This window comes from Prionailurus bengalensis, chromosome B2, assembly GCF_016509475.1.
Source record: "Prionailurus bengalensis isolate Pbe53 chromosome B2, Fcat_Pben_1.1_paternal_pri, whole genome shotgun sequence".
Lineage (NCBI taxonomy): Eukaryota > Metazoa > Chordata > Mammalia > Carnivora > Felidae > Prionailurus > Prionailurus bengalensis.
Genome location: NC_057349.1, coordinates 124,052,125 through 124,124,213, shown reverse-complemented (window position 1 = coordinate 124,124,213; position 72,089 = coordinate 124,052,125). Strand labels below are relative to the sequence as shown.

Here is a 72,089-nt window from a genome sequence, read left to right as displayed (position 1 = left end):
TGAACCCATAATCAAGGAATAATATAAATGAACTAATGTGTCCATCTGATTCTACAGTAGAGCTTAAGGATTACCCATACTCTCATTTCTATACCTGGATGGAGACTATGCACTTGGGTGCCATTTGATATGCCAAAGCCTGAGAAGCTTGCAGAAATCCCTGTTCAAAGAGGCAGCTGGGAATCCCTTCAGTCCTACCATACTTTCTTGAACTGTCTCAAGTGGCTTTATCCCACCAGCAAATGCCTCCACTTAAGACTGCAATCTAATGAAAATCAGCAACCTCTCTATAATGATAACTAAATATGGTGGTGATATTGTCTGTCTTCTCTATCAGCTGTGAAAACTTCAGCGAACAACTTTCTCTCAATCTCGGCTGTTGACCTGTGAAGGGAGATTAATTTTACTCATAAAGGATTGAGGGAGTGTTATACATACACAAAATATTGTTGTGTCTTTCCTTAAGTAAAGAAAAGCTTTGAAGAATACTTTAGAAAAATGGAGTGATGTTTGCTATTTGCTCAGAATATTTTTTAACACTAGAGGGTTCAGCAGGGGTTTATAAGGGCTAGGATTTAAGGGTTGGTTCTCTACTTGACTCTACTAAACTAGATTTAGTTTAGACTAAATTTCATTGGTAAGTGCTTTTTATACTCTGCACCAAGCACTCTGCCTTAATTTTGCAGGCTACAGTTTCCTCATCTGAAACAGAGTTGATAAAAAGCTGTTGACATCCCTTACAATAGATTCACTGGGTTTTAACAGTAGGGTCAAATTACTACAATGGCACATGAAGACATTAAAATCTAAATAAATTTACACTACAGTTTGAACAATATTAATATCTTCTCTTTTTTTAATTTTTATTTATTTGAGACAGAGAGAGAGAGACAGAGTGTGAGCTGAGGAGGAGCAGAGAGGAGACACAGAATCCAAAGCAGGTTCCAGGCTCTGAGCTATCAGCACAGAGCCTGACGTGGGGCTCGAACTCACGAACCCCGAGATCATGACCTGAGCCGAAGTCGGAGGCCTAACTGGCTGAGCCACCCCTGCGCCCAACAATATTAATATCTTCTAATTTTTTATTTTTATTATTTTTTTATTTTTTTAGTGTTTATTTCTTTTTGAGAGAGAGAGTGTGAGTGGGGGAGGGGCAGAGAGAGAGGAAAACACAGAATCCGAAGCAGGCTCCAGGCTCTGAGCCATCAGCACAGAGCCCGATGCGGGGCTCGAACCCACGAACCGCGAGATCATGACCTGAGCCAAAGTCGGACGCTCAACCGACGGAGCCACCCAGGCGCACCATATCTTCTAATTTTATATGTATATTTCACATACCCAGTGCCACAAAAATTGCTGTCAACAGCCTGTTTATAGCTTGCAAACTATAAATGAATTGCTACAGAGTTTACATTCCACAAATGCCTGAACAATGTAAATTGTACTACTATAGTAAAAAGCAAATGGCTTTAGAGACAAAGCACCTTTCTTTTTCATTTAAAAGCATTGCGACCAAGTTTTAGGAAAGGAGTAGCTAGAGGAATTTACTGGGTCTCCTTTGGAATAATTGACGATAGTCGTTCCCACTAGTAATGAGATTTACTAAACTCGAAATGCTGTGAGGGTTTCACTCCATCGTTCCAACCAAAGCACTATCTGTGATAAAATAAAAAAGCATTCAACAATTTAATATGCTAATACACTTGATTGGGAGATACTATGTCTACAAGTTATCTATCAGACTATTATTTATTTATTTACTATGTTAACTAACATAACTTAATATTATTTAGGCCAGATATCTGTCTTATTTAAACCAAAGTCTTTAAAAGAGAGAGAGAACAGGGGCACCTGAGTGGCTCAGTCCGTTGAGCATCCAACTTCAGCTCAGGTCATGATCTCACAGCTCGTTGAGTTCCAGCCCCTCCCGTCACGCTCTGTGCTGACAGCTCAGAGACTGGAGCCTGCTTCAGATTCTGTGTCTCCCTCTCTTCTGCCCCTACCCCACTCGGGTTCTGTCTCTGTCTCTCTCAAAAATAAGTAAACATTATTATTATTATTTTTTTTTTAAAGAGAGAGAGAAGGGAAAGCTTATGCAACCCCGGACTTCAGGCTCTTGTAAACTTCTGTCTTTAGGCGATTGATTCGTGTTGAAAGTGTTTCTCTATCTGCTGAGCCCTACAACAAGCATGAACACAATATATTTGCTTTTTATCACTAATATGTTTATCTCCACTGCCCCAATCCTTTTTGGTTATAAAACCTCAGAAGGTCGGGGCGCCTGGGTGGCGCAGTCGGTTAAGTGTCCGACTTCAGCCAGGTCACGATCTCGCGGTCCGTGAGTTCGAGCCCCGCGTCGGGCTCTGGGCTGATGGCTCGGAGTCTGGAGCCTGCTTCCGATTCTGTGTCTCCCTCTCTCTCTGCCCCTCCCCCGTTCATGCTCTGTCTCTCTCTGTCCCAAAAATAAATAAAAAAACGTTGGAAAAAAAAAATTAAAAAAAAAAAAACCTCAGAAGGTCAAGGACTATGTCTGTTTACCTTGCCTGGCAATGTATTTAACACAGTGATCCGTACAAAGAGTGTCTGGTAAATACTTGCACACCATCACAAGGGTGGCCCCAATGAACATGGCCAGACTTTATTTTGTTCCATTTAGTCTTGTGCTAAGTAGTGCCTAAGCAGCCACCAGTTTAAACCCAAGCTTACATGTTTTACCTTATGATGAGCTAGTTACTTGCTTTTCAGCCCCACCCCTGACAGCATGGTGGGTTGGACTCCAGAACATAAAAGCCAGAGTGAGTCAATCATTAGCAAGTGTACATAACAGCCAGATAACTCTACCAGATTGTGTTTGTCTAAAGTGTCAAGCATGAATTGTTCATTAGCATTCTGAGAAATACCCAAATAATACCAACAAGGGGTGTTAAACCATTTCAGATTGTTGGTGAGTTTTGCTTCAGGGATAAAAAACAACAGAGCTTCTTGGATGAGAGTCAGTGCTTTCCCATTCTTACATGGGCAACTAAAAGAAAATTCAAGAAAAAAAGCAAGGGGGTGAACTTCCCCGTGAGCTATTTTCCTGTCTACATGTAAGGAACATGAATAAGGGAAAACAAATGCCCACTGGCTTTTAATTCCATTTCCTTCATTAAATATCATCTGTTTCTTCCCTTAAGTCCATTTTTCTACCACCTTATATAGGTATTGACAAGCTGAGTTTCCTGCCTTAGGTAATTTGTAATGTTAAAGAACAATCTGAGGGGCACCTGGATGGCTCAGTTGGTTAAGCCTCTGACTTCAGCTCAGGTCATGATCTTGTGGTTCATGGGTTCGAGCCCCACATGATAGCTCAGAGCCTGGAGCCTGTTTCAGATTCTGTGACTCCCTCGCTCTCTGCCTCTCCCCACTCACGTTCTGTCTCTCTCTGTCTCTCAAAAATGAATTAACGTTAAAAAAAATTTTTTTTAATTCAAATGAGTAAATGCTAAAGATCTTATTGGCTTTATTCAGTGATACATGAATTGGGCAGCATTCCACATAGCAGATAAAAAAGGGTTCAGAAAAGCTGTACAAAATAAAAGGCTTATAGACCCGAAGAGAGTAAGAGGGACAAGGGAGTTATACTAACAAAAAGTGGATGGATTGTGGCAAGATCACTTTTCTTTAGGGGATAGCAAGAGTCTGTCAAGTTGGTTACCTCATTAGTATTGACCAGGTGATTTCTTATTGACTGGTTTAAGATTCATTTCTGGGAGAGGACAAAACTGGAATTAAGTTAAGTCTAGGTTTGGTGATGTGGGGGTTGGCATAAGTGACTCTATTTGGGACCTTTTGTCTTGTTTTTAAAATTCTCTCCGTTTGATCACATTTTCAGTCTGAGAGATGTGATCAAAATTTGAGGCATTAATGCTACTCTCAGCTACCTCTCTGAAGTTCTCACAATTTCTGCTCATCAGGTATGAAATCTTTTTGCGGAATCTCACTGTGGTAGTCACAGGTCACAACTTGAAGCTCACATTCTTCATTGTCTTCATTCTAAGTCCTTCATTCTCTTCATTCTCTTTCTGATGTTCTAGTCTTAGGGTGATCATCTGCTTGATGGTTATGAGATATGAACATAATGTTAACGGTTCTGAGAGAACTCAACCCACCCAAAAGTTTACTATGATTAGTATAAGCAGAATAATTCCCAATGTCTGGATTGTACTTCGGAGCCATGACTTCCAAGACCCAAACCAATCAGAATCAAATAAGTCAAAGAAAGACCCCACTGGAGGAGTCACTTTCTTAAGACAACTGATTTGTTCGGGGATCTTTTGAGTCTCAACTTCCCCAGAAATGTCAATGCAGGTGCAGCAAATGGTATTGGCCATACCACAAACACACCCTTGCTGTCCAAAAAAGATAATAAGACCTACTTACTGCCAAGATAATAAGTGTCTAGGAATTTCTGTTGGGCAGCTATTGCTTAGCAACAGATTCTGCAATATCTTCAAGAGTTAAGGAGAGGCTCCTGATCATAGCCTCATTTGCGCGTACTCCTAACCAGGGGAGCAGTGATCTACCAGAGGAAGCTAACTTTGAATCAAGCATGCCTCCCAGTAATTCCTGTTTGAATGTGTGGCTCAGGACCGGAAAGGTGACAGCCACAGAAGCCAGTGAAATTTCAGGGTTTGTACACCGCGTAACAGCAGTTGTATTCTCATTACTCTTCTCCTGTGTCTCTATCTTTGTGCAGAGCTCCCATGCAAGGTTCCCCAGGTTAGGAGCTGTTAGAGATAGGTAAATGGTCCCCCAGGGTTAGGGAGTCTAACACAATAAAGTCAGGGGTTGTGTTCCAAAGGAACTGAAGCATTGGAAATCAGAGCAATGTTTCTGACGGGCACACATACAGTATCGCCAGCATCCTGGCAAACCCAACGGTCATTTGGAGGTTGGATTACCCCGCCTTGCAGTGGTTTGAGATGTGTGGACAATATCATTATCTTCCCAGGCCATCGCAAGGTAAAAGGTGGACAAAGAATCAGAAAGACTTTTATGGCGTCAGAATCGGAAAAGGATGGCCAGAGAGGGACGGAGAATGAAAACAACCTTCTTGATCTTCTTGATCTAATGTCTTGGGAGGAAGCAGCCTGCCTTGATGTTGGCTTTTTCTCTTCCTAGTCAATTTGATTTTGAAGTCTCCAGTATTTGCACAGGACCATATGTGAGACGGAGCTTTCTTCAGTTGTACAAGGTTCAATACCTTGTAACTTGACCGAAGTGTCAGTGATCAAGAGTTCTCGGTAAGATCCTTTCCATGAGTCTCACTTTTGCAAAATCATCAGGGGAGATCAATAACTGTCTATAAATTACAAAAAAAAAACATTAAATACCCATTGTTAAAGATCTGATGAGGGTTCAGTATAATGAGATTGACAAGGAAATTTAATTATTTCAGTAACAGAATTATTAACTAGAATTAATAACTTGAATTCTTATAATAGGGAAAGATAGGATAAAATAGGCAGAGAGGGAAAGGTTAAAACCTGAAGTCCCTGGGTGGGGAAAAACACATATTTTGGAAGAAAGCTAGGAGCATCTGCCCGTGGCAGATCCTCTCAGGCATAAGAATGTAACAGACACCATCTACTCTCCCTCAGGTTCCCCTCAGGAATTTGACAATCAAAATACCTAACTTAAAAAGGCAAACCATAAAACTCATGTTATACGTGGCACAGTATGACCAGTCTGACTGTTCACACAATGGAGTCGAGCCAATCAGGAGTGGACAACCCAGCACATGGAGTTGTCTAGCCAGTAAGGGTAGAACCTGAGAAGGAATGAGGGGGAATGGATGGGGGGTGCTAACCAGAACCTTATAAAACAAGGGTCCTTGCCTAAAGTTGTGGGTATTCACCTTCCAATGCCCTCTCTCTGTAAAGAGAGCTTTTCTACTATTCTTACTTTCTAATCTCATATTCTAATAAACTTTTGCCTGTTGCTCATTTTTTTTTTGTTCACCTCTTCATTCTTCAAAGTGGCAAGACAATGAACCCCGGGTATTGAGGTAAAAAAATCCCATGACATTATGACTGATACCATTATGCCAGTACATATCAGACTTTAGGAATTTCATACAATTTCTGGAACACTTATAACATATACCTACAAAAATACAACATAAAGAAGGCTTAGTATTACTTCTGATTTGACAATATTTTCCTATGTAATTAATATCAAATATGCCTATTTCGTTTAATATCTCCCTTTCTATGAGGAGAAAGAACAAATCTTGAGAGTTTTCAAGAACCCTCGGGAAAATTCCAAAGTTAACCTGAGGTCAAAAAGATTTTATTTAGAATTTGACTTGGAGGAAGTTTGTCAAAAATATCCACTTAACCAAAATGGCAATAGAAGATGTTAAAGGCAAATATAGAAGTTTCTGTAGTTGTGAGAAAAAGCTCCCTTAATGTTGAGAAGATTTTCTTTGCTTGTTTTGTTTGTTTGTTTTTAAGTAATCAAAGACCTGATAAAAATAACATAAAGCACAGTGAATTATTTTGGTAAGACACAAGATCTTTGCTATCGAGGCAGATTACTTAAAAGGTAAAGAAACTTTTCACAATGTGTTACCCAAACCATGTGGAAAGTCCAGGAAAAACTGTCCTTTTAACAAAAAGAAAACGAAGTTCTAATTTCGTGCTAGTATAGTTTGATATGAAACTTATTTTTTTAATCTTGAATAAATTAATTTCAATATCTGTCAGCTTCATCATGTACAAAATCCCGTCCCCAAGATTTCTTTTTTATAAAATATCTACAATTTTGTCTTATGTTGTTTTCTTTTTTCTTTTTCTCTATTTGGAACAATTGACCATTCTACTTTCCTTATCTACCTTTCGTATACAGTTGTTTCCTTTCACCCTTATTATTTCTAAGTAGTTTTGTAATCCTTAGCCTAGAAACTTAACTTCTAGTGAAAACTAAGACTAAGCGATTATGGACCATCTCTTACACTGCCATTCTGTGAAAAGGCAGATTTATAAATAAGTTTTCTCATTTCTAGAAGTATATTCTTCCTCATAGTAAATATTTCAATGTGGCACAAAATGTTTACCAACAGACCCACATATCTTAAGTTTATTGGTAATAAGAAGCCAAACATAGATAAACCTTTGTTCAATAACTAATGTTTTAGTATTTTATCTTATTTGGAAATGAACTAGATATTCAATGACTGTCCATCGTTTAACTTAGCAAAACTCTTAAAGTTTCAAGGAAACAGAAAGATTTTTGAAAACTCTTTTTTAAGCAGACAAACCATGAAACACAATTGTTGCTGAAAAATTCACCTAGAAACTCTTATCCTACTTGTATCTATTTAGGTGACTTGTTCTTTTTTTTTTTTTTTTTTTAATTTTTTTTTTTCAACGTTTATTTATTTTTGGGACAGAGAATGAACAGGGGAGGGGCAGAGAGAGAGGGAGACACAGAATCGGAAACAGGCTCCAGGCTCTGAGCCATCAGCCCAGAGCCCGACGCGGGGCTCGAACCCACGGACCGCGAGATCGTGACCTGGCTGAAGTCGGAAGCTTAACCGACTGCGCCACCCAGGCGCCCCAGGTGACTTGTTCTTAACAACTATGTTTAGACTATCTTTGAAAGCTTCGTGAGACATTAGACAAAATAAGCCATCATCCAAAGCTATTTTTCTTGCTGACAAATTTTATAAGAAAAATAAAAAACTTATTTGACCTTTAATAAGCCTACATAGAATAAAAGTATTATATTTAATGTTGATAGCTCTAAAGACATGCTTGTTTTAATTAAACCGACAAATTTAAACTAGCTTTTATTTACTCAAGTTTAATTCTATATCACATGAACTTGAAAAATATTTGGGTTAATTTCTATATTTTTGAGAGTGTTGGAATATCCAATCCATATAAGCACTTGTCTTCAAACCAACCAAATAGAGCTCTTACAAATTAATTTTGGCAACACGATCCAGAGGTAGAAAAATATCACATATCTACAACATACATTTATAGACACATATAAAAATACAGACAAAGGGGCGCCTGGGTGGCGCAGTCCGTTAAGCGTCCGACTTCAGCCAGGTCACGATCTCGCGGTCCGCGAGTTCGAGCCCCTCGTCAGGCTCTGGGCTGATGGCTCAGAGCCTGGAACCTGTTTCTGATTCTGTGTCTCCCTCTCTCTCTGCCCCTCCCCCGTTCATGCTCTGTCTCTCTCTGTCCCAAAAATAAATAAACATTGAAAAAAAAAATTTTTTTTAATAAAAAAAAAAATACAGACAAACACAAAAAAAGAACCTATGATTTCTGTTCTAAAATGTTGCCAAAGAATTAGTTACAATACCAAACTCTTTATTTATATAAGTTAGATTTAAATTGTGTTTCTGGCAGTTGAAATAAGTTAAGGTTACCTGCTCAGATGGCTAAATGTTTTTACTAATGTTTGTGGAGAAGACGCGAAATGTTTTCTTCACCTACTTGCCAAAATAGCCTTTCCTTGTATTTTTTCTTTTGACGAGAATTACTTCCCTGAAGTCTTCATTTCGAGAAGATGGCCTCAATAAGAGTTCCCAAAAAGACAGTGTAGAATATTGACATCTCAAAGACAAAGAATGCAAGTTTCTCCAAAAAGGACTCTTGTTTCCTAAGGCCAGAATTTTTACCATATCTACAAGCCTTTTGAGATGAATAGGTGAGGTTTGGGGAATGATAAAAATGATAGACTTTGAATTGTTTCTAGAGCTGTATTTCTGGGTTTGTAAAGATTTATAAGACAGAGACACTTGCTTTTAATTCTTCAAAGGATTTGGTTGCAACCTAAATAATATGCAGGGGCTGAACCACCCATCCAACCTCAATTTGCTTCTTTATATCCTCAATTTGCTTATCCTCAATTTGCTTACTTATGTCAGGGAGAAGATCATCAATTAAGATGGAAATAAAAAGGATTCCTATGCTTTAGATTTAGAGGTTTGTCTTTGAAGTACCAGTAAAACCTTGAATTGTGAGGAACTTGTTCTGCAAGTGTTCCACAAAACAAGCAAACATGTCTCACAAATTTTAACTTGATAAACGAGCAACGTCTTGCAATATGAGTAGTATGTAACACTGAACGTCACATGATCACAACTGAGCCAATGGTTCTTCCCTCTCTCTCTCTCTCTCTCTCTCTCTCTCTGTGGGGTTGTGGGTGATCCTCTCCCATGCTCTGATGCTCTGTCTTAGGCCACGGTGTTTGGCAGAAATCAGTGATTTTTCAGGACATTGGAAGGTGCCCACAGCTGGCACCGGAGTATGTTTTTGTCTTTCCATACAACAGTAAGCTTAGGAATGCTTTGCTTCATTCTAAGTCAGGCTGCCTGCAGATAGAGACCCTTTCTCTGTTGCCTTATTGCCAGTTACATTAAATACAGACTATGACAAGAGTTTATTAATACTGTACTGTAGTCGACATCCATGCAAGTGCATGTAATGGCTCCCATGCAGAAAAAGATTCCACTGAGCCAATAGATAGCAGTGATTTTCATCCGTAATAGTGAAAGTCATCCTGCACAATAACCCTCCTCTCTCGTCTCCCTCACACCAGCCACAAAGGTTTTCAAAGGTACGTGCAGGTTAATTTGCTTATTTTTCTTTATGTTTTGTATTTTCTTTATTATTTTGCATTACATTACAGTATCATAATCATTTTTATATGAATATTTTTGGATTGTGGAACAAATCACCTGAGTTTCCATTATTTCTTACAGAGAAATTTGCTTTTGATATACAAGTGCTTTGGATTACAAACATATTTCCGGAATGAATTATGCTCATAAACCAAGGTTTTACTCTATTTTCTTTCCTTCTGGGCACATTTAACTTGGAGAAAGCCTTTTTAAAAAAAGTTTCTATCAACCTCTGAATATCAATTTCTGGTTTGGCCAACCTTTGACCACAGAACTACTTAAAAAATTCTTTTAAATATCTTGTTAAGTTTCAGCTAGGACAAACAGTCAATATTCCTGGAAATATTGAACAGCCCCTCTTGGATGCAAGAGGAATCCCTAAGAGTGCAAAATAAACTACCCTCCCAAGATCCAGAGCCACTCCTAAAAATAGTTAAAAGAAAGAAAATATTGGACAATTTCTCTGAGAGCTAGCAAACCATAGGACCCCAGACACAAATGGAGTACAACCCACATTTCTTTCTAGCCATAGTTTTGTACCTTCAACTTGATGCTTGAGCTGCCTGAATACACAAGAACAAACAACCTGCATGCCCCAGGCAGGCAGAAAGCCAGGCCACATTCTCAGGACATAAAATGGTTCAAGGGAAAGGGCAATAAATAGCCGTCCCCGGGGAAAGAAAGAATCTATAACCAATGGGCATGAATTCGGAAAACAAAGTACAACGTGAAATTTTTATCTTTCTCTCTCTTCTAGGTACTACAGATAGATATCCAGGCAAGAATGACTCTGGTGAGAATTCTCATCCTTAGCTGGCTTCTGCCATTTTTCCCAGAATCTCATCTGTAGACTCCTAGTGGGATCGAAAGTAGAGTATAACTCTAGTACCTACCAGAATTTGACAAGTATTTTTATTAAATTTCATTTTAGTTTTCCCTTGGCTGTTTAAAGGAATGATTGGTAGTAGTTTAACAGAAAATCCCTCAGAGTCCCATGGACTCTAGAAGGGGCCCATGTGGGGGCCTTCCTTCAAAGGAAGATACGGGAGCATTTGAGTTGATATAGAAGGATTCACACAAAACCTTTGAGGACAATCTTTTTCCCAGTGTCCTAGTTGATTACAAATAAGACACTTATCTCTGGCCAGCATTTTGATGATGGACCTCTTAGAGGGTGCAGTGGGGAAGGCCCAGCTGTTGCTTTGGTTCCTGACCATGGAGCTGTTGCAGCTATAAGGCTAAGACCTTGGAAGGCTTTCATTTACTGTCTTGTTCCAAAGTCCTTTCAAAGTGCTCAGTGATGGTCATCACTTGGATTACACCCATGCTTGTGCATACTATTTTCTGCCTTTTGATGAGTCCACTGATCTTAGGAGATAATTTATTTGCAGGCAGGTAGAGTGGGTTGGGTAGATTTATTTATTGTATGAAACCCAGAATACCAAAGGAAGAAAGCTTCCAGACAAGCTTTAAAGTCTGCCCCAGATTCACCTTTTTGTTGTTTGAACAAAAAAGATGTCTGTTTGCTTGTTGGAAACACAGACCAATCATGTGTGTCAGGGAAGGCTCTAGAAATAAGTTTGTAAAGATGAGTCCCCATTTGGCAATTTTCTCTGGTTCATAAGGGGACCACATCAGGAATCTTGATTTTTTTTTTTTTTTTTTTTAACATTTGCTTATTTTTGAGAGAGAGAGAAAGACAGAGTGTGAGCCGGGGAGGGGCGGAGAGAGAGGGAGACAGAATCTGAAGCAGGCTCCAGGCTTTGAGTGTCAGCACAGAGCCCGACGCGGGGCTCGAACCCACGGACTGTGAGATCATGACCTGAGCCGAAGTCGGACGCTCAACCGACTGAGCCAGCCAGGCTCCCCGAGGTCCTTGATTATTATCCTTTGAGTTATGCCATCCTGCTTCCTGCATGCATTTTGGGGCTTTACCACATCCTGCCACCATGCAGGCAAGCTGATAAAGGTCTGCAAGCCCAGGATCATAGGCCCTAAGAAGGGTTCTAAATTCTTCTCAAAACTTTGAAGATCCCCCCTTGGGTTTAGGAATTTCTTTTGTTACGGGACCAGGCTGGATCGCTGGTGGAAAAACCAAGCAGCACTCGGAGATCTTGGTGGATTGGAGATGTATTTAATACCAGCGGGCTCAGAGGAGACCGATTCTACAAAGATCTGAGCCCCAAATGCAGGTGGGAAGGGTCATTTATAGTGTCATCTTTTGCATTCCTGGTGGCTTTTGCGCCCACAGCAAACAGGGCAGGAAGAACCCGGAAGAGGAGACTCTAAGCTAGAAACTAGAGCTTGTTTTAGTCCCGTTGGCCATCTTATGGTGCAGAAATTTACTTATTTTCCCAACAGTAGTAATTCGGCACCTGAGGCAAGCGGGGTGGGGTGGGAACAAGAATCTGGAAGGGAAGTCTTCAGGCAGGGACTGAAATTCCCTTTTTTAATCAGTCCTGTTGGCCATCATATAACAGATTTTTCCCTAACACTTTAACTATGGATCTTGGTTTGGTCTTTGACCAAGATGTGAAGGATACCCGAAGAAGATCATCTACAGCCTAGTCTCTTCAGAGTGGAAAGGTTACTCAGATAGAGGATTAGTAGAACATGACACCGAAGTAAAGGAGGATAGAGGGGAGCAGTAGGCATCACGTCAGTTTTATTGTCTTTTGTTTTAGGTACATCTTCTGTCTAAATTTTCATTAGCCCTTTTACAACAAGTCTTTCAATGAAGCTGTTTTGGAATCTTGAATCCTTTTGGAGGCTTATTTAAAAAAAACAAAAGTTTACTTATTTGTTTTGAGAGAAAGGGAGAGTGTGAGCAGGGGAGGGGCAGAGAGAGAGGGGGAGAGAAAGGGAATCCCAGGTAGGCTCTGTGCCTCGAGGCTCAAACTCACAAACCGTGAAATCATGACCTGAGCCAAAACCAAGAGTCGGACGTTTAACCAACTGAGCCACCCAGGCACCCTCTTTTGAAGGCTTCTAAATGCCAATTAAAATAGGTATCCTATTCTGTTTGCTTGATTTGGGAACCCTTGCTTTCAAGTGCACTTCTTAAATGAACAACCTTGCCTAATTCCCCCCAGTGGCCATCATAATTCTAGAATGTCTTACTAACATTTTGCCACTTTCGGAGATACTTACAGGTTCCAGGACTATATAAAATAACATGTGGGCATAAAATAAGCAGGTATTCCAGAAAAAAGATGGCCTACTCTATTTTTGGAACTTGAGGACTCCATTTCTTTAGCTAAGCACTCTCAGAGCCAAATTAATACATAAGAGAGATGTGCCGCTGGGTTGACTTTAGTCTGTGGTGTTACAGTGTACCTCCCTGCATGGAAATCTTTTTGACCTCGTGTCCATCTAACTCATTCCAGGCCCAACTGATCCTGACATGAGAGCCTTAGAGTTAAGTGGTGAGTGCTCTGACGGCTTTAAGAGCTCAACCCATGCCCAACCAATTTGCAGCTTTTGACTTCTAAGATTCCAATTAACAATAGCCTGTACTTTATATGCACATTAAAAGAAAGCAGCAATAATTGAGGAAGCAGAACTGTGGACACCAGCAGTACCAAAGAAAAGGTACTGACCACTGACCAAGAGAAGTCCGTGGGTACATACCACTAATAGCTCCCAGTGTGGAACCGGGGACTGAACCAGCAGACCTAACAAACGGACTGAACCAACGGCTGGGCTTCGGGTTCCAGGTGAAACTGTGCGCTAACCTGACGTGGACTGAAAAATCAATTAGACCAGGAGCTTGATGCAATGAGAACAGGGCCCAGAACCAAGAACTTACCCACGGCCCTTGGCAATGGCAAGAAAGACAACTCAAAGGAGTTTCATGGTGACCCGTGCCCATGCTTCTCATTGTCCCTGAGGCCATCAGAAGTCCCCTTGAGAGCCCACTGTTGTCAATAAACCTGTTAGAAAACATAATTCAGCAGAGTAAATGTGAAAGATCTTATTGGCTTTATTCAATGACCCATCCCATCTTGCAAACAAAACAGGAGTTCCTGGGAGCTGTACGAAATGAAAGACTAATGGGCAGAAGGGAGCAAGACAAGGGAGTTATACCAGCAAAGAGCAGATCGGTTGTGGCAAGGTCACTTTTCTTCAGGGGATGGTAGGAGTGTAGCAGCAGATTACCTCACTAGCTCTGACTAGGTGATTGCTGATTGATTGATTGATTGATTGGAGATTCCATTTCTGGGAGAGGCCAAAACTGTAATGAGCTAAGTCTCACTTTAGTGACGTGGGACTTAGCATAAATGACTCTATTTGGAGGCTGTTGTCTCGTTTCTTAACAGCAATAAGCCTTTTGCTTTATTAAAGGATCATGCTTTCTGAATTTTACATTTTTAATAGTGTGCAGCACACAACAAATGCTTCCTTGGTATATTCTAAAAGAGGCCAAGTATACAGTGTTCGAGTCAAAATTAGGATCTTATTGTGCTTCCAGATGCTTTGGAACATGTCATCATGACTATAACTCTGCTTGTGAACTTGTACTCATTAATTTGGCAATTAGCAAGATCTTGTTTGATCTTGGAATTCATTAGACATTGCAGCTGGAAGGCTGCCTCAATTTTAACACATAGGAATCAACAAAGTGGTAATAACAGGGGTGCCTGGGTGGCGCAGTCGGTTGGGCGTCCGACTTCAGCCAGGTCACGATCTCGCGGTCCGGGAGTTCGAGCCCCGCGTCGGGCTCTGGGCTGATGGCTCAGAGCCTGGAGCCTGTTTCCGATTCTGTGTCTCCCTCTCTCTGCCCCTCCCCCGTTCATGCTCTGTCTCTCTCTGTCCCAAAAATAAATAAACGTTGAAAAAAAAAATAAAGTGGTAATAACAAAAATCAATATTACTTTCCTGCTTATACATTTTTCCAAGGGTGCACTATGCCCAATTACACAGTATTTTACATTAGCAATATTTTTAAAGTAGTATAATCCTATTTATTTTAACATAGAGACAGAATAAACCTCCGTTTAGTAAAAGGTCATGATCAATTAGGTTATAGGCAGAGTTCTAGAGCCCAGGCCCTTTCTTCATCGGCATACCACACAAGGTTCCTGTGCGTGAGAAAAAGTTGTCACTGTGGATTTCAGGAAGTTCCTTCCTGCCCTCAAATTCTCAAAGAATCCCCTTTATATTCTGGCATTCTCATCAAAATTCCACCCGGGGCAGTCAGCTGAGTCTCAGTTCTCGTACTTGGCAGCTGGCTTCACTTCTTCATTAGTTCTCTTAATAAATAGCGGTGGGCCATTTTTGCCACTTTTGGTATTTGTTGCAAGTGTGAATTTAGCTCATTCGGAAATTGATTTAATTTTGTTTTGTTTTGTTTCATGGTCAGAGTTGCCTGCAGTGTTCCAAACTGCATGTAAGTTGCGTGATAGGATGTTGGAACCCAGCACAGCTTTACATTCACAAAGTCAGATTTCACATGAAAGCTGCTGGTACTTTGTTCTGAGCCGCGAGCCCCCCTCGCTCCTCCTTGGAGTTCCTTTTGTGCCTCCCTTGCCAAGAGGCATTCGGTTCAATCCGATCGATCAGGAGATACGCTACATGACAAAGCAATTCAAGCTTTTCAAGTTTCTAACTGTTAAAAATGTATTTTAAACCACAGAAAAATTCTGCTGATATTTAATGATAGACTATATGCTCTCTGATGAATACTATTCTCCAGACTCAGCCTGCTGAGAGTTCTCTGACACAGCTTTTAGTTCTTTCGCATTCTGGCTACATCCTCCCGGGCCAATGTCAACGCTTTCTTCAGATGCGCTGGCAGTTTCGAACATAGAGTTATACACGGGGGCTGAGCGGTGTGTGAAGAAATATGGCAACTCCTCCCTAATTCCAAACACCATCCACCTTTTAATACAGTCTGATTGCATTTGTTTCGGAGGACAATTTAGCCAGGATTGTCGCAGAAAATAGAGACTAGAATAAGAGATTCTATACAGATAAAAGCTTGTATGCAGACAGTGTATTTGGGGAAGTAAAAGCAGGAAATGGAGGAGGGAATGAAAAAAAGAAAACAGACAGTGAAGGAAAGTCAGTACCGAGTACATCGTGGAGCTGGTCACCACCGAGGGTAAGTGGGGCTCTGTCCGTCCATTCAAGACCCTCCGAAGACCTCAGAGGCGCCTGGGTGGCTCAGTCGGTTGGGCGTCCGACTTCAGCTCAGGTCATGATCTCATGGTTCGTGAGTTCGAGCCCCCGCGTCGGGCTCTGTGCTGACAGTTCAGACAGAGCCTGGAGCCTCTTTCTCTGCCCCTCCCCCACTCGCACTCTGTCTCTCTCTCAAAAGTAAAATAAAAACATAAAAGAAAAATTTAAATGCACCTGAGAATCAACTGCCAGGGGACAGAAGACTACATGTGGCCACTATTTCCGCTCCCTCATTGATCCAGGGTCATGGGATGTCATTGATCACGGGCTGTGAAGTCCCTTACCCTTCCAGGCCTTGTGCATGACCAAGACCAGTTCTGGCATCAGAAGCTGAGGTGCAAAAAATGAGACTTGAGAAGTGCGAAGTGCCCATGTGTGAAGCTGCTTGCCGACAGCAATGGCTTCAGGAGAACACAGGCTGAGAGGCTATGGGCAGAGGACGAGAGGTCTCCAATGTAGGTAACTGAATCTCAAGGCCAAGTCCTATTTAACCTGCAGTCCTACGCAAATCCTTTATTTTTGTACCCCCCCCCCCCACCCTGGGCTTTTTGTTGCAACTGTCTGAATTTTTGAAAGTTACACAATCACAAGCATTTTAGTTTCAGAGATAAGGAAATTGAGGCACAGTTTGGAGAAACAGTTCTCCCATGGTCACAAAGCTAGTCTAAATAAATGCCTCAGCATTCTACTTTGTAAAGATCTTTTAAGCTATGGATTGAGAAATATTTCTTAAGCTCCTAGGACATAAGGAAGAATTAAACGGGATTTGGATGCTGTCACCTTCTTTGGGAGCTTCTGCTGATGTCACAGAGAGTCTTTAGTTCCCTGAGATTCACTTTTGTACTGGAATTCTACACAATCATGGTCTCCATTCTGCTTTTCTTTATCTTACCACTCATGCCCTTAAAATATTTATGATTTTTTTTTAATTGCTGTATATTTATTTTTGAGAAAGAGACAGACAGACAGCGTGTGCGGGGAAGGGGCAGAGAGATTGGGAGACACAGAATCCGAATCAGGTTCCAGGCTCCTGGCTGTCAGCGCAGAGCCCGACTCAGGGTTCGAACTCAGGAACGGCGAAATCATGGCCTGAGCCAAAGTCAGATACTCAACCGACTGAGCCACCCAGGCGCCCCTAAATTGCTGTATATTTTAGATCTAACAGCACAGACAGTAATATGTTCAGAACAGGTGTTTCAGAAGCGGAGGCAGCTGAGGAAAGGCCAGGAGCCGGCCTGCCTGCCTGTATCACAGGTGGGCTCAGGGGCCGCAGGCCTGAGTCAGGTTATGTTGCCCCTCCCTGCCCCCATTTTCCTGATCTGTAAAATGGGAACAATTACAAAACCACCCCATGGGGCCATTATGATGCTTCAGTGAGTTGACTTTGGTAAGCCCCTTAGAATAGTGCCTGACACATAGTAAGTGAGTGAGACCTTTAAAATAGGCCTCTTTGGGGGGGAAGGGTTTGTATGTTTGTGTTTTGTTTTCGGCTTTGGTTTTACAACACCACCAAGACTAATACTTTTATTCAAAACCATCTCAACTTCTCAGGTGTGGAAGAAGCTGGACGTCTCTGCAGCTATATATGTGTGTATATATATATATATATGCATATACATATATGCATATATGCCTATATATATGTATATGCATATATGTGCATATATAATTGTGTTACATTATATACCTTTTGCATTATATATATGCATATATAATTGTGCTACATATATGCCTATATATATGCATATATAATTGTGTTACATTATATACCTTTTGCATTATATATATATGCATATATAATTGTGTTACATATATGCCTATATATATGCATATATAATTGTGTTACATTATATACTCTACTTCAGTTACTTATGGTACAAATTTCTCTTTCAATATTAAATATAGTAAGACCATTTCCCTACCAGGTCCTGGGTTTTGAAAATATTGTCTGCCTGAAAATTTTAGCATAGTTTTCAATAGCAATTAACACTTTTTAGAAATGACAAATGAACAGCAACAAAAATGAATCTGAAAAGTAGACAAAATAAAGACGTTAGAGTTGTGTCTCCTGAAATTATAGCCACCACCTGGATGGGCTATTGTGTTGATGAATCTTTTAAAATACATCAGGCTCCTTTGAGTCAAAAGAAAAAAAAATGTATCCATTCAGCTACATGAGCTGTCTTTAATGTAATTCTAATACCTTTTCCTTCAAGTGAGGATAGCAATGTCTCCATTGTCTTTCTCACAAGGTTTGTAAAGTTCGAAAATTTCAATTAAAAAAAAAAAAAAGAATGCAACACTTCTTGCTAATTGGCCTCCCGCCCGCATAACTGGATTCAAAAATCAGTAAGGAAATACGTCACAAACTTTAAAATAGTCTGTTTGCAGAAGTTATTATTTGCGAATGGATGCACTCACGCATTCTTCATCAGGATGGGAAAGCAGCCACTGTTCCTTTAGAAAGTTCAAAAGCGGCCGTGCCCCCTTCCTGACAATTGCAGTCAGGCCTCAGCCTGCGCCGTCTCGGCCAAAACAGTAATTTAGAAACGCACCGTCTGTCTCTTGCTCCTATTTGAAAAGTCCTGACAAGGTGGTGTCTGTCGGATTATTTTTTATTTCTCGGGTTTTCAACAGAATTTCCCGCCCCTCCCCCACTCGGTTTGCAGCCGGAGCCCCAGCTCAGAAATCCGTAAACACGGCGGGCCGGCTTCCTTGTAAAGGAAATTCTGGGGCATAATGAAGTCCGCACGTCGTGGCGGCCTGGCCTGCTGGGTTCAAGCCACTGAAAGCAGCCGCCGGGTGAATTTCTCAGCCTTTGGTAAGTCTCGGCTCTGTGAGTTTGCTCAAGTGTACCGAGGCTGTTTGCAAGAGAGGACTCCCGCTGCGTGGGTTTGCTCTCCTCCCAGGAGCTCAGAAAAGGTGAGAGGGCTCCTTCATATTTTCTCTTTTCCTTGAACTACACAATAGTTTCTTCAGCAGGTCCCTCTGGGTCTCTCACACTGGGACATTTTTCCACATTTCCAGGATTATGGCCACTTTTACTTAGATCTATGTGTGCTGCCTCCACATACAAAGAAGCACTTGGGGACAGGGATTAGTAGGATTAGAAGAGATTCACATATGTCCAGTTCAAGCAATTGGTATTCAAAGCTTTACACTTTCAAATGCCACCAAGAGAGAGAAAAGGAGCCAGGAGCTCGCTTTGCATTTCAGCACCTTCAAGAGAGGAACAGTGCTTTTGATTGGTGTTTAAAGCGGAGGGGATAAACAGATTCCTCTTTGGTTTAATCCAGTCCAGCATACCGCGGCCTCTACTATGGGGAACCAAATAGTGCGCCCAGGCTCAGAAATCACAAACTTCGGCATTTTGGTGGTGGCTAGTGTCCCAAGTAACGTGCCACCGTGCATTTGTGTATGGCCGTTCCTTTGCCAGTTGTGATTTGCTGTTTTCCGTACAGGCATTCCTCCAGGCTCTCCCTCGCAAAATATTCCGTTGACTCTATCTGCTGGGTCGAACAATGAAACTCGGCTTCCCAGCAATGACTTAGAGCAGAGGTTTGATTTGTTTTCGTTTATTGGTGATGGGGGCGTACCCAGTAATGGCAAGTAAAGGAAAATGTAGTCGAACTGAAATCTGAAATACAGTTGTTGAAATGGTTTCTTAATACTTGGCGCGGAGACAGAAATAGATACCCCTCCCCACCCACGCCAGAGACCTGTTTTGCTTGTCAATCACTTTGGTTTTCAGGCCCTGAAGCAACCCGCTGTTTTCGCCTCAATCCCCCATCCTATAAAGGCCTGTTTTCCTAGGAAGGTGCAAAACATCCATGGAGAGCAACCAGCACTGTTTTAGACTGTATCCTATCACCACGGATTCCATACTCACATTAGCTGACTCACTAGGCAAGTTTTGCTCTAGATTCATTTGTGTTTTTGCTTAGCAACAAGAAGCCTTGATTACAAGGTTCTACATAGATTTATTTTGGTAGTACGTGGACATCTTTCACAATGCTGCCCATTTTTTACAAATGAACTTCTCATGAACTCTGGAGTATTACTTCCAATGAACAGGTGATACCAAGAATCCTATCTGTTTTCCTATGGATGAGGGTGTCTTTCTAAATGTATTTTTATTAGTGGGAAAAGAGTCACACTAGTTGTTATCAGACCCAGGATCCGGTCCCAAATCGGTCATTAGTTAGGTGTTCACCTTAAGGGAGCCACCAAGTTTTCCTTTTGTCCTCACCTTCATCATGTATAAAATAAAAGGGTTGGACTGAAATATTAACAGCTTGCGTCCCTCACACACTACCATTTATAAATTGCTTTTACACATTTCTTCTAAGTATTTTTAAGCTTAAACATTCTGTTTCTTTTCCTAATCATTTGGAAAGAAAGCCACTTATGGTATCTCTGCCATAGAGCAGACACATCCCCGTAAGACAAGAAAAGTCACCTTCAAATAAATTAATTGCCACAGCTCTGGAGCGGGGATTATTTGGAGTTGATATTTTATAATGAGGCACCATCTCTGTAAGACGTGATCTCAAATATCAGAAAAATTGTGTGGTGCTGCATTACATCTCTGTCTGCTGTCTTTCTTTCTTTCTTTCTTTCTTTCTTTCTTTCTTTCTTTCTTTCTTCCTTCCTTTCCTTCTTTCTTTCTTTCTTTCTTTCTTTCTTTCTTTCTTTCTTTCTTTCTTTCTTTCTTTCCCAGTCTAGTTTCTCGCTATTGTTCAGATGGAGTAAATTCTCTATTGTTTTATCTTCAGATTCAGAGCTCCTTCCCTTTGTTATTTCCTCTCTTGTATTATTCCCATCTAGTGAGATTTTTATTTTGGTTATATTTTTCAGTTATAAAATTTCCCTTTGGTTCTTCCTTAATGCCTTCTGTCTCTTTGCTGAGTTCTTTCATTTTGGTAATTTGTTTCAAGTGCGTTTGTAATTGCTCCTTGAAGCATTGTTACGTTGGCTGCTTTACAATGCTTGTCAGGTAATTCCTCCATCAACGTCATCTGCTGTTGGTGTCTGTTAATTCTTTTTTCGTTCAAGTTGATTTCCTAGTTTTTCATCTGGTGAGTCATTTTCAGTGTGTCCAGAACATCTTGGATATTATGTTATGAAACTCTGGGTCTTATTTCAATCTCCTATATTAGCAGGAGAAACCTCTCTGGCAGGGGCAAGAAAGATAAGTGAGTTTTTGCCACTGGGTGGGGATACAAATCCAGATTCCTTGTTCCCTGTAATCAGATTTTGATAATGATCATTTCGAATGGTATAGTAGGTAAAGTACAGATTTGGGAACCAGACAACACTAAGTTGAGTCCTAGACTCCCATGCACTTGCTATATGTCCTGGGATACGCCATTCAACCTTACCGAGCCTCAGTTTCCCCATCTCTAAGTAGGGATGATAATACATGCCTTGGAATCTATTTCCAAGATTAGAAATACTACGTGTGAAAAGTTGAGCATGTAGTAAGTGTTCAACAAATATTAAGTGGCTCCAGTTATGAAGTAAAAATCAGCGTGTTCAAAAGGCCATGCTGTTGAGTACAGCACCCAGGAGTTTCCTAATGGATAAAAATTCCACAACTCTCCAAGATTTCTCTCCATATTTTTTCCTAAGCAATTCTGTTTTCTACCAATTAATGTGTATGTTATACAAGTGTGACATACAGTAAAACCTTGGTTTGCGAGCATAATTCGTTCTGGAAACATGCTTGCAACCCAAAGCACTTGTATATCAAAGCGGAGTTCTCCACAAGAAATAATGGAAATTCAGATGATTCAGTCCACAACCCAAAAATATTCATATAAAAATGATTAAAGTACCGTAATATAACACAAATAATAAAGAAAATACAAAATATAAAGAAAAATAAACAAATGAACCTGCACTGACGTTTGAAAACTTTCATGCTGGTGTGACGGAGACAAGAGAGAGGAGGGTTATAGTGTAGGGCAATCTTCACACTTTCAATATCACTAATGGAATCCCTGGCATCTATTGGCTCAATGGAATCTCTTTTCATGCAGCTTTAACACAGAACCTATCCAATGACACTTGCTTTTGCCTCCTTCTGAGGGTTTCACAGAAATGTGGCATTACATTGTCGTTAAACAGATTCATCACTCACGCTGCTACAGCCTTATTCAGATTGTGCTTTTCTACAAATTTTGCACTGTTTCCCACATTTTACACATCTCCCTAATCTCATTTGAAATGAGGGATTCCTCTGCCTTTTTCTCCTCCTCCTCTGCAGATGAGATGCTGGTGTAGACTACTTATAAAATCATGCAATTTTGACCACTCGCATACCTGGTTCATATTTCTCGATGATTTCCTTCTTAATCTCCACCGTAATCATCTCCTTCTTACTGCCTTTCCTTTCAACCTTTTTCTGCATGGGGGCCATTGCATACGCTCGCTCATATGTTGACTACAGTACAGTATTAATAAACTCTTGTCATATACTGCATTTAATGTAATTGGCAATAAGGCAGCAGAGGAAAGGGTCTAATATCTGCAAGCAACCTGACCTAGAATGAAGCAATGCGTTCCTAAGCTCACTCTTGTATGGAAAAGTGCTGTCCATAGGTGCTTTGAAGTGATAAAAAATACACTAACTAATGTCAGTTGTGGGCACCTTCCAATGTTCTAAAAAATCACTGATTTCTGCCAAACACCACGGCCTGAGACTGAGCCTCTGAGCATGGGAGAGGGTCACCCATAATCCTACAGAGAGAGAGAGAGAGAGAGAGAGAGAGAGAGAGAGAGAAGGAAGAACCATTGGCTAAGTTGTGACCATGTGATACTCGGCATCATGAACTACTCGTATCGCGAGACGTTGTTCGTTTATCAAGTTAAAATTTATTAGAAGTGTTTGCTCATCTTGTGGAACAGTCACAGAACAGGTTACTCACAATCCAAGGTTTTACTGTATTTGTTAAAAACCTCCTGGTATCCAAGGCATCACTTGTGGGCCAATACCTTCTGGTTGACTTATTCATTCTTTTACTTGCTTCTTGAAGTATTCCAATTATTTCACGCAGTCGAATCGTTGTTTTTTTTTTTTTTCTTAAAAAACACCAACTTCTGCTAAAATCTTGTCATGATAAAAAAAAAATCCTGTGATACTGTGTTTGATTTTCATGGATACTATACATCTCAATAAGCTTTATGCTTTTGAGTTATCCTTATCTTGTTTGTCAAGATCTCTATTTTTTATTCTTATTTTTGTTGTGGTGAGATATACATGAAATACAATTTACCCTCTTTGCCATTCTTAAATGTACAAGTCAGCAGTGGTAAGGATATACATATTGTTTGCAACCAATCTCCAGAACTTTTTCGTCTTAACAAAACTGACACTTGATCTCCATTAAACAACTCCCCATTTCTCCCTCTCCCCCACCCCTGGCAACCACCATTCTGCTTTGTTCCTATGAATCTAACAGCCCTACATATCTCATATCAGTGGGGTCATACAATATTTGTCTTTCTGTAACTTGCTTATTCCACTTAGCATAATGTGTTCAAGGTTCATTCGTGTTGTAGCCTGTGTCAGAATTTCTTTCCTTTTTAAGGCTGAATAAGAGAGACAGAATGTGAGCAGGGGAGAGGGGCAGAGGGAGACAGAGAGAGAATCCCAAGTCAGGCTCCATGCTCAGCACAGAAGCTGATGCGGGGCTCAAGCCCACGACCCTGGGATCGTGGCCTGAGCCGAAAGTGAAAGTCGAGCACTCAACCAACTGGGCCACCCAGGCGCCCCGTCAATGGCATTTTGCTTGCCTCCACTCTGGCTAAAATTTACAAATAATACTGTGATCATGGGTGTGCAAGTATGCCTCTGACGCCCTTCTTTCCATTTTTTTGGATACATACCCAAATATTTTTGAACTCACATACTTTATTTTTGGAGAAAGGAGGAACTGTCTCTTCCTTTTTATATAGCCACATACTGTATGTGTTATAATGTAAACTTTTAAAATGTTGATTGATCATTTTGGAATTTAGGAATAGTAGCTAACACACGTATGGCTGCAAACAACAGAATATTCAAATAAGTGGCTTTAACAAACTAAGACTTTCATCAGCCTCGAGAAAAGATTGTTAGGAAGTTGATCCAAGTCTGATCTAGAGGTTCCATCAATGTTTGCTTTTTTCCTCCTTCTCCTCTGTCAGTGGGTTGGATTCCACATATGTGCTCTGCGTGCTTTTCCACTCTCCTAAAAGACTAGTTCACATCTTCCGTCTCCAAGCCTCCAATTTTTCATTCCCCAGTTCCCACTATCAGCTGTGACCTTGCTCCTTACTTGACTGAGAAAATGGGATTAAAAGAAGAAATCTTCCAGAATCACTTACCCCCACTTCCGCACGTCTTCACGCATCGGGGTCCATTTATTCTGTCTTCCTTCTTGTAACCACTTCTGTGTTCCTATTTAGAGCCTGTCCTCTCTACTCATGTATAGTGTCTATCTCTTCTCACCTAGTCAAGGGCATGGATACAGCCATTGTCCCCTTTCCCGTCTGCATCATCAGTTTCTTTTTGCCACTAGATCATTCTCAGAAACATACAAGCTTGCTGTAATTTCTCCCATCTGAAACAACAACAACAAACAAACAAACTTCTTCAGGACCATTTCTCTGTTTCTTTTTTCAGCAAAAGTATTTGACAGGGTTTTGGTTGCTTGCGTGGTTTACTTATGTTCCCCATTCTCTCCCTTTCCATTTTTTCTTAAACTCCACTCTGACTACTTCCTTCACTGTACCATCAAAACCGCTCTAGTCCAGGCCGTCGGTGACGTCCATGGTGATAAATCTCCATGGGTTAGTCTCAGTCTTCCTCTCACCAGACCCATCAAGGGAATTTGACACTGCAGATATCTGCCTGCTTCTTAAAAGCCTGTGTTCCCTCGGCTTCTAGGACACCCCTGTCCCTTGGGTTTCCTCCTACCCCAAGAGCTGCTCTTTCTGTCTCCTTTGTTGCTGCTTCCTCTCCTTCCTTCCTTCCAGGAAGTGTAGCAAGGCTTACTGCTTGGAACCGTTTAGTCTTTATCTGCATTCAATCCTGTGGTGATTTCATGTCTCATGTCTTTCCCTGAAAGGTAGACATGTTTACACAGCTTACTACATATTCTTTTCATTTGGATAGGCATCTCAAACTTAACATATTCAAAATGTCTTTTTCCTCAGAATTTCTGATCTCAGTTGTTAAGAGAAAATTGTCAAAAGATGCCATAAAACCATGACTTCCGTACAGATATAAAATGAACTCATGTCAAAGATTTTATTAAACTCATTAATTTATGAGGGAAATAAGATGTTACAACCAGTTGAAAAAAACATTTAAAGAGCAAAGGCATATATAGAGAATAAGAAATTCTGAAGTGAATTTACAAATTCACTTGTAATTACACAATGGTCAATCTACAGAAAACAGTCGATTGCATTCTACTAAACACAATCAATGTAGTTTTGTGGACAAAAAATAACTTACATTATTACCAGTTTTCTACAACATGCATCGTTGTAAAACACCTGAAAGACAATGGAAGGCAGAAGTGACCTGAATGACTGAGCTGGACAGAAAACTCATTAATCTTGTAATATTTTTTTCTCCCATTTCAAAGCCCTTCACAATTTTTTTCTGACACAGTGGATTGAATCCACATTTTTCTAGAGGATGAAACCAAAACCTTAGAGTTCATCCTTAATCTGTCTCTTTTTCCCACACTCCATATCCAATCTCTCAGCAAATCCTGTTGGCTGATCTTGCAAATTATATCCAGAATATGACCACCCCTCACCATCCCCACCACACAGGCGGTACAGGCTACCATTATTTCTCATCTGGATTCTTACAATAGCCCTCTTACTGGTCTCCCTGATTTCAACCTTGCCCCCTTCCATCTACTCTAAGCCATTCCTCTGCTCAAAACCTTCTAATGGCTTCACACTTGGAGTAAAAGCCAAAGTTCTCACTCAAGAGTAGAAGAACTTAGAGGGCACCTGGGTGGCTCAGTCGGTTAAGGGTCCAGCTCTTGATTTCAGCTCAGGTCATGATCCCACAGTTCGTGCGTTCAAGCCCTGCACCGGGCTCTCTGCTGTCAGCACAGAGCCTGCTTTGGATCCTCTGTCTCCCTCTCTCTGCCCCTCCCCTTCATGCTCTCTTTGTCTCAAAAAATAAATAAATAAATATTAAACAATTAATTTTAAAAAAGGAGAGGTTTGATTCTACTCCTATTAAAAAAAGAGAGAGAGAGTAGACTTAGAATTTCCTACAAAGCTCTGCACATTCTACACCCTCGGCTGTTGCCTCAAGCCCAGAGATGTTTCTCCTTGATATCATTTTAACTATCTCTCCGCTCACTCTGCTGCAGCCACATTGGCCTCCTTGCTGCTTCTCTAGCAGGCTTGCTCCTGCCTCAGAGTCTCTTTGCATACGTTCATGCCTCTGCCAGGAATGCTTTTCCTCCAGATATCTAAGTTATTTGGTGTTTTGTCTCTTTGGTGTTAAAACTTTGGTGTTTAAGCACTTTTGTGCTTAAGTCACAACTTTTCAGAAATCTTCCCTGACATTATTTATTGTTGCAACCACCAGTCTCCTATCCCTTCTCCCTTAACACTCCCTACTTCCTTCTCTGTTTTACTTATTCCCATAGCAATTGTCACCATCTGACATAATGTGCATTTCACTCATTTATGTGTTCCCCTTATAATGGCAATTGAGGGAAAGGTTATGGGGTTATTTAGTTCATTGTTTAATTCACTGTGCTTCGAATAGCAGCTGGCATTTTGTAGTGGCTTAATAACTACTTTTTAATGAATGAATGATTTCTAGCTTTTAGGAAATAACTTAGGGACATTGTGATACTGGTGATGCAATGAGAAACTAGACACAAAACATAGATATTAGGTGCAGATGACACAATGCACATCAGATAAATATTATGGAGTTTCAGGGTGCTGTGGTTGGAGGTATGAGTAAACCCTAACTTGGGGCTTTCTGAGCCATGGCAAGACTGAGACATGTATATGTATATGCATATGCCTATGTATACGTATACATAGGCATACGTGTATGTGTATGTATATTATACACAAACATTTTATGTCAGGGTGCTTACTCTTCCAAAGTCTCTCCCCTTACCCTAATAGTGGTTATCAATCTTGCGAATGTCTTTTTTATTTGTTTTTTCTTACCCAACTAATCAGAGAACACAGTTTACTTTTATCTGGAAAAGTCCGCAGTGCAAATTTGTGCTGTTACTTCGGGCCCGGGCTAACCTTTTTATCCACTGACATAATTTAGTCCATCTTGCACTTTTTTTTAAGTTTTTTTATTTATTTTGAGAGAGAGTGTGAGCAGGGGAGGGGCAGAGAGAGAGGGAAAGAGAATCCCAAGCAGACTGTGCACTGTCAGTGGGGCTTGAACTCATGAACCGTGAGATCATGACCTGAGCTGAAATCAAGAGTCAGTGGCTTAACCTAACTAAGCCACCCAGGCACCCCCATCTAGCACTTCTTCCTGCAGATATTTAGTAATCCACTTGGAAAATGTTTGCTCTATGTTTATGTAAGCTAGAGTAAGACAAGATTGTTCTAACAAAGAGAGCCAAAAATAAAAGGACTTATAAAAAAGAAGTTTCTTTCTTGTTCACGTAACAATTCCAATATGAATGGTCCAGATCTTTAGAAAAGTTCTGCTCTATGCTATAATTGGGGGCTTAGGGTCTTTCTGCTTTACGCATACAAAGGACATCTTTATTTATCTGCATGGTTGAACTGTGGCCAAAAAACAGAGAGCCGAAACTAATATTACACTGTGTGTTAACTAACTGACATTTAAGTAAAAACTTGTTTAAAAAGTAGAGAGAAGGAAGAAAAGGTGGAAAGGGCACCACGTCCAGTGTCGTAACTCCCAGACTTGCATATAGCACATATGACTTCTACGCACATTTTATTGGTGATAACTTCATCCCATAGCAACATCTGAGAGTAAGGGCTTCTTTTTTTGTTTTTTTTTTTTTCAACGTTTATTTTATTTTTGGGACAGAGAGAGATAGAGCATGAACGGGGGAGGGACAGAGAGAGAGGGAGACACAGAATCGGAAACAGGCTCCAGGCTCCGAGCCATCAGCCCAGAGCCTGACGCGGGGCTCGAACTCCCAGACCGAGAGATCGTGACCTGGCTGAAGTCGGAGGCTTAACCGACTGCGCCACCCAGGCGCCCCTGAGAGTAAGGGCTTCTTGAAGCTGGTCAGAGGAGAACAGGTTGGGTAGATGATTGGCAGTCTCTGTTGCACCGTCCTCATGACGTTAAGTTCTGCTCATTTAATGGAAGTGGTTAGCAAGGGAAGGGATCCTTCCACGAGAACACAAAGGAGGGTTTCTAGTGAAGTGGAAATTGAGACTATCACCTGGTCCCTTGAGTCCTTCACATCACTCAACCACAGGGAGGGAGAAAAAATATTTTACTATGTCGGCTGAAGTTATTCGTATCCTGATTATCAAGAGGAAATAGTCTCACGGCAGAACGATGGGGAAAGGGAAGGAGATCTTCTGGGCGTGGAGCATTAGTGCCATAGTCAATTGTAAGAGTTCATGGATGACCATAACATTTGCAGGTAGGAGTATAAACGGATGCTAGTCCGGCTACCTTCACCAAGGAAAGAACCTTGGCCACTTGAGATGTTGGCAAAGGGCAAAAGGAATAGGGAACAGATAGTGAAGAAAAGAAATTTCTCAGTGTAACTCTAACTTCATTGATACTGGCTCCCAATTTTTCTTACTCTGCTTAATATGTATGCCATATATGAATATATGAGTGTATGTTAGCCAGTTTTCCTTTCTCTCTTCTGCCTTCCCCCTAATATTCCAGATAAGTTGTTGTAGTGATACTTAAATAATTTAACTTATAGATTATCTGGGATCAAAATAGAATTAACTGAACTGGAAGAAGAGTGAGATTTACTCAGCGATAGACATAAGGTGTGGTAAGAGGTTAGATTTCCCCTTTAGGAGAGAAGGTGAATACATCGTATTTGTTGTTCATTTATTTGCACAAGTGGTGAATGCGTTATGTTGGATGTGCTTATGTTTCTAACAGTTGCTGGTCAGAAGTTTATCTTTGGCTAGAAGGCAGTTCAGGGATGTAAGGTGACCACAGTGGTGTATTGTGGCGGGCATGATATATTGGCTTTTTCAACCTCTGTTCTTCTGTCTTTCTAATTAGAATGAAAAGTTAAACCTTCATTTCACTAATTACCGTACAAGTGGATGCAGATTGGATTCCTTCAGTCAAAGGCTCGCACGCCACATTTGGAAAGTGGAAGCGAAGCAGAAATCATTTTCGTGCACCTGTCCAAAAAATTATGTCTTCGCCGGCTCTGTCACGGACATATTAGATTTTTTTCTTTAGCGGTATTCCAGGGCCCGTTCTCCTGCTCCTGATTATCAAGAGTCAATTATGACTATTTCTTCTCGGTCCGAGCTTCCTGATTCCGGGGTCAACTGATGCTCCGTATTCTTGGGTTTAAAACTGCAACCTCCAGGTTGGTTATTTTTGTATTGTTCTGAGAGTCGTTCCTGGAGACCAAGCCAAGAGCCCAACCCTCTAGTCCTTCCAAAGGTTTTTTTAGGCAGGTGATTTTCTTCATTAAATCTTCTACTGCTTAAAATAACTAGAATGGTTTTTATTACCAGCGCTGACTTCTTAGAGGTAAATGTGTGAGGATGTTTGCTCCTTTCTTCTTTATTTCTCCATCACACTTCCTGGAATGCAGATGTGGTAACTACCACTTTGAGCCAAGAGCACCAGGGTCACACACTACACGTGTCGGAATGATAAACCAGAAATAATAAGCTCTTTGAGGGCATTAGGAAGCAGAGCCACCATTTCAGCCCTGGACTGCCTTCTTTCAGCTTTTAAATATAAGAAAAAACTTAGATCTTTAAGGCAATGCCATTGGAGTACCTGTTAGCCTCAGCTAATCTAACTTGACTGATACAAACTCTAAGGGACAGACTTAGCACATAGTAAATACTGAACTAATACTAGTTCTTATCATTTGTACCCGGAATACCCCTCTCGTGCCATTTTTGGCCTTTAGAGATTCCCCCCGATCTTTCAAGAACCAACCAAGATGCCTCCTGTTCTTGTGACACCTTCTTTTACTTCTCCACTCAAGTTCTAGCAAACCATGGCTAGAATGATCTAGTATGATAGGGATTTTTTCATATGTCTGTGACCTCTCTAGAGTCTTTGTAGATGGGGATCGGATATGAATCAAACTTTTGTCCCCTCATAAGAAAAAGCACTATGCCATGCAATAGATGTACTCATCAATTAATACCGGAAGTGTGACGTGTCTGGTTAAGAACTGTATCATGTGGTATAGAAGTTAAACATTTCAGGGATTTAAAGTCATTGGGGAAGGTTTCTTTTTTAAATTAAAAAAAAATTTTTTTTTTTATTTTTTTTTTAAATTTTTTTTTTTCAACATTTTTAATTTATTTTTGGGACAGAGAGAGACAGAGCATGAATGGGGGAGGGGCAGAGAGAGAGGGAGACACAGAATCGGAAACAGGCTCCAGGCTCTGAGCCATCAGCCCAGAGCCTGACGCGGGGCTCGAACTCCCGGACCGCGAGATCGTGACCTGGCTGAAGTCGGACGCTTAACCGACTGCGCCACCCAGGCGCCCCAAAAAAAAAATTTTTTTTTAATGTTTATTTCTTTTTGAGACAGGGAGAGACAGAGCATGAACGGGGAGGTCAGAGAGAGAGGGAGACACAGAATCGGAAACAGGCTCCAGGCTCTGAGCTGTCAGCACACAGCCCGACGCGGGGCTCGAACTCCTGGACCGCGAGATCGTGACCTGGCTGAAGTCGGACGCTTAACTGACTGAGCCACCCAGGCGGTTTTTTTTGTTTTTTTTTTTGTTTTTTTTTTTTTTTTTAATTTTTTGGGGGAGGAAGGTTTCTTAAAGGAGATTGAATTTTAGGTAAATGTAAAAACAAAACAAAATTTGCATGGGTGAGGAGATATAAAGAGGCGATGCACAGCAGAAGAAACTCTACTCAGAAGCATGGAATGCGTGAACAAGATGTGTGGAGAGAAAGAAAACGGACTCATATCCAGGCTCTCTGTCAGGATGGACGAGGGTGGGAGCTGAAGAGATTAAATGAGTCCCGCTGCGTGAAGGCTGTAAATGCCACTTTGTATTTATACAAACAACTAACGGATCCCAAGCTATCCATTTCAGGGTACATTCTTATTATTTGTTTCGCTTTGTTTGGGGGGGCCACAAGAACAGGGAATTCAATTAGTTATAATTCTTTGTTCATAGCACGCTCCCATAATTGGTCCCTGTGTGTGTGTGTTTGTGTTTATTCTGAATAATACAATAAAGACTTGTGAACACCCATCCCAATACAGAAACTGGAACACTGACAATGTCTTCTATAATTTGTGGTTTGTTTCTGTCCCATATTGTTCCCTCCATCCCCTAAAGTGTCCACGTATCTGGAATGTGGGCTGATCCTTTTCTTACTTTTGTTCTTTTCTTTAAAAATATATATAGTTTTGGGGCACCTGGGTGGCTCAGTCGGTTGGGCATCCGACTTCGGCTCAGGTCGTGATCTCGCGGTTCGTGAGTTCGAGCCCCACGTTGGGCTCTGTGTTGACAGCTCAGAGCCTGGAGCCTGCTTCGGATTCTGTGTCTCCCTCTCTCTCTGTGTCCCGCCCCCCGCTCGTGTTCTGCCTCTCTCTCTCAAAAATAAATAAACATTTAAAAAATATATATGTGTATATATATAGTTTTTCCACTTTTCTGTGTATTTTTAATAAGTATGTTGTTTTGTTGTTTTAACTTTACAGAAATGTTATCATTCTCTTTGTAATCTCCTGGACTCTCATTATTTCTCTTAATTTTGTGTTGGTAAGACTTACTCATATTTTTGCATGAAGGTATAGTTTCTTCATTTAAACTACTGAATAATTCTGCATGTATACCCCAATTTATATCACTGTTTTCCCATTAATAACCATTTGCTACTGGAACAGGGATGCCATGAGCATTCTAGTACAGGGCAGATCTGCAGGAGTACAGGTTCAACAGTTTTGAGTGGAGGCATATAATCTAGGAGTAGAATTGCTGAGTCGTGGGTGTGTGAATGTTCAGCTTTAGAAACTAGTACGAAACTTTTCCTAAGAGGCTATATCAGCTTATACTCCCACCAGAAATGCATGAGATCCTGTTGAACTACAGTGCCGTCAATATTTGGTATTTTCAAACTTCTTCGTACTTGGCATTTAAATGGATTTAAAATGCTATCCCCTTGTGGCCCTTATTTGTGTTTTCCTGACTATTTAATGAAGTTGAACATCTTTTTTTCTTAATATATATATATTTTTAAGTTTTTTTACGTGTTTTGAGAGAGAGGCGGGGAGGGGCAAAGAGAGAGAATCCCAAGCAGGCTTCACATTGTCAGCGCAGAGCCTGACTTGGGGCTCAAACCGATGAACCGTGAGATCATGACCTGAACTGAAGTCCGAGGCTTAACTGACTGAGCCACCCAAGCTCCCCACTTTTTGTAAGTTTATTGGCCACATGGATTTTGTCTCATGTGATATTTCTGTTTATGTCTCTCTTTTTTCAGTTTATTTATATATTTTGAGAGAGAGGTAATCTCAAGCAGCCTCCGCGTTGTCAGTACATGGAGCCCGAGGTGCGGCTTGATCTCATGAAACTCGAGATCGTGGCTTTTGCTGAAATCAAGAGTCCGAGGCTTAACCGACTGAGCCACCCAGGCGCCCCTTTATTGGTCTTGTATGTTGCAAAGGTCTTTTCTCAATTTGAAAATAGTCCTTTTCCCATCCTTTAAGACAAGTTTTGATTAAAGGAAGTCCATAATTTTAATATTGTCACATTTATCAACCTTTTCCTTTATCCATTTTTTTTTGCCTATTTAAGAGATGTATCTCTACTTCAAAATCATAAATGTATCAATCTATTTTTTATTAAATGTTTTAAAGTTTTGCTCTTGAAATTTAAATCTGATCCTCCTGAAGTTAATTGTTGTTTATGATTTGAGGCAGGGATTTAATTTCATTAAAACAAATATTTTTAATGTTTATTTTTGAGAGAGAGAGACAGACAGAATGTGAGTAGGGGAGGGGCAGAGAGAGAGAGGAAGACACAGAATTGGAAGCAGGCTCCAGGCTCTGATCTGTCTGTGCAGAGCTGGGTGCAGGGCTTGAACTCAGAAAGTTGAGATCATGACCTGAGCCGAAGTTGGACACCCAGCCAACTGGGTCACCCAGGCGCCCCAAATTTCAAAGTCTTATGTGAATAACCATTTCTTCCCCACATCTTTCTCCCCTTTCATGCATATACTCTCTGTATCATATTTCAGTGGTTGATATTCACACGGATACCCTTCTTCTCTTTCTATTCTATTCATTGGCCAATTGTAAAAATTCTCCACTGCCATTGTTTCTTAGGCTTTAAAATAAGCCTTGGCATCAGATAGTGCAATTATTTCATCTGTACCCGTCTTCAGCAGAAGACTCTTGCCTATTCTTGGTCCTTTACTTTCCTCTCTATATATTTTAGAGTTAGCTCAAGTTCTATTAAATATGTTACTGGGGTTTTGTGCTAAATTTTACTGAAACGACACATCAAATTGAGGAGAATTGACATTGACTAAGGATATGTGAGACCTTTACAGGAAAAATTGTAAATTGCATTGAATGCATCTCAAAAGAGGAAATAAGTGGAGAGTTATATTATATTTATAGTAAAGATTTAACGTTGGAAAGTTGAACATCATAAATACATTTATATTGTAAACGTGTAAGGAATTCATGGCTGGCAAGGCATTTTATACACAATTTCTACATTGTCAAGCTGCATCAGACCTATGTAATAAAAAATTAATAAAATTGTTTATTTTTAATAAAAGTAAAAATTTCTATTTACTTATTTTGAGAGAGAGAGAGAGAGAGAGAGAGAGTATAAACGGGGGAGGGACAGAAGGGCAGGGGAGAATCCCAAGCAGGGTCAGCTGTGTGCAGCCTGATGCAGGGCTCAATCTCACAAACCATGGGATCATGACCTGAGCCAAAATCAAGAGTCAGAGGCAACTGAGCCACCCGGGCACCCTCCCCTCTTTTTTCAATGTTTATTTATTTATTTTGAGAGAGAGTGCACAGAAGCAGGGGAGGGACAGGAAAAGAGAGAGAGGGAGCCATCTGGCAATTTTAATAAGATTATGGTCCTCATGTGACAGGAGAGACCTTGTGACATGACCATTAGAAACAAGAAACAATTTTCCATTTTAGTACATGCCCTTCTTGCTTCCGTTTTTAACTTAACCTTTGGAAAAAGAGCTCTCAGATATTATGACTTTTAAAAATATCCAGTGGTCAAGAACAAATAGGAGGAAATCATATAGGCATTATGGCTTTAGGGCTTTCCAACATGGTAGATCTCCTTCACATCAAAAAACGTATTTGTTGTAAATATGGACATTAGGTTTCCCAATTACACTTACAGCCATCTGGCGGAATCCCTTCAGGACCTAGGGTAGAGGAGCCAAAGTGGCATAGAGGCAGGTGAGACACTTTCTGGGACATATCTTTGGGAAGCATTCCGCATCTGGAGCACTCTTCAAGGGTTCTATCTGGGACTAGCTTGAGGCAAAGTAAATTGCCTTAGTTTCCCTCAATTCTTGCAATGGCTCCTCAGACACTCTCTCCAAATGTCCCTTACTGCAGGCCTGTCCACAGTCCTACCCCGGGGCTAGAACTCCCCTTTATGCCACACTCTACCTCAGAGATGTCACTTACTCATCACTTTCCTCCATTTGGAAATCAGCAGACTTTTCCTGTATTCTACTTCTCATATTCATGGCCCATCTTTTCAGTCCGGCTTTTGCAGGCCACAGGTGCACTGCACATCCCTTGCTTTCTGTCTGGGGCTTCGTGAGAGTGCCGGTGGGGACTGCCTTGTCACTCCCACGTGTGCGGCCCAGAACTGTGGAGGTATTTAATCATGAACAGCTCTCACCAATGGGAGGGGAGAGGCTAGAAACAATGGATAAATGCTTCTCCATTTCACCCTTGGGTGAACGCATTCTATTTATTCACAAGAAGGACTCAAGAGAAGTCAAGGCCCAGTTGTCCATAGCAGTGATCAGCTTGACAAAACACCTTTTGTACTGATCCTTCCTCCTTCTCTGTTTTACTGTCCCCACACCCCCACTCCTGTTATCTGGGATCACTTTCCAAATAAATGTCCTGTACAGAGAGAAACAGGCTAAGACAAAAAGATCCTTCGGGTCTGTTCTTGTACCTCCCAAATAAGTGCCCAATCTGTTAAAATAACCAATATTAATCACCAAAACCTCAAGGTCACCTTTATATTGTCTTTCAGGAGATGATTGGTTTTCTTGTCTTTTTAGCACCTAGATTCAGGAGGCTACGTTTTCCTTGATTTTGTTTCCTCAGAACCTCTAATTGAAGTGATACATAGGACCACTCAAAAAATGTGGGAATGAGGGGCGCCTGGGTGGCTCAGTCGGTTGAGCATCCGACTTCGGCTCAGGTCGTGATCTCACGGTCCGTGAGTTCGAGCCCCACATCGGGCTCTGTGCTGACAGCTTAGAGCCTGGAGCCTGATTCAGATTCTGTGTCTCCCTCTCTCTCTGAACCTCCCCCATTCATGGTCTCTCTCTGTGTCTCAAAAATCAATAAAGGTTTAAAAAAAATTTTTTTTTAAATGTGGGAATGAATGAATGAGAAAGCAATACACTGTGACTCCACCCCCCCCCCCCCCCCCCCAAGATATCAGTGGTAAGACTCTGGCCAGATGAAAGTAGGATTGACTGAGTGCCAATCACTGGAAGGTCTTTTAGAATAAAATTTGGCAACGTTTTCAAATCTGAATGTGCAAATACCACAACCCTGCCTCTCCATATGAGACCGATCCTGGTCTACTAGGCCCAAAGACTCCCCACCCTGAGCCTGGATATCAAGGATGGATGTGTGATTAGACAGTAATAGCAAGACTGAGCTTGAAAATTTTTGTTTGGGACCCAGACTTCAAATAAGCCTATTGGTTTAGAGGGCTTTCCATAAGAGGAAAACAAAACAAATTTTAAATCATGTTTTTTCTAAAAGTCTTTCTTTATATCTAATCAACAATCAGACACTTCCCAGCCATATTTTTTAGAGGAACTGAGCACTTTTTATACTACCTTCTATAACTCATGAATTCTATACCTTAATTTTATTTCTAAAAGTTATACAGTCTCCAAGCACCTGCTCCAATTTCTAAGAGGTACTTTGGTATGCTTTATATTTATTACAAATTCCCAACTTGCCAGAGAGTGGGGACAATGGGGAAGAATGAGTCCTGCCTTAATAGCGAGAATAGATATAAAACAATTTTAAAAGAATACCAAGATAATATTTATAGAAGAATAAAGCTGGACAAATATTTTTGGATGTTAAAAATATATACAGAAGACAGAGTGAAAAAATCTTATTTCAAAAGCATACTACTGCATGATTTTAAGAGGTTTGCAAAACGCTCTCACAAAGGCATATGTCATGATCATGACCATTCTTACTGTGCAGATGACAAAACAAAAGTTCAGAAATGTGAAAAAAACGGGGCACCTGGGTGGCTCAGTCAGGTGAGTGTCCGACTCTTGATTTCAGCTCAGGTCATGGTCTCGGGGTTCGTGGGTTTGAGCCCCACGTTGGGCTCTGCACTGTGTCAGCAAAGTCTGCCTTGAGTTCTCTCTCCCTCTGTCTTCTGCCCCTACTCCACTTGTGCTCTCTCTCTCTCTCTCTCTCTCTGAAATAAATAAACTTAAAAACAAAGAAAAGAAAAAAGAAATGGTAAGAAACTTACATAAATGTGCACAGCTGGTAAGCAGCAAATCCTATCCAGGAAATTTGCTGGGTTGTGAAGTCTTTCTTGGGTCCTACCTTCTCTCTAGTCTTCATATCCTAAGAAAGGCACTCTCATCAATGGGCAAGTGGAATCCGTATGTTTACAGCAATAGAGTTTTTTATTTTTATTTATTAAAAACAATTTTAATGTTTATAATTTTTTGAGAAAAAGAGACAGAGCATGAATGGGGGAGGGGCAGAGAAAGAGGGAGACACAGAATCCGAAGCAGGCTCCAGGCTCAGGCACATAGAGCCCGACACGGGGCTCAAACTCACGGACTGCGAGATCACGACCTGAGCTGAAGTCGGGGGCTTAACTGACTGAGCCACCCAGGCGCCCCCAAAAGAATTTTTTTAATTATTATTAATAATTTATATCCCTCCAAGAGCTCATCTTTCCTCTAATCCCATGGTATTTGCCAGCTTTGGCCAGAAGACAATTTATTAAAGAAAGTTACACAATATTCCTTATGTATTTGTGTTCTTTGTTGACATGTATTCTTGTTCCCTTTGTTATTGGTGGCTTTTGCAAAGAGGGATGTGAAGGACACCACAAACATTGAGAGGAGCTATTGCCTTGTTATCCTAGTCCTGTCTTTAAAAAGTTTTTCAATGCCAAGCTGCATATGCCCTTTACTTTTTAGTTTCTACAGCTATTGAAAACTCTTAAGTTGAATTGGTTCTAGACTCTTGGCCCACATCTTTCCTGCCACACATTGTCTTTTAGCAGTATTTTTCTCTGGGATGTCTGTTGTTGGCATTACTTTCCCCAAAGGCATTATTTTCCATTTAATGTAATTACTTCAATTAATAAATCTAACGGGAGCCAAAGAGCTATTATCCACAGCTTTACTTTTATAGGAGGCAAAACTTTGATAAAGATGAAGAGATGAGACAATTATAGCAACTGTACTTGAAAAGTATATACATAATCACATTTTTGGTTTTCTACAATTAACCCATATGAAACCATTCCCCAGAGCAGGGTGGAAACTGACTCTGGGAAGAATTTTTAAATCAGCTTAAAAATAACATGCAACAAAATAAAAATGTCTTCTCCTAACTATGCTTTCTACTCTTGTACTCTTATTTAAGCAAACGCATTATTGCATTTATGAGCAACTCTTGGGACACTGGAGTTGTCCTCAATATAAAGCTAAAAGGTTTTTTAAACAAATAAAATGAAAGATTTTTTTTCCTTGTTGAAAAACTAAAGAACTTCTTCGGGAGCGCCGTTCAACAGCATTAGGGTATCGACAGTACTAATTATTAAAAATTCTATTTCTTAGCAGGGTTTCAGTCTGACAGTGTTCTCAGTTTTCCACTTTCCTTCTAAAAGCAGTTTCTGACCCATTCCAGTACCTAGAAGCACCATCCTCGAAGGATTACTCAGTGTTCTCATTCCCACAGCTTTATCTCAGGCTTAACAACACATTGCAGGATGAATGAGTCCTGGAGAAGCGTGCCATGGGGTTCCCTGGGCACCTATATGAGATCAGCAAACTTGCTATCCCTCGGACTTTAGAAAGCAGACACAGACGTGCTCTCTATTAAAATATTGGAATCAACGGTAACATTTCCCTAAGTATAAAAAGTAAACATATATCTGAGGAGGGCTCTCCTACAAACAACTCTATGAAATTCACTCAAAGGTAGAATCAGGATTATGTATTATGATCTAAGGACATGTGCACAGTGTTTTATATGACCTCCTTCTCTTTCTCCCCGCCCCCATTACAAAGTTGTTTTTTTTTTCCTAACAGTCTACTCCTATTATGAGGCTTGCTGTAATAAAATAGGGTAAAAACAAAGTTCCGAAGTATCTAATTGAACTGCATCTGTGAACATAAGTAGTCCAGGATTCTGCTATGTCTCATTACAAAGGTTGTGAAATAATAAAATTTACTAGGGGGAAAAATGTGAATTTAGAAGATTATCAAGTTTCTTTCATCAGTATCTTAAATAATGCCATGTTATGAAAATATGTTAATTTATGTTATCTTTTTATGTTGTAAAAATTAACAATTGATGTTTTTACTAAAGTGCTGATAGTACTGAGAATATCATTTCAAAAAAAAAAAAGAGAGTATCATTTCAGTTGTTGAGCAGGAAACTCAGACTGATCTGCAAGTAAAATATAGGATAAATATCTACAAATTTTGAGCGATAATTTGCTTTCAGCCTGTTTCTTTTCTTCCCACCCTCCCCCCCACCAAAAAAAAAAAAAAAGATAACAAGATTTGAGGTTTGAATTGTCTGAATAATTGGTCCAATTTTATTATATATTATGATATATGTAAAGATGAAGATACAAATTCGGCCAATATTGTAAATGGTGACAATTTGGTTTTATAAACTTTTACATTCAGTCTGTTATGCAAATAAAATAAAAATACTGATAAATAGAAAAATATAATGAGAAAGGAGCATATATTACATTTTCATTTCTTTTTAGAAGTGATGAAGCAGAGTCTGTCTGGTCCAGACCACAGGTTCCGCATAAAATGAATCAGCCATGGAAATGTTCATTTTTGAAAACTGCCATTTTAACTTTTCAAGATTCAGTAGCAGACACCTCAATTATCATTTTCTCAAAATAATGTGCGTAAATCTGTATTTGTTCGGGGTCAATATAACTTATTAACTCCAACTCTATTTATGAACAGGTGTGTAATGTTTCCTCTTGTCTTGATTAGCATCGGAAAAATAACATTTCTTTTTATTTAGGACTCCAAGACTTCAAATAAATATTTTAACGTATTTACACAAATACACATGTAAGTTTCAGAACATATGTGTATAAATACCTATAATAAAAAGCAGTGTAAGAAACTGATGACGTAAATATTAACATCTTTTTAATCTTCTGTTGCTCTATACATAGGTTCTTATAGTCTGATCTCTTTGTGGCATCCATTCATTTACACACTTTGTGTATAAGCCTGAATGTTACTGAACACAAAATGAAAATAACACATATGCTGCATAAGATATTTATATCTAAAATAAACTTCTGTCTCTAAAATAAAACTAAATTCCATAAGCACTTTAGCAAAGAATACAGCAATATGTGTTGAACGTAACTATCTAACTGACTATGCCAAGAAGATGATGCAAAAACTTGCAAAAGCAGAATTGAATATTGTGTGCTATTTTATAGTAAGATATCAAGCTGCATACAGTGTCTTTAACTATAAAGTCACAAAGGATTAAATTAATAACAATAAGATACTAATACATCATCCACTTAATGCTTCTTAAAGGATTGGGATTAACAGAGCCACACATCCAAAACGTCAGGGCACATGCCAAGAATGTGTGTCTAAGTATGCAAATCTGAATAGAACTCATCAGTCCATGTGATTGATCACCAGTGATATTTACATCAACCTAAACATTCCAATCTTGAGGAAAAATGCTTTCAATTTATAGGCTTCCTTCAGGGTTGGAAACTCAGGAGTTTTGGCAACTGAGCAGGTGTTACCAGAAAGGAAAGAAAGAGTACTGAAGTATGCTCACTGACTGAGCGAAATCCTGTAAAGGAAGTCTAGAAGTTCTTACCTCCTTTGACTTAAGGCAGCCTTTCAAGAATGAGAATTAGTCTGGAAGTGCGAGCCAGGCTTGCTCCTACACATCATTAAAACCGAACTTCTAGTTCTGCCCACGTATTCACTCGTCTATACACTCACATAATTAGCACGTCATCATTTTATGCTATTCTGGGACTTCCTCAGTTCCTCCAATATCACACCCAACGTTGCAAAAAGCAGTCACTATCACCTCATAAAATTCTGCTGTCCTTCAACGTCTGCTTTTTCCTGTAAGAAAGCCAGATTTTTTTTTTTAAAAAGACGGGGGGAAAACGCTAGATCAGTGAATGTTCAAGATATGATGCAAAATATGGGGAGACCCAGAAAACGGAAACACTTCAGTCGGTCTGTCCAGATCCACCCACTCGGGCCCTTCCAGCACCTACTTGATGGTTGGGATTTCCATTTTGTCATCTCCAACCGCAGGGCGCGGAGTTCAGTACTTGCGCCACACTCCAGCCCCCGGGACGCGCGGCTGCAAGAGGAGAGAATTCCTGCCTGCCCGAGATTTCTGTTGACGTTAATTTTTATAAAAACTGTTCTCTCTCTCTCTCTCTTTTTCTCTCTCATTCTCTAAGGGCTTCTTTGATCAACTCAACTGCTTCAATGACCCGCCCCCACTGCTAATGTGGTGAAGTGATTGTTTTACTCAAATACAAAACTACTTTTTGAGAACTTCCTCCGTGCTCAGCTAGTGTTTAGGCTATTCCCCTGGTTGCCCACGACGGAACACCCTTAGAGATGTTTGAGGTTCCCCTTTTGTCGTTTTTGTTTTGGAAGGGGGCCTGGGGTAAAAGGTGAAGCCCACAGGGCAGCCTCCCGCCGTTCGGTCTCGGCCAAAGTTTCCGCCGGTCAAGTTTGAGGCTGGGCGAGCGACGGGAGCTCCTGGACATTGCTGATCCACCGGCTCCGCACAGCGGCCTCCCGGCAGGTCGGCCAGCGCGACCACTGGCCTCCGGACTCCGACGAGGAGTGGGGGGGGTGCTCGCCGTGGAGCCCAAATCGCCGCGGCCTCGGGCAGAGCCGGCAGCTTCCGGAGAGGAGCTCGGTGGCTGGAGCTGCGGAGCGGTGGGCGCGCCACCGGGCTTAGGGTAAGAGATGCTCCCCGGAGACCTGGGGTGGGGGCCGGAGGAGGGGGGGTCGCGCACAGGAATTGCCTGGAAGCCTCCGGAGGGCGCGGTTCCCGGGAGCCGGAGCTGCAGAGCTGAGGCTGTGCGCCCCGGGCGCGAGGGGAAGGCTGCGCCGCTCTTCGGACCGGGTCCCCGCGCGCACCCGCTGCCGCCTCGGGTAGTACAAAGTACTCACAGGCTCTGCCGGGAGCAAGACTGAGTGGCGGGAAGCGGCCCGCGCCGGCCTCCGGAAGCACCTGTTGCGGGAGAACGGCCCCCGCCTCCGCGCCGACCCCGCTGCGCCCCCAGGCTGCGAGGGCGCCGGGTGCGGCCCGAGAGAGCCGGGCCCCGCGCCGCCGCCGGGTCGCTGGCTCCCTCTTCTTGCTTGTTTCAGCCCTCTGAAAGGGCCCCTGGCCAGGGCCAAGGTCACGGCGCGTCTCCGGCTGAGGCCCCTCTGGGCTGCCTCGGCCCCACCGAGCTGCCGCAGCCTCCGCCCAGCGCCGGCTCCCTTCCTCCCCCCGCCCCCTGCTCACGCCCGGCGTGAGCGCCGGCAGAGACAGTTCTCTGAAGGAACTCGCGCAGCTCGCCCTTCTAAGTTCCCCGCCTGCTCCTGCTCGGGGCTGGGCGCAGGTTTCGGGTTCACCCTCAGAGTCCAAAGCGACCTCGCTAGGCAAACTCTTGGGGACAGCGCCTGCACAGCCAGTTGGGGCTCCTCTGCCTTTTGCGCCCCGTTCAGTATCAACCCATTTTATGGAGAGCAAAGTTGTGGCTCCTTCGTTCATTCTTCCTCGTCTTGATGTTAATTCCTACAGAATATAGGGAATAGAGAACAAGCCTCCTAGGAGACTCTAGGCCCCTGTAAGGCCTCGCCAGAAGTGCTTGCCGGACTGGGGCCCTGGACCTTGGACCATTTCACATTCACCTGTAGAAGCCTTTTGGGAAAGCGGGGAGGAGAGGGCGCGCGGCGTCCTGGACTGTGGCCGAGGGCCCTCGGCCTGGACACGCAGTTCTGCCAGGTCAGGCAGATCTACCTTCGCGTTGCCGGAGCTGTAAACCCGCTAGAGGGGCAGGGGGTCTGTAGGCAGAGGCCCGGGGCCCCTTTCCAGCCTAGCGCAGTTCCCGTCTGATCTGGTCGCAGGGGCAGCGTCCCCCCACTCGGCGGAAAGGCGGCGCCGAGGAAGAGGGGCTTCTGGTTCGGACTCCCAGAAGCTTGGTGTTGGTCTTTCCAGTCCGAAAGTGAGTTTCCAGTTTGTATTTCAAGGCCAGCTTCCCTTTTTCCTTGCCACCTCGATTAACGTGAGAAAATTTTATACCTTGTTTCATATTGCCCACTGAGAAAATTAGAAGTTTTTTTTTTAATGCTTTTTAAAAAAGCCTTTAGCAGCATAACTTTATCTACTCCTTCATTTGTAATCAATCGTTCTAACTAGACTTTGCTACTTCCTGAAATAAAAACTGAGTTACAGCATTCTCAGTTTGGACAAGAGAAAGGCCCGAGTCGATGCCCAAGGGTCAGGAAGGTGGTTCAGGAGGCGGCGGGGGCCGGGCCTGTGCACTGGCCCAAAGGTTGGGAAACGTCTTTTCCTCCAGTGTGGGGTTCCCAGGGTTCCCCCGCCGCCCGACGTGAGCAGCAGAGAAGCGCTCGGGGCGGCGGTCTGGACCACGCCTCTCCACCATCACCATCACCTAGGACTGTCCGAATATATGCTGATGTTCTGGAACCCTTTTTCTCATAAGCAGTTCGGTGGATGTCGCTGTCTGAGCTCAAAGGGACGGGTCTGGTGAATTCAGAAACATTTCTTTGGCTTGGATATTAGAAGTGCGTTTGGACAATCAACCTTTCCACATTCCAAATCGAATCATTTGGATTCTTCGTTTTAAAAAATCTGCCTTCTACGGAGGTGGGGGCGGTCGGAGGATAGAAGTCCAGTCTTCAAGGGCCCTAAGGGCCTGGCGTTGAGGAGGGACTCTCGTCCATTTTCTTCTCTTACAGAGAAGCGAAGTTCAGTGCAGAAAAGCATCCTCTCCAATGTTGCGTCTGCCCATCCTACTGGTACTTGCCAGCGCAGCTTTCGAGGCGAGACTGCCAAAGAGGCAAAGCCTCGCAGAGCTTACAGACTCCCGGGCTAGGCATGCAACCCTCTCTGTTGGCCGTTCCACTTTGTCCACAAAGTGGAGGCTAAGTGAGGCCTCCTCTAGCTTGCTAGTCCCAAAGATATGCACTGACTGCGCCGCGCAGTCCGAGGCCCTGACTGCCGGAGATTCCGGGATTGTTTCGGTTTCACACTTTGCATCCCCTCGACTACAACCTGGCACCTGTCTTGGGTTCCTCCGAGCCCAGAGCGTGGCGGCGCCCAGGCTCTTCTAGAGGCCTCCCGCGGGCTCCCGAGGGTTTCTGCTTTCCCGCCCCTCAACTGTTTAGCTAGTCCCATTGACAAAACACAGCAAGGGGGAAGAAAGATCGCGCCGACCTCCGCCCTGGAACCGAAGGTTCCAAACTCCAGGCCTCCTTCCTCTTTATCCCCAGACTCCACCGAGCACTGGCCCGCAGTGCCCACGCGCGCACGCCTACGGGGCTCTCCAGATCCTTTCCCTGCAGAACGCGCGCGCCCACACAAACACACGTTGTTTCTTATTCGACCCTCAGCACCGGCTTTCCCCACCCCGTGGACCCACCGGCCCCAGCCCAGTGGCGCCGAGCTGCAGATGCTACCCGCCTCTGCGCGCCAGCTCCCGACCGGGACTGCCCCACCCGCTTCTGTTAGCGCCAGGGTCCGGGGGCTGCGGGGTAGCCCCGGCAGGAACAATCTCTCCGGAGTTCTTGGGAACCCTTCCTATCTCTAACTCCCTCCCTGGCTACTCCGCCACTTTTCCTCCCCTCCCCTTGGTTGGGTTTTTGTTTTTGTTTTTGTTTTTTTGGTGTTGTTTGTTTGTTTGTTTTCCTCAGGTCCAGGTCTAAGAAGTTAGAGAATTGTGCAAAGCAAATTCTTTCAGTAATCTATTTAAACGAGGGAAAAGAGAAAGAAAGAAAGAAAGAAAGAAAGAAAGAAAGAAAGAAAAAAAGAAAGAAAGAAAAGGAAAGGAAAGGAAAGGAAAGGAAAGGAAAGGAAAGGAAAGGAAAGGAAAAAGAAAAGAAAAGAAAAGAAAAAAGAGAAGAAAACCCATCCCTATAACAGTGTCGGGGCAAGCCCTTCACCACAAACGGAGGTCCCATTGCAATTAGGCCGGAAGGGCTCAATAAACAAAATGAACACCGTATCAGTGTTTAGGAAAAGAGACCTAATAACCAACCAGTTCAGACAGTGCCCAGCGACACGAGGTCCCCCTCTCCCTCCACCCCCGCGCCCACCCCCTGGCGCGGGGAACCTGCCCTCCAACCGCATCTCTGTCCTTGACACCGTTCCATTAGGACTTCTTTTGCTCACATTCCCCAAAACTTGGGAGTAGCTATGAAGAAAAGAGAATGTTTCAGTTTCTCTCTAGAAACCCGGAGGAATCTCCGACTACTGCCTGGCTCCCTTTCCTTCCGGCGGTTGGTTCCTTAGGTGTGATTTGGTTAGGGAAATTTGGGGGGGGGGGGGAGGAGGGGGAGGGAAGTTAAAAAAAAATCCAGGAAGGAGCGAGCTGGAGCGGTGAGTGTGTCAATCAGAGAGGGTTTTGTGCCTTGGGGCTCCTAGCGGTTCGGAGCAGAGGTGTCCCAGGGCGGCCCCACAATGAATATGAATAGGAATCCTTGCAAAATGGGACAGCAAAGCGCACCGCCCTGAATGACGGCACGTCGTCCTAACCAGCCCAGGATAGATAGGAGGGTTCCTTTTGTCTCTTTTCTCCGCCGCAGCTCTATAAAAGCCCCTCTTTTTCAGCGTGAGGTTAGTCCCAGCAAACACCAACCCGCTGTCCAGGAAACAGCCTAACCGGAGAGAAGGGAGTGGGGAGGGAGAGAGGCGGGGAAAGGCAGTGCCTCAGCTTTTCTTCTCAAGTCTTGCCACTGAGAAGTGGGTCGCTGGGCTGTGCAGATTTTTTTTTTTTTAATTTCAAGATTTTCCTTAATTTCCCACCTAAAGCCTCCCCGCGGTAGGGCCGCATCCCCCGTAATAAAATGAATTCTGATTCGAGCTCTGTCTCCAGCAGAGCTTCGTCGCCGGACATGGATGAGATGTATCTGAGGGAACACCACCACCGCCACCACCACCACCAGGAGAGCCGTCTCAACTCGGTCTCCTCCACGCAGGGCGACATGGTGCAGAAGATGCCCGGGGAAAGCCTCTCGCGGGCCGGCGCCAAGGCCACCGGCGAGAGCAGCAAGTACAAAATCAAGAAGCAGCTGTCGGAGCAGGACCTACAGCAGTTGAGGCTGAAGATCAACGGTCGGGAGCGCAAGCGGATGCACGACCTAAACCTCGCCATGGACGGGCTGCGAGAGGTCATGCCCTACGCGCACGGGCCCTCGGTGCGCAAGCTCTCCAAGATCGCCACTCTCCTGCTGGCCAGAAACTACATCCTCATGCTCACCAGCTCCCTGGAGGAGATGAAGAGGTTGGTTGGCGAGATCTACGGGGGCCACCACTCTGCCTTCCACTGCGGGACCGTGGGCCACTCGGCCGGCCACCCCGCGCACGCCGCCAACGCGGTGCACCCGGTGCACCCCATCCTGGGCGGCGCGCTCTCGTCCGGCAACGGCTCGTCGCCGCTGTCCGCCGCCTCGCTGCCGGCCATCGGCACTATTCGACCTCCCCACTCGCTGCTCAAGGCGCCCTCCACGCCGCCCGCGCTGCAGCTGGGCAGCGGCTTCCAGCACTGGGCCGGGCTGCCCTGCCCCTGCACCATCTGCCAGATGCCGCCGCCGCCGCACCTTTCCGCTCTCTCCACCGCCAACATGGCTCGGCTGTCGGCCGAGTCCAAGGACTTGCTCAAGTGAGCAGAGGACGGCCCGGCAGCTGCCCAGGATGAGGGGAGAGAGGCGGGAGGGACTGCGGTGTCGGGCCGGGAGGGGAGAGGGAGGCTGAGCACTCGCTCGGCCGGCGGGAGGGTGAGCGCGGGGTCCCGCGGCCTCCCACTCCGTCGGAGATCTCAGACTCCGCTTGACCTCCCGGAGGGAAAGGACCAAAACCAAACTGCAATTGCTAGGTGGTAACGAAGGGGGACTCGAACCAGACTTCGTGTGTTTTGCATGCATGCTTCTTTTCCCCATGCCGCGCCAGTGCTTCTCACTTACATAGGCTCTTGTCAAAACTGCATTTGTTGTGTAAAGACGGGATCGGTGTGGTCAAAAACTTGCGAAGGGACTTTAGAGTTGGCTTTCTCTGGCTCTGTGTTCTCACCTTGGAAAAGACAACATCCCTTTTGTGCAAAAACAGATGTAAATATTTCCTGGAGATGGATGCAATTACGATTGTCACTATCTCTCCTCAGTTGTTTTTCTAGAGACGTTGAGAGAGAGAGAGAGAGAGAGAGAGAGAGATCAAGACCCAAGTTTTGAATCTCAACCCCGGTCCAGGGCATGACATCTCTTATGTGGGTTTTCCTTAAGACGCAGTGTAGGTCAAAAGAATGCATGCAAGCTTCTAAATGAATCTTCTCGAAACATGTTGTGCAGGCCATGATGCCATTTTCCTTGTAACAAGGATTTATTAGTGAATTCTCCGAAGTATCCATATATCTGTCTGTGGTTGTATGAAATGAAAAAAAGGGGGCAGAGTGCAAAGACCCAAACTCACGCACAAGCGCTTCTTCCCCCACCCCACCCCCTCTGAACTCCATTCCCAAACTCCATCCCAAGGCTGTTCTAGGGGCCAGCTATTGCCAGAGCCTGGGCTCCCTCTACTAGCTTGCCCCATCCCCCCCCTCCCCCCTTGCTCAGCGATTCTGCATGCGGGGTTGGCTCTCTCTATCATCAGCTTTGAAAAGTTATCATGGTTTGGGGAGGGGTGCCGTTTTTATTTTCCTGAACATTTGCTTGAAATATTTTGTTAGGGCCTCAAAGACAATACCTGTCTTTATTTTTTATATATTCTTGATAACTATGATATATTTATTAATAACCAGTGTTTCTGGATGAGATTTCAAATAAAAAAGAACCTTTAAATCCTGGCTTTGCCTTTGCCTAAGATTTTTGAAGATGGGGGTAGTGGGTAAGGAATACGTGGACCCAGTAAGGTGTACCTGGCAGGGGGTGAGAGATTTTGAGTGGGTGGGCAGATACAAAGACTTTTCTCTGGTCTTTCACAGGTAAAAAGGTCAGATAAATTGGTGTTAATTATTACAACCAGATGTCTTTCAGATAGGAGCATTGTCCACACTGGTAGCCTTGTGATATTTGAGCTCCTTATTTCTCTGCAGTCATCAGGCGCTCATAAACTCAGCAATTGAGATTTTTAAAAAGTAATCTGAAAACCCAGAGTGACAGGAAATGAGAGGCAGTGGCTGCACCGCTGTGTTGACAACTGGCAGGAACGAAGCAGTAAGTTAAGTTCTTTTCACTTTATAGTGGCCGTGTGGCCTTTAAAAAAAATACGCAGGTTAAAATCCACTATATGTTTGAAAAGTCCACAAAGAGGGCGTCCTAGAAAATAATCAAGTACCCACACTTCTCCCTGCCCCCTGGGCAGTGGGCCCCGGAGAGAAAGGGAAGGCCACGCCGCTTTGTAAGGTGAGCTCAGGATGAGGCCAACCACTTCCTAAGTCCTAGCATCTGGAAGATTTATAGCAGTAATTCTCCCTTCTTTCCTCCGTTAGATTGCAGGTCTGATTAGATGGAAACATTGGGCATCTTCTACATAAGTGATGGCTGAAACAGGGGTCATTTTAACCAATTCCTTTTCTCTCTTCATCCCTCACCAATTCCGTAACACTTCCGAATAGTTTGTACAAGCAAAAGTAATCCAGCAAGAGGGTTTTGTTTGTTTGTTTGTTTGTGCAGGACACGGAATCAAGTCCTAGTGATGATGACTCCCATGGCAGAAACCTGTATTTCTCACTAAGGAAAATGGAAACCTGACTGAAATATACCACCTCGGAATTGGTCTCTGGGTTAGATGTAACATCACCGGCAGCTGGTTGAGGCTTAAACTCCTCTTCAAGAGGGGAAGCTGATGGTTTTCACCGCAGAGCAACAAAGCTGTCTCTCTCCAGGATCCAGCAGGGAGGGAGAGCACATCTAGGAATTTTCTGCCCTTTCCTCCCTAGGCTCCCCACTGCCTGCCCTGGGAGGGCATCTCTGTGGGTCCAGGTTCTATTGAACTCAGTCTCCTCCAACTCCCCCATCCCCTCAAGCTCCCCCCCTGCCAGGGAGAAAGACCAAAGTGAGGGTCTCCAGTGGAGGATGCTTATTTCCCCTGGTTTTCAGCAGACAAATGGGGGAATAATCGTCTGTTTCCCAAGTGTGATTCATTTCTCTGGGTGAGGAAAGAGCTGTTGAGGATTTATCTGAAACCAACACAAGACAGCCCTCCAGCCTTTCCGGGTGAGCTTATTATTTAAAAAGGGGAGGGAGGGAGAAGTTTCATCAATCAGGAAAACGACTTTCCCCTGAGCTACTTGCTTCTTTGGAGTCCCGTTTCCAAAGGCCTGGTCTTGGGGGAAGACCACAGCAGCGCTGACCACTGGCTTCGAGATGAGCTTCACCCCTTCTCTAGAGCTGAAGCTTAAAGGAGAAAAGCCACACTCCTTACACCAGGGAATGGTGAATTTTGAGGTGGTGCTGCCTGTCCAATCCCTTTAGATACATCCGGTGGTCAATTTAAAGAGCCGTTAAGGTCTATTTTCGTGGGAAACTACACTCAAAGAACCACCAGGCGAGGGAATCCTATCTTGAATTATCCAACCGAAGCAGGAAGGAGACACTGCTTCCAACGTTGGGAAGTTCACCTAGCCAGGCTGAACTCCTCTGTTACAAAAACTCCTTTGGGCTAGAGACTGGGAGGAAGGATTCCTTTAAGAACAGGACAGGAACTCACGGAGAAAAATGATTTGAGAGCCAGATTGTTTGGATTTTCTTGATTCTTCGGGAAGAAACATTAGCCACCGGCCTCCAGGGAAAGGTCTTGTCCCCGAGCAAGCTGGTCCGCTTGGGGATGTGACTTTGCAGGCGACTCTTGCCTGCAATTCCCGTTAAATTCTCGAATTACTGACGCCAACAGCAAAAGTATATGTCCGCCAAGGTGAAAAAAGGTTCTTGACCCGATTCCCCCTCCCCTTGTAAATTTGCCGCTTTCTCGAAAGTTCTGAAGTCTAAGGCGGTTTTTAATTCAATCTAGAAACGCGACGAGGACTCCTTCATTCCAGAATAAACGTTGCTTCGCATTTAAAAGAACAGCGAAATGAAATCCTCGTGGGCGGTGATAGCTTGAGGAGTCCTGCACTCTATAAAAGCCTCGCGGGGCTTTAAGCAGGTGGCCGAACTTTAAGGGCGGGAGAAAGTCACATTTAGAAAGGGAAAGCATGCCAGCTTTAGCTGGGTACAGTAGAACTTTATTTCTAAGGAACACAGCTCCCTCCCCAAGGTTCTGGGACCTTGGGTTTATATCTCCAGGAAGGGCTGGGGGAGGCGGCCCAAGGTTTCCTAACTCCTGCAGGAAGAGGACTTGGGTGTCTTCAAACTTTTTTTTCCCCCCTAAGTAGCTGGGTCAAGCGAAGATTCATAGCCTCCACTGACACCCTTAGCAGAAATTGCAAAAGCCCGGATTCTCTGAGCGTCTCGCTCAGCCAACAAGATTTAACTGCCTCTCCAGGTCTCTTCTGGGAACTCTGGGCCCCACTTTCGTCCTCCCACCTCCCGTCTGAAGGGTGGATTCCCAACCTGCGCCCCCCCCCCCTCGCTCCCGCCTCTCTGCCGCCCTTGGGCGCTGGGGACAGGCCTCGGGGCCTGGGCACAGGTGGAACCTCGGCGACCCCGTGGGCGCCCCAGCAGAAGCTCAGCCTCACCCCTCCCCGGCTCTGGAGGTACCCAGAGCTGCAGGAGTTAGTCCCTGGCTCGCAGGGTCCCAGTCCCTGCATCTCTCCCTCGGACCCTTGTCGTCCCGAGGCCCGAGGCCACCCCACGCCCGCGGCTCTCGGCCGGAGCAGGAAAGGGGAGTAGTGAAGAGGGGACGTCGGGGCCAGGCGCCGACCTAGGCCGCCGGGGAGGTGGGCGGCTCCTGGTTAGCTCGCCCCGCTCCGCCCAGGCTTGGGGAGCTCAGCTAGAGCAGGAGGCGCGGCAGAAGGGCGCTGGAAGTGTCCTCGGAGAGAAGTGGGCCGAGGTGGGGCGGCAGGTGAACTAGACGCACCCTCTTCTTCCGCCTGCTTCTCCGCAAACCCGCAGGAGAATGGGCGTCCCTACCTCTCCACCTCGCAGTTTCTGAGCCTCTCCTGTACCCACTTCCCTGACAAGCAGGGTTTGGGAGGAGCCCAAACCGGAAGGTTCAGGTCTACGGCATCGCTTTTTAGTGGTGTGTCCGTTGTCAGTGAACCCTTCCCGGGGAGGCGAGGTCGCCGGGCTGCGAGGGGGCCAGCGAGGGTGGGTGCGGGGAAGGGCGCGGGGAAGAGGGCGAGAGCAGTGGCGACCTCCGGACCCGCTCAGGGCCAGACTCCCGCGGTGCCACCCACCCGCTGGGCGCGTGGCCCCTCCCTCCGCGCTCCTGCACCGGGTGGCGATGAGCCACGAGCCCAGCCGGCGTCAGGGCCCCGCGCTGCAGAAACTGTCCCGGAACTTTGCATCAGGTTCTGGGGCCTCACGCAGAAGGGGTCGGCGCCGAGACTACAGCTTGTTCAGGTTGGGGCCTCGTCTCGTGGGAAGTGACAGTCCCCGCGCCCTGACCTCCGACTCTGGCAGGCTGAGGGAGCCGGGGACACAGGTGACAAAAGGCAGATAAACGAGGGAGGGACGTCGCCGAGCTAGGCCCAACCCAGACGGCTCCAACGCTTGCAAGTGTCTCGAAATACCTAAGCATTTATGGAAACTGGGAGGGAGAAAAACCAGCAGCAGTGACAACAAACAAATCTAAACTCGGACCGAGAGCTGCAGGAGCGCTTTTCCCTTTCTGTTCCCTGAGCCCCCCAAGCCCAGCCCCGCGCTGACGGCTTGTAAAGTTTGCTTAGGAGATGCGGTCCGGGTCTGCCCGGGTGGCCCCGGCTGTAGCGCCTACACCAGCCACTTTTCCTCGCTGGGGACCTCACCGAGGAGCAGCCGCCCCGCTCTCCGCGGCGGACCCGGGCCACAGCCCCCGGCATCGAGTCCCTGGTTCTGATCCAAACTCCGGCCTTGCCCGGGCTCCTGCACCGAAGTGTGGACTCTATCCGCACAGCCAGCGCTGGGGAGAGAAAGTTCAATACGTCCGGGGAGTGGGCCCTAGGAGATAGGTCCGGGGGAGCCGGAGCTGCTGGGCTGAAGCCCCAGAGAAGGGGGTGGGGAGACGCAGACCTGGGCACTCAAAGCTGGGGCCTGGACGTTGCTGCGGTGTCCTGGGGTTCAAGTGGCTGCAGAGTGGCTGGGGTTCTCATTCCCCAGGAGGACAGGGAGGAGACAGGGCCTAAGGCTCTGTGAGGTAACTTTCGGGTAGCTGCTCCCGAAAGTTTTTGGGGTTTCGTCTGGCCCTGACTTGATCCCGGCAGCCTTTCCCTCGCAGTCTGCTCCGGACAACTCGGAGAGTGCAGGAGCCGGGGTCTGATCTGATCTGGGGCGCCGCAATTTACATGCAAGATGCAAGTGCCTGAGCCTCTCAAGCACGCTCCATCTCCCCCTGGGGCCTGGAAAACTCCAGAAGCCCTGTTCTGAGAGGGACCCCCTCCGCTTTCTGCAGGGCTGCGGTGCCCGGGAAAGCATCTTTGCCAAAGGCAGAATTCTGAACCGCACGCGAGGAGATAGAGGTTGGAGCAAGCACATTTCATGGAGACTCTTCTCTCCTCCTGGTTATTCAACTGCCCCCACCCTCACCCCGCTTGTCTGTTCCGGGAAAGGACGAGGAAATTCACATCAGTTCCAACCCATGTAAACATAGAGCGCTGGAGCGCACCCCAGCAAAGTGAGCCTGGACGCTGGGTCCCGGGGAGTTTCCTCCGCTTCAGCAATGAACACTTTCTGGGTGCTTTGGCTGTGCCAGAAGCATCAGGGGCACAATGACGAGCACAAAAGCAAGAAAAGTACGCATTCAAATGCGGAAGGGCCCCCACTTCACGGCCCTCAGCGCCTTGCGAGAAAAGACAGGTCACCTGAGCCCGGCGGTAAAAAGTCCCCCGGCCGCACAAAACACGAGCGCTGCGAACCACGTTCTCCTAGAGGCCTTTTCAGACGCTAGAATGCTCGCTGCGCATTCCCTCTCCCAGATAGAAAGGACAGGAGCAGATGCCTTTGATTAATATGGAAATAAAAAGAAGCAATGGTGGCAGTACTTATTTTCTTAGCAGTTGTTTAGAGATTTATTGACACTGAGATAAACTTCAGTCTGGGGCATCTCCGTAAGTCATGTCTCCATTAGTTATTACCAAATGAGCAAATCGTTTTTCTTTTCACTGGTTTTTAAAAGAAAAAGTAAAAGGAGGGGGAGGTTGGGAGACATCTTTTTTTAATGGGATTAGAGTCATTATCTTCCTGTCTCCGTGGGTCCCCGAGCTACAGAAGCCAGCCTCTCGACTCCGGAGTTCACCAGGCTGTGTTCCAAACATAAAACAATCCTGTAATTTCCTTCAAGAACAAAAGTTTTCCAAGAAATGACCTGCACAGTGTCCCCCTCAATAAAGCAGAATTGACTTAATGGTCTGTTAATTACTCCATCCCTGCAGGGGGAGGGAAGCTTCCGAAAGGATGGCTACAAACCCTCCGTTGATTGAAGCCGGGGTCTGTCCCCAAATGTACAGCTGGGGCTGAGCCATTGAAATCCCAGACAAAACAAAATCCCTGATAAATAATCCCACCTAGCACACAAAGATTCAGCATAACAATTGTTGAATCTTTGCTGGATCCTCAGAGAAGATCCGAGGGAGCACTTTGGGGCTTCCGGCAGTCTTTAAATCTTGAGGCCAGGGGCTCCTCCACGGAAGTTAAAGAAGATCTTGTAGGACTTTCCTGTCCCCGTATCCTCACTTGTCGCATTTCTTTATCTTTTTTGAGACTCTGACTATTCTTTGATCCAATCTTTTTTTAAAAAACACTAATTACAGTTTATTTCATCAGTGAACACATTTTAGTTTGGTCATATTTTCCATCTTTTCTCTATTAATAATTTAAACCTAAGAAGAAAAATTTGAGTGTCATAGTAAATACGGAATAGAGAATCAAAATTTAGGAGGTAGATTTGGGTTAATATTCTCCATGACTTTTCACATCTGTAAGGTGAATATGTTAGTCATGCAAGTACATATGTTTCTAAAATAAAAAAGTTATTAACTCTACTTAAGCCCAAGCAAAACTGAGCAATCATTTAGTGGATTTGGCATTAGAGATAGTTAAGCAGAAAAATTCGATTTTTAAAGCGCCTCTTTAAGGAAGTCAATACACATAAAACATTTATTTTCTACACTAATTGACAAAGTATCAGTTTCAATTTGCTCTCCATTTGGCCATTGTGGACTCATCTAAAAATTTTTTTTTTAATTTTATTTATTTTTGAGAGACAGTGTGAGCAGGGGAGGGGCAGAGAGAGAGGGAGACACAGAATCGGAAGCAGGCTCCAGGCTCTGAGCTGTCAGCACAGAGCCCGATGCTGACTCCCAAACTGTGAGATCATGACCTGAGCCTATGTGGATTGCTGAGCCCACTGAGCCACCCAGGCACCCCATAGGGGCCCGTTTAAATAACACATAGCAGAAAAATGAAATGGGGCAACTCTAGAGGTGGACTATGGAAGTGATCAAGATGTGGGCATGACCTGCTCTGAAAATTAGTTCTTTGTCTGAAGCAGACAATAGCAGAAAGAGTCTGTCAAGCCATTAGGTTTGCTGTATCCACCATCACTTAAGGATCATTTGTTGATGGAAGCTACAGACGACCGGACCCAGTGTGGTATGTGAGCTAATCAATAGAAGGCACAGACATGAGGAAGGTTAGCTCAAAGGTGATTGGCGTCAGATTTGTGCCCATAATTGTGTTTCACTGAGACTTGTGGCAAACATACGCTTTTCTGTCGTTGGAAAAGTGTAAAGATCGAGTGACTCAAGAACAGATTAATCACTTAAACTCAGCTTGACTTCCAGTCAACGTTGACCTTATGTTTTGGTTTTCCAGATGGCTAGCTGTTCATCCCACTTATGTGAGAAAGGGGATCCGGATACAGGGGACAGACTGTGATCTCTGTAGCCCCAGTAGTGTTCTTTCTTTCAGTAAAACGCATACAAAAGTCCATCTTTGCATGTGTACTCCACGGTGTTCTCAGGATCCGGACTTCTCCCCGCGGTACCCTATAACCAACAGACAACTATGAAAGCGAGAAGGCATACTAGAAGTAGACGAGGCAATTTGTTTGCAATTTTTACTAGGATTATAAGATGAATAAGTCAGACTCCAAGATTGAATAAAGTACAGTTTTAGAAATTATAGTGACCGTGCAAGGGAGAGAAGGGTTCATTTCCTTTTTTCTGCTTTGCAGAGATTAATGCCGTCAGTTATTAACGCTCCTCCCCAAAGAGCATTTTGACTTGCAGATGTTTTTTGTTGTTGTGTTGTTGTTTTTTAACCCTTAGGCACTTGATTTTCTAGCATTTCCTTAACCTGTGGAGTGTTCTTTCCAAGGCTCTTCACTGAGACCTTTGCTCTTTTCGGGGCCACAGAGTACATTGACTTAGGACAAGTAACTTTCATCACGATTGGTATGGACAAGTTTTAAAGTAGAAAATATGAAGAAACATGCACTGTAGATTTCATAGTAAATATTAGGTCTCAATACAAAGAATTTACTAGGGAACCGTAATTTGAGGAAAACACTAAGAGTAAAATCTTTTGGGAACATATTAAAAATGGAGAGAACTGTTTTTTTTGGGGGGGGGGACAATAGTTTTATTTACAATTCCATCGAATGCGAACATGTCCTTAAACTGGCTGATGCTGATTGAACTGAAGAAGGACCAGAGAGGAGGGAGGTAAAAATGGATAGGAGAGCACTCTTCTAATTGTGGCTCCGTGAACTCTCACTCTATAGACCCTAAAGCTCATCGAAGGGGACAGTGACAGGTGAGATGCTTTCCTTATAGTTATTCACTTGACCACTCTTTTCTTTTTCTAGAATTAACTTCCTTTGAAATTTTTTGTGGAGTTTACTTATATAAAATATATACCATCATGGTATAAAAGGATGTTTAGAGTTTGTTGAAACTAAAATTCGTTCCCTGAAATCCAGTGTTTCTCCATCCTTTAGGCTTGAAAGAAAAAAATCATTCGTGAGAGATGGGGGTATAGAATCAGCCAAGAAGGGATGAAATGGATTTATTCAGTGGGGCAGGTAAGGCAGGAAGCATGGTGGCCACCTTTTAAAAAATGCAAGACATTTCTCAGGACACCTGGGTGGCTCAGTCGGTTGGGCGTCTGACTTGGGCTCAGGTCATGATCTCAAGGTTTGTGGGTTCAAGCCCCGGGTCAGGGTCTGTGCTGACAGCAAAGGAACTTGTTGGTTTACTTCCAAAAGATAAAAGCTTTATGTGTGATTTTCTCTTTCTCCTCTGTCTTCCTCTTTAATTTTCTTTTCTTCCTCTATTCCACTATCTTGCTTTTCAATGATCTCATCTTCTTGCTTTCTTCTTCCTCTCTGCTTCCAGTCTCTACTTTATTCTCCCTTCCAGTTTATCACTCCGCTCTATTTGTCCGCTTCCTTTTGCCACTTCATTGCTTTAGGGGAGCATGAGGTTTGCAGTCCCTTAGCCTCGCACACACGAAATCTGCCTGCTCCGCCAGCAAGTTTTGGCTTCTAGGAAGTCCCAGTGCTCTTAGAATATCTTTACTCGCAGTCTGTATTATGTTACAGAAAACTGAGCTCCAGGGAAGGTTGTTCCAGAACCAGAGGATTTCCAAAGATCTTAGTTTTCAAAAGCAGCATCATCACGAGCATGCCTTTCTAAGTGACGGGGTATGTTTTAACTTAAAGGAAATATTTATATTAGCAATTACAGCAAACAGCGAATGGCACACTATCGTTTGAGACAAAGCCACTGTCTATTCCTTTCTCCTGTACAGACACGGTTGTGTCTTGGATGTGTATGAAATGTAAAAATCCTTGTAAAACAAGCAGTGTTGCTTTTGGGTGGGCCTATTTCCAATTTACATATGGATTGTATTGTAGCCCTCCTTCTGTTTCTTCTTTCCCCGCTCAACTTCATGTTTTCAGATCTATCCATATTGCTCCCCACTTTTTAATGTTTATTTATTTTTGAGAGAGAGAGAGAGACAGAATGTGAGCTGGGGAGGGGCAGAGAGAGAGGGAGACACAGAATCCGAAGCGGGCTCCGGGCTCTGAGCTGTCACCACAGAGCCCGACACGGGGCTCGAACTCACGGACCACGAGATCATGACCTGAGCTGAAGTTGGACGCTCAACTCACTGAGCCACCGAGGTGCCCCTTGCTCCCCACTTTTTAAATTGAGATATAATTGACATACCTCATCATGTGTAAGTTTAAGGTGTACAATGGATTGATTTGATACAGCTATTTGGCCATATGCTTGCCCTTGTAGCATTAACTATCACCTCTATTGCTTTACATAATTATGATTTGCTTCTAATGTTGAAAACGATTTAGATCAATCACTTAGCAAGTTTAATGTTTATCATATAGTTTTGTTGTCTGTAATCATTGTACTATGTGTTGGGTCTCTAGGACTTATTTATCTACTAGTTGCAAATACGTAGCATTTTTTACTTTTGGCTTCTGCTAAGTACTCCCATACTGTGTCCCTCGCATGTATCACATATACTGCAGTAGACTGTATATAGTCTAGCATCTGTTCAAGAATTATCTATATTTGTGTGTGTGTGTGTGTGTGTGTGTATATATATATATATATATACTCTCAAGATATATAACCAATATCCTTTGCTCATTTTTCCATAAAAAAAGCCTTTTTGTTTTTCAAGAATTTCTTGTGTAACTTAGATATGAAAAGTTTTAAATATAACGATGATCTTCTCTCACACTAATACCTTAATTTTGTGTTTTGTTTTTTTCTATACATGGTACCCCAATTTTCTCAACATTGTATGCTGCATACCTGTTCTTTCCCTATTGATTTCTGGTAGTACCTTCTCTTATATCAAGTTTCGATATATTCATGGGTCTGTTTCTGAACCCTCTATTCTATGCCATTGATATATTAGTCTGTTTCTATGCCATTACCAGCATATTGTTATTCTTATGACTTAGTATTTTCTCTCTCCTTCTTTTTTTCAAAGATTTTATTTTTAAGTAATCTCTATACCCAATGTGGAGCTTGAACTCACAACCCCAAGATCTAGGGTCTCATGCTGTACTGACTGAGCCAGCCAGGCACCCCATATCTCTTAATATATAGTAAAGTGAATCCAGGGAGAATAAATTTTTCACAGGATGGTCTTATTTGATTCCAAACTGAATACATTCTAGGTCAACTGGAATAATGATTTTTTTTCTTTTAAATTCGATGCTGATATTATTACAAGATTTTTATCACCTGTTTCTTTAGGTGGTAGATTGTTGGTGGGAGATGAGATACATGTATATGCGGGCCTCTTGGAGTTATTATAATAATTTTATTTTTTCATTCTCTTTTCTCAACCTCAAAGCTAGTAATCATGGGCAAGAATTCTCAAGCTGCCTGGCCTCCTGTTTGAGACAGATCAGTGCCTTATTAGTCTGGGCTTAGAAGCAAGTTTCCCCTTAATTATAAAGGTGCAGAGATAATGCTCATTATTATATTCTACTATATTTTATATTCTACATTATTATATACCTATTATACTGTGTCTTTTACAGTAAGTATTAAAGATTTTTCTTAAGAAGGAACTTCCTGCTCATTCTGAAAGAATACTTTGCAGATGGATTCAAATCTAAATGGAAGCCTTTCAAACCCTATCGCCTGGCACACTTATTTCCACCTTACTCCCCATCACCTAGCCTAATCCAATCTTTGCTTCCCAGCTTACTCTTACTTCCCTGGGGAGCCTGGGCGAGCAGTACTTAACCCTCCCATGTGTTCCTCGAGCCCAATGTACTTTCCCTTCACAGAGCTCACCACCTGGAGTCATTTGCTTGTCTTTCTCTCCCACTGGAATGTGAACTCTATAAGTCAGGACCCAACAAAGTGTCTGGAACATCTTAGGTGCGTAGGGAACATTTTGCAAATCCATTGAATGAGAAATATTATAGACGCAGTCCATGCTTTGGATGGGTAACTGTATCGGTTTCTCTTCTAACTATGAGATGTGATAACCATATGATACCAGATCACAAAGTCCAAATCAGATTTTTAAGTCCAGATACATTTATTTCTATTTTTAAAATATAGCTACATTGGAAAAGGGGCTCTTATCACATATGCTTCTAGGTACTTTTTGGGCTAGAAAACAACTTTATAACTTAAAGTTGTTTAATTATAGATAAAATTAAGAGGAGAGATCCACCTTATTACCCTCACTGCTTCATTTTCTGTGTGTTTTATTAATAGTCGCTGCCTTTTAATGAATAACATGCAGTGCTATTCCATTTATTCTCTGAATAATCTGTCAAGATAGTATCGGTAGCTGCTTTCTACAGATGAAGAGAGTAAGAGTTAGGTTAAGTAACCTGGAAAGGGTGCCCAGGCCATAAACTGTACAACTGCATTTTGAACCCTGTGCTCTCTTACTTCAAAGTTGGTGCTACTTAAAAGCTCTCTTATATTTTTGTAAATATCCTTTTGATCTATTTCTTTGGCTTCTCCCTCTCCTTCCTGGGAGTCATGTTGATGGTAACTTACATAAGTTTTTCATCCTTTCCAGTGGCTTCCACTGCCTTCATAATGAGGCCTTGTTTCCAGAGAATCATCAGGTGTCCTGGCATTTTTTTTTTTTCTCTAGTCATTCACTCATTCAGTGAGCTTTGCCCTGCTCTGGGTACCGTGCTGGGTTCTGGGGGAACAGCATGGAATAAGAAAGATGTGATGTTGGCACTCAAGACGCTTACAAGCCAGTGGGGAAAATAATCAAGCAAATGACAAAACAGTGTGCTAAGTGCTATGCTAGAGGGCACAACAGTAGTTCCCATGGGCATTTCACCACATCTAGGGGTGTATCAAGTTGAACTCCTGGTCAAGCATACAAGTAGGACAACAGGCAACAACAGAAAAACATCCAGAAGCAGAAGAGGGGGTTTGAAGGAAGTTTTGGTGCAGTTGGAGTACAGAATTCCTCTTTGTGAATGCGGTTAGAGCAGAGCAAAGCAAGATGCTGTGCTGTCCAGGTAAGAGGGGCCAGTCACCAAGGACCCCTTCAATCCATTCACCCGTCTTTTTCAATTTATATATTAACTAAGTTTCTACTACAATAGTAAATAGATTGCACATACAGTGTTTGCTATGTGCCATGTATTCTCCTCCTTGCTTCACATCTATTAACTCAATTAACAATTGCAGTAACCCTAGGAGTTAAATGCTATTATTATTCCAGATCCAAGGGTGAGAAGACCAAGGCCCAGAAAGATTGGGTCACTTCCCCAAAGACACATAATCATTAAGTGACAGGGGTGAAATTCAAACTCAGGCAGCCCATCTCCAATGTCCATGATCTGAACCGTATCGCAAACTGTTTCTTGGGATAAAGTGGGAAACAAGGCTGATAAGGCTCCCTAATCCCGTTCTAGGGAGGAGACAGAAAATAAGCAGGCAAACAACAAATAGCTTAACAAGGTAGAAAGGAGAGGTATGAAGGAATCCAAATAGCAGAACGTCTTGAGTTTGACTTGCAAGTCAGGGAGAGCTCTGCTGAACGTCTTGAGTTTGACTTGCAAGTCAGGGAGAGCTCTGAGCTGGAACCTGAAGGACAAACTGAGGCTGGAGAAACCCAGGTGGTGGGAACTGGCATATATGGGTTAGATGGTGGAGATGTGGGATGATTAATTTTATGTGTCACCTCGATTAGGCTACAGTGTCCAGTCGTGATGTGATTAACATTTACAATCATTTGACTTTCTGTGCAGGAGATTACCCTCCAGAGTAGGTGGGCCCCATCCAATCAGTTAAAGGACTTACAAGCAAACCACGAGGTTTCTCATAGAAATCCTGCCTGAGTTTCCAGCCTGTTGGTTTGCGCTAGAAATTTCAAACTTAGGAGCCTCCACAATCACAGGAGCCAACTCCTTAAAATACATGTCTGGCGTTCTCTATATAGAGACTGATATGTGATGATCACTAAAGAAAGACTCAACTTCGGCCCTCAAAAAGCCTCATTACAGAGGGGGAGAGAGACATAAAACAATGGATTACATAATTAAGAATGTAATTCTAAGAGCAGAGGCTGTCTCTTCATTCTTCTTTAGATCTCCTTAAGCACTGGGATCAGGGCCCTGAACAATAGAGACGCTGGCAAATAATTTACTATCTGAGGGAATGGTATCTGGAGTCAGGAGAACAGATTCTGGTGTCAGTTCTGCTCCAGCAGAGCTGTGTGACCTGACTTCACACACTGAACTCTTCTGAGCCTGTTTTCTTCTCTGTGAAGAGATGAATGAAAATGAATGTTCGTAAGGCTCTTTCCTTCTCTAATCGTCTGTGATTCTCTGAGAGCAAGTGGAAGGCAGATGAGGATGAATGGAGAGCTACCGACCCACTGACAAGAGCGGCAAACTTCAGAAATCCAGTCCTAGAAAGCAGTTGTTGCCAGTCATGTAATTCGTAAAGGATTGCTAGAATCCGCAAAGCCTCATCCTGACCTTCGGCTGCTGGCACGGTCATTCGGGTTCTGAGGGCTATGGACAGAGAGCATCGAGACCAGTGAATTTTCCACAGCCAGGATTTTGGCCAGGTCTCCACCAGATCTCCCAACCATATGCAAGCTCCTTTGGTGGAAGACCCAGATTTTAAGCAGTTTTGCTCAATATCTCCTTTGAGACTTCTTGTATTTGTTTCCTGTGGCTGCTATAATGTAGCACCACAAACTGGTTGGCTTAAAACAATGGAAATGTATTCTCTCACGCTCTTAGGCAAGAAGTCTGAAACCAAGGTGTTGGAAGGACCACGCTCCCTACAACGGGGCTGAGGAACAATCCTTCCTCATCGGTTTAAGCTTTCAGTGGCCCCAACTGTTCCTTGGCTTGTGGCTGCATAACTCCAATCTCTTCTTCTGTCTTCTGTGCGTCTCTGTGTTTCTGGACACTCATCATTAGACTGGGGCCCCACTCTACTCCAGTATGACCTCCATCTTAACTTGATTGCATCTACGAAGACCTTACTTCCAAGTATGATCATATTCACGGGTTCTGGGAAGACATGAATCTTGGAAGGGGAATTATTCCAGCCGGTGGAACTACCCTGCCTTCATTTAACCTCCCAGACTTGCTCTATGGACCATGCAATTCAGGAGGGAAGATCAGGAGAACTTGAGGAGTTCACGGCTTCCTGAGAACTCAGAATGCTACGTTGTTCTGTTCTAAGCAGAAACCCTTTCGTATTTCTGTGGACTGATTATATATACCCTGTGTGATCCAAATATATATACCCTGTGTGATCCAATGTAATTTTGGTGGGGGTGCCTTAGGCAGGTGGGGGTGGGAGGAGTAGAACTCAAGAAGGGTATGGGGAGGGGGATGGACAGGGAGGAAGGCACTTTAATACTCCCCAGATAGGAGCACATGTGAGTGACCTTTCCGACCTGCCCTTGGAATATGAAAAGGATTAGGAAAACAGGCTGCTATCGAACGCCTGACTGATAACTCAGGAGTTATACCCCAAATCCAGTTCTTACGAAAACGGCAAAGCAGCCTGTGCAGAGTGTTTTATAAAAGTTGAGGTTCATAGAAGTCCATATGCAGTGTGTCAGAACAACTTTTTGTTTCTCTTTAAAAATGAGCGTTGAAAGGAGAAGAATTAAGATAATTTTTTTTTCCTTTTGTAAGATAAAAACTTGCCCTTTCTCTATATTTGTATACTGAGTTTTTCGCCGGTGTTTCATTATCATTAATCAGTTGGAATAAACAGCTGGGTGCATATTGCTTTCTTTGTACCCAGGGTTATCTCTTCTTACATACTCGCTTAAAATTGCATTTCTTTGAAGACGAAGAACATGTTTCCATAAAATAATGAAGATGGGGTGTGCATAGGCTGTGTGGTAGGTCTGGAGATACTGCAGTAGACAACGTTGATAAAGTTTCTGGGCCTTCCAGAGCTCATAATCTCATGTTATGGTCATCAAAAAAATAGTATTTCTTGGGGCGCCTGGGTGGCGCAGTCGGTTAAGCGTCCGACTTCAGCCAGGTCACGATCTTGTGGTCCGTGAGTTCGAGCCCCGCGTCAGGCTCTGGGCTGATGGCTCAGAGCCTGGAGCCTGTTTCTGATTCTGTGTCTCCCTCTCTCTCTGCCCTTCCCCCGTTCATCCTCTGTCTCTCTCTGTCCCAAAAATAAATAAACGTTGAAAAAAAATTTAAAAAAAAAAAAAGAAAAAAAAAATAGTATTTCTTCCATGGAAATTGTCAGTTTATGTATTTTTACCAAATTATCTGTTGACAAACTAGTATTTCACTAAGTCATGTAGAAGGTGGTAAATCTTTTCTTAAACATGCCTTTTCTGGATTATCCTCTGCCTTTTAATTTTGGTGACTTTGTTGTTGTCTATTTTTTAATTCTTTTTTTGTTGTTGTTTTCCTTTTCATCTTTGTTCTTGAAACTGTCGGCCACTTTGCTCCAGTTCACTGAGAATTTATAGATACATGCCATTATAGCCATGAATCCTTTTTTTTTTTTTCTTATTCCTTTTATGCTTTAGCAAAGCCTTCCATACCCAGAACTTGGTAATCATTGATCTGTATATTAGCAATTACATGATGTGAATCAATAGTAACAGCTAGTAATTCCTAGGGGGCCAAACTTACTATTTAAAAGTTATCATAGTTCATCCCACTCTCTTGAAGTAGCTACAATAATTGTCCTCATTTTATGAATGAGCAGCAGTTTACGGATAAGGTTCAGAGAAGCGAATATCTTGGCCAAGTTCAAAGTCCCGTTTTCCACTCACATGTGAACTACAGTGTCTCCACCTGGGAAATATTTCAGAGCATGATGCAGGGTGAGAACCAGAGTTGATTTTTCTCCCTTTGTAACCAACCACCCTTCCTCGAGTGATTTATTAATTCTCCCTCCTCTTTCCCATTACTGAGGATGTCTCTACAGCACATGAAACATTTCTATGTAGTAAAGTCTTTCTTGCATATGGTAAGGGCTTTTTATATGTAGTAAGCACATTAACTGTGCTCCTTCTGCGTTTTATTTTCTTTTGCTTTGTTTTGGGGAATAAGAAGCAAGTTTCCAAAGATATTTTTTTAATAACAATTTTCTACCTGTTTCCTTTTTTAACCTCCTTTCATGGAGACCTTTAAAGAAACTTCTTTCAGGTATAACAGCTGCATACTACTTTAGAAAGAAAACTAATGCACATAATTATTTTAGTCAGGTTTTTGTGGATGTGCTTCTTTAGGGATGATTTTTGGACTAAAAAGATACAGTTGGCATCTTGAATTTTAAATGTCCTGTTTATGACCCACTTTAGAAATATCTAGAAAATTCAGGGGTGTGGTGGAGGGTATTTTGCCAAAGTTTCCACGCAGAGTTAAAACTCACTCCAATTTTTACTCTTTCCCAAGAAGGTTGGGTGAACTTGAGGCAGCTTTATGCAAATGAAGAGTGTAAATGACCCAATTGTGCCCCTGGTTCAGGCTCCCCATCTTTTTAGCCCCATTAATCTTCAGCCAAAACAAAATTACTGCCATAAAATAGGAGGGAGTAAGAGCATTTATGATAGACTTGACAAGAGAAAGCTGGTGGTGGATTTGCCCACAGAAAAAGATGAGGCGGTTTCTGAAACTAGTAGGAAGAAATCACTTGGCTCCCAGAGAGGACCTTTGTAATATCTAATTCTGTTCTTTCTGGTACAAGAGTTAGGAAAAGGAGACAATTTTTATCACTGTCTAGGGCATGCCTGTCCCCCTTTGCTGTCAGACTGGCCTTTGTGGAAGCTAGAAGACTTGGTGTCTCAGGAAGCACTTAGTTGGCCATCAGTGACCACGGGGCCTTTGCGTGTCTCTCACACCTCTAGTGCACATTGAACTCTGGCCCTAACTCCATACAAATCTACATACAAACAATTTAACACTTGATTTGATTCATAAACAACAACATGTCTCTTAAATCTCTCATTTAAAAAGATTCCTTTTTGCAGAAATCCAAGGAAGTAAAGACATTAAATCTCAGTTTCTTGTTTTAAAAGCGCTTTACATATATCACCACCAACCAGCTTGTAAATTTTAGTCAATCCTCAAACCAGTCTTTTAAAGGAGCTGAAAAATGTCCCTGTGCCCTCAAAGGACACACCTGTTATCTGAAACAGTTTTTAACCAGCTTGTTAAGCAGCTTTGACAGATCAAAGACCCCAGACAATGGACACAAACTTTAACAATAGCTTAGCCTCGAGCAAAAGGTTCTGTCAAAGCCAGGCTTGTGCCCGTGGCATTATGGCCGGCAATTGAAAATAAATTTTACTTGAATAAGTACCTCAGCCGATCAGAGGCACTGCCGCTTCTGAAACAAAAGCAGTTGGGGATAAGTTATTGACTCCACTGACAGCCTGAATGAACTTCATTATGCCAGCCCACTCTTGGTAAATGTGTCAGGTTTTAAACTGAATTAGGTGGCAGGTGCATGGACCATTTTCCTGCCCCCCTTGAGACAGCAGACAGCCAATCATCACCTGATTCTACAGACAAATGTTTAGATTTGTTTTTCATATTGCACGGCCATAAGTGAGAGCACATTTAAATCTTTTTTCCCTATCCTCCATCACCACGGTGTTCTGTTCCCATGAGCGGGTCCTACCCACGCTTTGGTGTAATGGGATTCATAAAGGCCTGGACTGCCACCCCCACCCTCCTCTCCCTCTGAGGCACAGATTTCAGGGATGAACTGGATTCTTCTCTTGAGGTTATTGGATTTCAGCTTTGGAACAGAAGCTGCCTGTTCGAGAAGATTAAAATGCCAGGGCACACATCCCGGATCTCTTTCCATCCTAAAAACTTCGAAAGGACGTAAGCGTGGATGTTCTGATAGGCTTTTTAAAAACATTTTATTTATTTATTTTGAGAGAGTGCGTGCGTGCGGGCGCGAGGGAGCACAAATGGGGGAGGGACAGAGAAAGAGAGAGAGAGGGGGTGGGGGAGAGAGAATCCCAAGCAGGCTCCTAGCTGTCAGCACAGAGCCCGACTCGGGGCTCCATCCAACAAACCATGGGATCGTGACCTGAGCCAAAATGAAGAGTTGGGCGCTTAGCCGACTGAGCCATCCAGTCACCCCCACATTCTGATAGGTGTAATCAGAGTGATTCAGTAATGGATTGGCTTTTCAGTTGGAAGCAAGAATGCAGAACTCAGTTATTTTCATCTGTAAAAACTATTTTCTACCAGCAAACGTGGTAACCCCTGCCAAGGGCCCTGAGTTCAAGTCGAGAGTCAGAAAGAACTCTTTTTTTTCTTTTTTTTAAATTCTCTCTCTCTCTCTCTCTCTCTCTCTCTCTCTCTACTTATCATTCCTTGTACATTTGGCTTTAAAACATTTTTGTTTTACAATCTTCCCTGGCCTATGAGGACAAATGCAAGATCAGCTAAACTTTAGGTACTTTGGAATCAGCTCTCATTACTTAATCATGAGACACAAGACTATTAAGGCTCCTGAAAATGAAAACCCAGACTTCCAACCAGAGAGGGAGAGGGTTGGCACATGCCACTGGCTGTGTGCCTTATTAAAGTTAACGAGCAAAAAAGACTTCCTTTTCCTGAGTATCTTAAAGACCTGAAATCTTTCCTCTCAGCAAAGTATCTTTCTCTCCTGAATAAGGTTTCTGCCGCTCATTATAAATAACTACTTTTCTTGAATTACATCTTGAGCCGTAAAGTCAAACTCCTTTCCGAAATTGTCAGGCTCCCCTCCTCCCCCTCAAAGGGCAGGCAAAATAAGATTTTTCGAAAACAATCCCGCACCGAAACGCCCCGGACACATCCGTCCAGTCATTGCTGTCTTTTTGATGGTGTCCCTACGTAAGTTGGCTCAGCTCTCCCAAGGAAGTTTCCTCAGTCCTGGACTGTATCTGTTGCACAGCATTGTCTCGCTCTATTCAGCTGTTTAATGTTTGCATTTTAAGATAAAGATAGGTTCAAATGTTTTCACTCCTAGAAAAAAATATCCGCGTTCTATCATTTATGTACGGACGAATCTGGATGAGTTGTACCACCCGGGAACGCACAACTGGTTTTCCTCTAGGGCTACCCAAAGGCCACCCTGAGTTAACACAGGGAAAGGCTCTATGGTGGCTCTCTCTTGCTGGAGCTGTTCCTCCCCCAACCACAGCAGATGGTGTTTCATAGTTGGTCACAAATGGCTGTCAGCGAGTGTTTGTCTGCCTGCCAGTAACCTGTGGTTCAGGGACTCCCTCAGAGAATGTACCAGCTCTGACTCTGCTGATAACAGCATCTGAGAAAATGATCCGTCCTTTCTTGTCAGGCACAAAATTAGCCATCTCACTTTCAAACTGTTGACAAGGGGGACATGAAAGAAATAAGGACTGTGCCAGCCCAGCTGATGTTTCCTCAGCTCTGGTTCTCTGGGCCTGATGCGGACGAATCCAAAAGCCGACTCCGTGACAATGCTGCTGTCACCAAATAAACGCTGTTGGAGCCACCCCAGTTCTGGTACCAGCGTTTCCTGCAGTGACTTCCTGGAACTCTCCACCGGGGTAGTTTTGATCTTCAGAGCAACAGATATTTTCTCACCCCAGGGCTTCGGTCAGACTTCATACAGAAATGACCTTCCGGGGCATGAGCTTGGATGCAGGGGGAGGAAGAACAGAGTGCGGTAGATGGTCCGAGCACCACTCCCTGCTGGAAGGCAGGAGGCCTATTCTAATGCCTTTGTGGCTGCCCACACGAGGCAGGCCAGGCGCTAATGAACGGATGTGGGAGAGGACGGGCAGGAAAGAGCAAGAAGGAGAGAAAAAGGAAGGGAGAACCAAGCAGCGAACTAGTCAAGAATTTGGATGGAAGGATTAGGAGCCAAGCATTGTGCTGGCTGATGATGCTGTGACCACCAAATTGGGTAATCTCCCAGCGATTTCCTCGCTTGGGTACCATCCTAGAGATGGTAAATGGGCAAAATCCCCATTTTAGAGATGAAGGAAGCCTAACTCCGGGGGTTAAGTAACAAATCTAGAAAGAGGCAGGATTAGCATTCCCATTCCGGCCAATGAACCGGGGACTAAGAGACTAGGCTCCAGCGTGAGGATCCAAACTCCAAACCTGGCCTTGCTACGCACTGGCTATGTGAACTTGAGCAAATGACGTAACCTTTCAATGCCTCAGTTTCCTCATCTGTAAGATGAGGCTATTAATAATATCGATCCTCATAGGGTCACTGTGGAGGATGAAACAAGTTAATCTGTAAGTATTTTGAGCAATACTTAGACAATAGCAAGCTCTCTCTTCTTTACTGCTTTTTTGTTTTTGTCAAATATTTATTTCACTGTTTGATCACAATTTCCTTATTGGTAGATAACCCTTCTAGAATCCCCACCATGGCAAAATGTTTCTCTTCTGATGCTCTTGCATTCCTCTAGTTATTGCTTGTTTTCTTGTTTGTCTGTTCGTCCGTTTCGCAGGTGAATCTGAATCCTAAGGCTGTGCTCTCGATGTAGTGTATAGAAGTGGAAAGTCAGCAATTTTGTATCAGAAAGTGGCTAAATCCTATTTATGCCATTGCTTAGCTGTGTAATCCTGGGCAAGTTACTAAGCTTCTCACAGCCTCAGCTGGCTCATCTACCTGATGGAAAATACTTCTGATTTATAGAACTACTCTGGTGGCAAATGAGCAAAGGTAGAGTCCCTAGCACCCAGTAGGTATTCTGTCATTACAGTCACTATCCTTTTACTCAGTAGCTACACACGGGTTTAGATCATGTAGCTACGTACGGCCATCTCAAACGTGGGCCGGAGACGTTGTACCAGAGTGTCTGGGTTAGGCGTGAAGATTGATGAAGCTGAATTAGGACGGAAGCTGTCCTGAATGTGTCTCTTCTTCTTTCTGTGACATTCCTCGCATCTAATTCCTCCTGAAGCAATATTCTGAGTAATGACCAGCGACTGACATAACCGTTTTGTCTGGCATAGGAATTGCATTTCCCTCCCCTGGACTGCGTCCCTTCTGCTCAGAGCCAGGGGACGCTGGGACCTCAGGGAGCCGGGCAGTGGGCTCGCCTTCAAGTAGCACTAGCCTCTGTCAGGTGAGGTCAGCTTGGTGATTAAGGGAAACATCCTTCAACCCCTGTAATCTCTCCAGGAGAAATGAGCGGTGCCTCCTGCCAATTGTTAATGATAATGGTCTTCTAATTCCAACCCCACATTTTACCCAGGAGGGTCCCAAATGCTTTTCGGATTGGCAAATAGCTTCACCCATTCTGCCTTTAGGCGTGAGGTCGAGCCAAGCCACTGCAGGGAGCAGTACCCTACTGTTTAAAAAAACAATGTGCAAAATAATATGTGATTGAGCAGCTATAAAACATAAGCATGTAAGTGCTTTGCTTACCTGCTTTACTGAGAAGCTAAAATAAGAGTGAACACCAGAGAGATTTGTGCGCTGTGTTATTTTAATAAAAAATTATTCATTTTGTCACTTCAAGTATGGAACTCCCAGATGAATATAAGCTTATGTTTACAGGTCAGGAGTTCCTTAACAGAGGGACTTAAGAGACAAGACTTCTTAAAGTACCCACCGAAAACAACAGAAGGCAGCTCTAAATCATGAGGTCAATTCAGGAGAAATTTATGGCAGATTTATAAAAATCATCTTTACCTGCAGCTTTTCAGGCATACTTCATTTTTACGTTATCTATTCCTGTGTAACAAACGATCCCAAATCCTGGTGGCCTGAAATAACAACCATTTAATTATATCCCATGATTTTGTGTATCGGGCCTTTGGGCAGAACATGGTTGGGCACTTCTGTTCCACATGACAATGACTGGGGATCTCTCAGGGGTACTTGGCTGGTAGCTTAGGCTTAGGCTCACTTAGGAGGGTCAAAGACAGGTTCACTATCATACCTAGTCTTGGCCGGAAAGGCTGAGAGACTGGGTTCATCTGGGTCCCTCTCTATGTGGTATCAGTACCTTGCCACGTGGTTTTCTCCAGTAAATACTAGAACTTCTTATCTAGGGGCTCATATGGCCAAGAGGGGGCAAGAGCAAGTGTTCTGAGAGAGAGGAATGAACATTGTCAGTCTCTTAAGGCCAGGGCCCAGAACTGCCATTTCCACTTTATTCTATTGGTCAGTGCAGGGGTACAACCCACTTGGATATGAGAGAATAAGACATAGACCTCAGCTCTCAACAGGAGTGTTAAAGATTCTGTGCCTTTGTTTGTTTGTTTGTTCGTTTGTTTTTAACTGACCACACTTTAGCCGAATAAAAGCAGTCTGGGGCAGAAATTAATTAAAGGATGGATCTTTGTACTTCGTTCTGATCTTATTCTAAATTTTTTTTTTCAACGTTTATTTATTTTTGGGACAGAGAGAGACAGAGCATGAACGGGCGAGGGGCAGAGAGAGAGGGAGACACAGAATCGGAAACAGGCTCCAGGCTCTGAGCCATCAGCCCAGAGCCCGACGCGGGGCTCGAACTCACAGACCACGAGATCGTGACCTGGCTGAAGTCGGACGCTTAACTGACTGCGCCACCCAGGCGCCCCCTGATCTTATTTTAGAAAGGCATTCTGTTAACTCTGTACTGTTAACTTTGTTCAACAGTTATACAATGCCAAATTCAGTGTCAACACCACAAAACCCGGGAGCATGGATTCCCAGAGGCTTCTTTAGGAATCTATTAGCTGAAGTCAGCTACTACAAGGGGTATGCCCTCTGGAGACTGTGTTCTATTTAAATTTCAATGTGTAAAAAGAAGGGAAAACAATGAGTACAAGTTTTCCGCAGGAACAATAACATAGCTCCAAAATGAGAGTGGGAGGGGAAAATTTTGCCACTGGAGTTCTCTTCAGTCCTAGGGCTGAACTATCCCTGAGGGTATGGCTCTCAGGGCCCACTGGCAATAGCAATAAAGAGGTGGACAAGTGAAAGGTCATTCCTAATTGTCATTCTTAATGACAATATTGTCATTAAAACAAGCTGTTTGTACAGTATTTGTGTTTCTGTGTGTATCTCTTTTGTTCTCTCTCTCTCAATATATATATGTATACATACACACACATATATACACACACAAATACACACACATATACACACACATATATACACACCATATATGTGATATATATATATCATATATTCATATATATTATAATATATATATTTCCCCCCTTTTTATTTTTTATGTGCTTATTATCACTATTACATTTCTTTCTAACTTTTAAGTCCATTGCTTTACCTTAGACCCTACAAATAAATAATTGAAATTTCTTTCCTGGAGTTTTAGGCTTATTGTCTCCCTGACTTTCTGCCATCTCTATTTTATTAATCCCCAGTGTGGAACAATCTTCTCCATATATCTCTAGAGTGTGAATACCAAACAGGGGACCATTGAGATGATCCTACGTTTGAAGAAACGGGATTTACATTCTTTAGCATGGCTTTGGCAATCACATGAATCTCACTGCTTATAACTTACAACACTTCTCCCTTAGCACATGAGTTGTTTAAATTTTCTTTTCTCTCGTCTGCCCTCTGCATGTGTTGGGTGCTTTTTCTCAGTGAAAACCAGTACCTGCACACTCACAGGTGATTGGAAGATGTAGTTTTGGGGTTTCATTGAAGAATACAGGATTTACAATGGCAGAATGGCAAATGACTTTAGAGGGTTACATACAGCTGATGGCCAGTACAGTCCACTTGTTGATTGCCCAACGTGCATCCTTCCTTTATATTTAGCCTTCTAAACAGTTATAACGTCAACTGCACACTCCAATCTAACACAACACAACTATCCCTCGAAAACGAACACACCTTCACGTTCTCTCCAAAAGAGCAAGAGTCAGTCTCATTACCTACTGACCGATTTCAGCGTGTTGGGTTGATGGTTATTCCTCCCCTATTACAGTTACAATCCCATCTTGATTTTCTGTAATGTTTAATACCACATTTTAAAGTTAACCAGTGCCAATGTATCGTATTTATTGAATTTGAACGAATCTAAGACACTTACCATTTGCAAGGTTTATCATCATCAGTGCTATTCCACTTACAATTTTAAAAATAAGAAACGCTGTCATTCAACCATAACATGCTATTGTTGTAAGATGCATTCCAGTGTCTCAGTGGTGCACACGTGCAAAAATGTACATGCACACATTTCATGAATGTTAACCTATGAAGAAATAAAATAGAGTAAAAAGTT

The 72,089-nt window shown here is 43.3% G+C and overlaps 1 protein-coding gene across 1 annotated transcript; it reads left to right on the top strand.

The window, feature by feature from the left end:
• Positions 1-45,377: 45,377 nt before the first annotated feature.
• Positions 45,378-46,460, top strand: OLIG3 (oligodendrocyte transcription factor 3). Its single transcript, XM_043590541.1, has one exon. The coding sequence runs from the start codon at positions 45,636-45,638 to the stop codon at positions 46,452-46,454; it is 819 nt and encodes a 272-aa protein (XP_043446476.1). The 5' UTR covers positions 45,378-45,635; the 3' UTR covers positions 46,455-46,460.
• Positions 46,461-72,089: the final 25,629 nt, after the last annotated feature.

Coding starts and splice junctions, on each gene's coding strand:
- OLIG3 (XM_043590541.1), top strand. CDS start 45,636: ATGAATTCTGATTCGAGCTCTGTCTCCAGCAGAGCTTCGTCGCCGGAC.